This window comes from Ochotona princeps, chromosome 17 (assembly GCF_030435755.1).
Source record: "Ochotona princeps isolate mOchPri1 chromosome 17, mOchPri1.hap1, whole genome shotgun sequence".
NCBI classification, from domain to species: domain Eukaryota; kingdom Metazoa; phylum Chordata; class Mammalia; order Lagomorpha; family Ochotonidae; genus Ochotona; species Ochotona princeps.
The window spans coordinates 25,973,569-26,044,344 of NC_080848.1; the positions used below are offsets into that span (position 1 = coordinate 25,973,569).

The 70,776-nt window shown below is 47.8% G+C and overlaps 1 protein-coding gene across 6 annotated transcripts; it reads left to right on the plus strand.

Annotated features, from left to right (window-relative positions):
- Positions 1-26,357: 26,357 nt before the first annotated feature.
- AKAP1 (A-kinase anchoring protein 1) lies at positions 26,358-55,486 on the plus strand. 6 transcript variants are annotated; one of them, XM_058675779.1, is made up of 12 exons: positions 36,493-36,682; positions 40,693-40,800; positions 43,508-45,170; positions 46,761-46,894; positions 48,343-48,469; positions 48,834-48,961; positions 50,975-51,152; positions 52,541-52,691; positions 53,120-53,187; positions 54,562-54,635; positions 54,793-54,855; positions 55,309-55,486. In XM_058675779.1, exons 3-12 carry the CDS (start codon positions 43,532-43,534, stop codon positions 55,381-55,383), a joined length of 2,637 nt encoding a protein of 878 aa, XP_058531762.1. In that variant the 5' UTR covers positions 36,493-36,682; positions 40,693-40,800; positions 43,508-43,531; the 3' UTR covers positions 55,384-55,486. The 6 variants fall into 6 exon arrangements, with proteins under 6 accessions (XP_058531767.1, XP_058531764.1, XP_058531766.1 ...); XM_058675782.1 differs by having other exon boundaries at positions 36,601-36,617; XM_058675784.1 differs by lacking the exons at positions 36,493-36,682; positions 40,693-40,800 and adding an exon at positions 26,358-26,376.
- The last annotated feature ends 15,290 nt before the right edge of the window (positions 55,487-70,776 follow it).

The following is a 70,776-nucleotide window of genomic DNA, read 5'->3' on the forward strand; positions in this document are numbered from 1 at the left end:
GGGAGGCTGAGCTGAGGGGCAGCCATTACAGAAGCTGTCAGGTTAGGTGTGAATCGAGGGGTACCTGACCAGAGCGTGGGCTGTAATTGCCTGGTCAGGCACATCCCTCCTTCTGTGCCTAGACCACGAGGATGAGTGTCCAAGAAAAGCTGCCTCCTGTTTCTAGCAGGAGGGGTACAGCACAGGGCGCAAACACTGAGTGTTCAGAGCCAGACTCTGGGTTTCAAGTATGTGTGTGTCCAGCTCTGCCAGCTACTAGTGGTATGACCTTAGACATGCTCTTCAGATTTTCCTCAGCTGCAAAAGGAAGACAGTAGACGCAGGTGTTGTGGTGCAGGGGGTTAAGCCATCACTTGGGGCACCCACATCCCAAATCAGAATGTCAGGTTTGAGTTCCAGCAACACTGCTTCTGACCCATTCCTCCCCTTGCACCTGGGAAGACAGCAGACGACGACGGCCTGAGTACTTGGGCTCCATTCACGGGGAAACCAGTACTGCGTTACTAGCTCCTGGCTTCAGGAAGGAAGAATCCTGCAAAAGTTCATGATGGAATCCTGTTATTTTGACTTCATTTCCACAATTTTCCCTTATCTGGCAGTCCAGGTCTTCATAAATCTCACCCCCAGGAAGTCTTTTTTCTTTTTAATTGAGTTTATTTTCTTCTTTTATTGAGAAACAGAGAACAAGCTCGCCTCCACTGGCTCACTCCCCAAAACACATTCAGCTGGAATGAGCTGGCCAAAGGTGCAATCACAAACTTAGTCCAGGTCTCCAACATGAGTGGTAGAATCCAAGCACTTGTGCTCATACCTTTGCTGATCAGGGTCTGCACCAGCAGGAGGCTGGAATCGGGAGCTGGAGGTAGGCATCAAACCCAGGCGCTCTAACATGGGACATCCTGGCTGGCATCTTAACTATTAGCTCTGATACCTGCCCCACAAGTCTTTTCTAACCCCCAAACTGGACTACATATGACTAACTGCTCCCAGGATTGTGCTGGTCAGGCATATGGACAAGGATGGTGTTTGTCCTTGTCACTAGATACTTCTTGATAGCAGGCTAGTGGCTGGAGCATCACAAGGTGTGCCCTAGCACCTTCTACAGGGTAAGTTCTCAGCCAGTACTGCTGGGTGAATACATTACTGGTAGCAACCTAGCATGCATGACAATCTTCACAAGGACAACTTGGCCATGAGTTTGAAACCTTGAAGTGTACACCTCACAATTTTACCCGTAAGAGACAGTACAGCAGAGACAGTACAGCAAAGGTAGTCCATGGCTTTCTGGAATGCTGCCACCTTGCATGAGAATCTCTGCCAACCGTACCTACACAACCTGGAGCAAACTACTGACTTGTCTCTTTGTGCCTCAGTTTCTCCATCTGTAATATGGGGGTAATAATGGTGTCTAACCTCATAGGACCCCACCCCCACAAATGAGATAAGTTCATATTTGCAAGGTCCTTTGGAACAAGGCCCAGCACATAGTGACTGCTTACAAAATCAGTGAAAATTTACCATAAGAAGCCTGAATTCTGTTTTAGTTTTGGGCTGTCACACATTCTTTCTGGGAACATCAAGCAAGGCATTCATAATGCACTGGGAAAGGACAGGTGGAGGCTGATGCCCTTGGCTGTGCCCTGTGTGCCTTTTTTCCTTACCAATTTTAATCTGTATCCTTTTGATAAGAGAAAAATTCTAGGATGTTCTTAACTCAAATATACACTGGAGAATGGAAGGGAGCAGGAGGAGAGTTAGACAGCGAAGAATTTCATGATCAATCCAAGGAGAGACATTCCTGAATGTATATTGAAACCCTGCCTCAAAACCCAGATGACTAGGCCTGTGGGTGTTGTCCACTTATAATCCCAGCCTGTCCAGAAACACCAAGTGCTTCCTGTGGGTTGGCCAAATGGTAACCCGCCTTTCCTTACCTGGCCTCTTATCTCTAGTCCATGTAGGTTCAATGTAAACAACTCACAAATATCTGCAACAAAAACGTTAACTATACAGTCCATCAACTGTATTTCCAATTGCTCTCTGGGGCCCAGGTAGGATCTCCCTCCGTGAGTCCACTCTCCAGGAAGGAAAAAATCTGTTACCCATCTTGTGTTGGTGGGTCTTGGGTTAGAAGACCTTTGAGAATGAAGAAGGGAGAAACTAAGTAGAAAGTACAAGGAAAATGCAGAGAGGACAGCAATTCTGGGAAATGAACATGACAATTCAGCTGAACCACAATTGAGGAGTGCTAGAAGAAAGCAAGACCCTGTGAGAACGCAAGGAGATGCCAGAGAGAAGGCTTAATGTCCCAGCATGTTGCCTGGGAAGAGAACCTCATGTGAGGGAGGAGGCCCAGGGTCTTCTGGAGCCTGAGTACTGTTAGACTTGGTGGGAGGTATATGGATGTTCAACTTAGTATGTATTACTCTGTGACACATATGCCTTGTTTTTTTTTTTTTAAGATTTATTTATTGGGGGCCCAGTGGCGTGGCCTAGCAGCTAAAGTCCTCGCCTTGAATGCCCCGGGATCCCTTATGGGCGTCGGTTCTAATCCCGGCAGCTCCACTTCCCATCCAGCTCCCTGCTTGTGGCCTGGGAAAGCAGTCGAGGACGGCCCAATGCATTGGGACCCTGCACCCGTGTGGGAGACCTGGAAGAGATTCCAGGTTCCCGGCATCAGATCAGCGCGCACTGGCCCGTTGCGGTTCACTTAGGGAGTGGATCATCGGACGGAAGATCTTCCTCTCTGTCTCTCTTCCTCTCTGTATATCTGACTTTGTAATAAAAATAAATAAATCTTAAAAAAAAAAAGATTTATTTATTGGAAAGGCAGATTTACAGAGAGAAGGAGAGACAGAGAGAAAGATGTTTCGTCAGCTGGTTCACTCCCCAAATAGCCACAATGGCCGGAACTAAACCAATCCAAAGCCAGGAGCCAGGAGTTTCTACAGGGTCTCCCCTTTGGCTGTAGGGTCCCAAGGCTTTGGGTCATCTTCTGCTGCTTTCTCAGGCCACAAGCAGGAATCTGGATGAGAAGTGGAGCAGCTGGGACACAAAGTGGCAGCCATATGGGATACCAGTGCTTGTAAAGGGAAGGTTAGCCAATTAAGCAGTCGCACTGGGCCTAACACTTAGGTCTTATTTGTGCTTCTGTATCATGGACATATTTCACAATAAATAAAATGGCAATCAGAACAGTAGTGTCAAGTGGGAAGTTATTCTCCAGGTGCAGACACCTGTGATGGCAGCTAATTTTTTTTTAAATCAAAGACACAGGGTATATAAGGTCATTGTGCCTCTGTTGAATCCCCAACAGATTGATGAACAGCCTGGCCTACCCCAACGCCCTTCACTATGCTGCTAGATGAGATCACCTTATCATGTGATTCAACAGGTCTGAGCAGGAGCAGTTTTTTTCCACTCCTGAATGGGCTGCCAAGGAGTGAAACTTGATTCACATTGTAACAATAACCACTGAGAGCTCAGCTAAGAAAAGAGCAACCTTGTACACAAGTGCATGGGAAAGCTCACCCAGGGATCCCCTGGATCATTTCCACTTTGTGGATTCCCTCTCAGAACCTATCAGCAGGCAGGTGACCTAGAAGTCTGACACTGAAACAGTGAAGCCAGAAAGAGGAATGACTCAAAAGTCAGTCCATCACCCGGCCCAATGGTCTAGTGGCTAAAGTTCTCCCTTTGAATGCGCTGGGATCCCATATGGGCACCAGTTCTAATCCCAGCTGCCCTGCTTCCCATCCAGCTCCCTGCTTGTGGACTGGGAAAGCAGTCGAGGTCAGCCCAAAGCCTTGGGTTCCTGCACCCACATGGGAGACCTGGAGGAAGTTCTCTGGATCAGCGTAGCACCAGTCATTGCATCACTTGGGGAGTGAATCAATGGATGGGAGATCTTCCTCTCGGTCTCCCCTCCTCTCTGTATATCAGACTTTTCAATAAAAATAAATAAATCTTAGAAAACAAAAGTAAGTCCAGGGGTGGAGAAAGGGGGTACTGGGAGTCTCAACAATGTCCTTGTTCTTTGGGCATTTTCAGGTGTTCCTAGTCAGATTCACCATGCTCAAGACAGACCTTTGCTTCCTGAATTTCCAGCCCACCACTTGCCCTGGACCCTTGGTGTTGGGGGCACTGACAATGCCCTGCCCTAAGATGATGCCTGGACCCTACTGCCTCTTGGAGCCTTGGAAGTGTCCTATGATTGGCCCTTTACCACATGTCTTGGGTGTGTAAGCTGACTGGATAGGATTGACAGATAAGTCAGGGGCTTTGGGGGAGGGGCGGGGCTTCTGCATAATGGTTTTTAACGGAACGCGGCGGGGTAACGGTTTTAACGGATTTGACGGATTTGACGGAAGCTCTCAATAAAGCGCCTCGGACGATCTCCAGTGTCAGGGGGTGATTTCTTCCACGGGACCGGAGATACCAATACCTTGGCAAGAGGGGTTACCTGGGCAGGAGTTAGGGTCACAGGGAGCTGAGGGGTGTTTCAGGGCCTAGAACTTTTTTCAAAGGCAGATATACACATACACCATCTCCCATCCACTAGCTCACTTCTCCAGTGCCAGAAACAGCTGGGTTAGGGCCGGGAACTCCACAGCTCTCATATGTGTAGCAAGGATCTGCCTTTCCAATAAAAATAACTAAATCTAAAAAACAAAAAAAAAAGAGAGAAAGCTTTAAAAAAAGTAAAGACACAGCCTGGCCTGGGAAAGCAGTTGAGGACGGCCCAAAGCTTTGGGACCCTGCACCTGTGCGGGAGACCTGAAAGAGGCTCCTGGCTCCTGGCTTCAGATTAGCTTGGTTGTGGATGCTTGTGGAATGAATCAACAGATGGAAGATCTTCATTTCTGTCTTTCCCTCTTTCTGTATATCTGACTTTTCAATTATAAAAATAATAAAATAGTAAAGGACTTTAAAGACAAAAATACACAAACTACATACGTGCCCTCCAATCTGTTTGTCCTGACTTAGCCAGGCACCATTCCATTTCCATCCTGTGGCTGAAGCCCTGGTTTTCTGATCTGCAGAAAGGTGACCAGAAGTGGTTGTGCAGGGAAGCCCCCAGGAAATATTATGTTAGAGAGCACTTCACAGATGCAGCCGGCTTCATAAGCACTGCGCCTGTGGCTGGCAACTGCCCCTCTGGAGGCGGGAATACAATGCTGCCATGAACCTTCCTGACACAGGGTGGCGTTGACTTCACTGCTGGGAACTGCTGGGAACCAGTTCCCAAATATCTGCTGGGACAAATGAAATGTGAAAGTGAAAGGTTCTGCCTGCTCTGCTGGCTGGGAGTAAAGCACCTGGCACAGACAAGAGAGGTGCCCTAACTCCAGGCTGCTCCCGGGGGGCAGGTGCAATGGCTCAACTAGCTAATTCTCTGCCTATAAGCACCGGGATCCCATCTGGGCTCTGGTTCACGTCCCAGCTGTTCCACTCCCCATCCAGCTTCCTGCCTGTGGCCACGGCCCAAAGCCTTGGGACCCTGCACTTTTGTAGGAAACCCAGAAAAAGCTCCTAGCTTTGTATCAGCTCAGCTCCAGGTGTTGTGGACATCTGGGTAATGAACCAGTGGATGGAAGATCTTTCTGTCTCTCTGTAAATCTGCCTTGCCAATAAAAAATAAATAAATCTTTTTTTTTTTTTAAAGGGGACTCCCAAGCAGCTGTGGGCCTATAGCAGCTTCCAAGGGAAGATAGGGCAAGTTTGAAGGACCCAGACATCTCTGACATAGGCTTGTTTTTCTTTTTGGTTTCTTGGACTTACAGCATTGATTTTTTTTTTCTTAAATTAAAAATACTTAATTTGGGTCTGATGCGGTGGCCTAGTGGCTAAAGCAGTAGGTCTTGAACATGCTAGGATCCCATATGGGCACCAGTTCTAATCCTGGCAGCTCCACTTCCCATCCAGCTCCCTGCTTGTGGCCTGGGAAAGGAGTCAAGGATGACCCAAAGCCTTGGATTCCTCTACGTGGGAGACCTGGAGGAAGCTCCTGGCTCCTGGCTTTGGATTGGTGCAGCACTGGCCGTTGCAGTCATTTGGAGAGTGAATCATTGGATGGAAGATCCTCTTCTCTGTCTCTCCTCCTCTCTCTCTCCTCTGACTTTGCAATAAAAAATTAAATAAATCCTTCTAAAAAATAAATAAAAATACTTAATTGGCACAGCCAGTATTGTAGTATAATAGGTAAGCCTCTGCCTGCAGCACCAGCATCACACATGGGTGCAGGTTCTTGTTCTGGCAGCTCCACTTCCAATCCAGATCCTTGCTTATGGCCTGGGAGAGCAGTGATGGCTCAAGTCCTGAACCCACCTGGGAGGCCTAGAAAAAGCTCCTGGCCTCTGGCTTTAGACTGGCCCAGCTCAGGCTGTCGTAACCATCTGGGGAGTAAGCCAGCAAATGAATGATCTCTCTGTTTTTCCTCTCTGCAATTCTGTCTTTCAGAAAAAACAAAAAACAAACAACTTACAAAGAAAGAGGAGTTCATCATGTTTTGTGCAAGGTTTATTATATCGATTAAAAACATGAGCTTTGGGGCCAGCACAGTGGCTTAACAGCCTAATTTGCCTATAACACTGGCATTCCATAAGGCACCAGTTTACATCCTGGCTGCTCCACTTCCTATCTAGTTCCCTGATAATGTCGTGGGAAAGCAGTTGAGAATGGCCCAAAGCCTTGGGACTCCAACTATATGGGAGATCTGGAAAAAGCTTCAAGCTCCTAGCTTTGGATTAGCTCAGCTCTAGCCACTGTGGTCATTTTGGGAGTGAATCAGCAGATGGAAAATTTTTCAAAATTTTTCTTTCTCTTTATAAATCTGATTTGGAAATAAAATTAAATAACATTTATTAAAAACTGAGATTTGATAGCATTCAGGATTGTTTGCTACTTACAAACTCCCTGACACATTTTTAGCTACTCTCTCTGAAATTTAATTTCCTAAATGGAATTGGGGATAAAAATATTTTATGGAGTCCTAGAGATGATTAACATAAGTGCTTAGTGCACTACTTGGCACATAAAAGTAGCTACCCTGTATTGAGAAGTCATTTTCGACAACAATAAAGATGATATAGTATTTTGCATAGAAAGCCATTCATGACATCGTATGTTGAAAACGGCCACTGCCCGAGGTGCTCCATGATGCTCCTTGCACCTAAGCCAGTGGTTGAGCTGTCTGCCTGTCTGGGTGTGAGTTCCAGCGCCTCTGCTTCTCCAGCTACCCCGAGAGGCAGCAGGCAGTGACTCACACTCCTCAGTCCCTGCCACCCACATGCAAGGCGGAGCCGAGTTCTGATCCTGGGTTTTGGCTTTGCCCAGCCCTGGCTGTGGTGAGCATTTGGAGAGTGAACCAGTGGGTAGAAAATTTCTCATTCCCTCTATTTTTGAGAAAAATAAAAATTACAAATTTTTTTAGATCAAGAACATGTTTTCAAACATAAAGATCTTACTCAAAGATCTTAAACAAAGCTGATCTTGAAGATTGGTTGTAAAACTTTTCTATAGTAATAGCAAAATGTGTACTTTGAACTGAGGATATAAAACACAGAGAAGGGCCTGGCGTGATACCCTAGTGGTTAAATCCTTGCCTAGCATCCGGCCAGGATCCCATTTTGGTGCCAGTTTATGTCCCAACTGCTCCACTTCCCATCCAGCTCCCTGCTGGTGGACTGGAAAGGCAGTGGAGGACAGCCCAAAGCCTTGAGACCGTGCACCTACATAACAGACCCAGAAGAGGTTCCTGGCTCCTAGTGTTGGATCTGCTTGGCTTTGGCTGTTGCAGCCACTTGAGGAGTGAACTAGCTGAGAGAGATCTTTGTATATCTGTCTTTCCAATAAAAATACACTAAAAAAGAGAGACATTAGGTCTGTTTCTTTTTAAAGATTTATTTATTTTTATTGGAAAGGCAGATTTAGAGAGAGAAGGAGAAACAGAGAGGAAGAGCCTCCATCTGCTGGTTCACTTTCTAGTGGCCGCATCAGTTGGAACTTAGCGGATCCTAAACCAGGAGCCAGGAGCTTCTTCCGGGTCTCCCATATGGGTGCAGGGTCTCAAAGTTTGGACCATCCTCAACTGCTTTCCCAGGCCACAAGCAGGGAGCTGGATGGGAAGTGGAGCAGCTGGAACACAAACTGGCACCTATATGAGATCCTAGTGCTTGGAGGTGGATGATTAGCCAATTGAGTCATAACACTGGACCCAAAAGTTATTTCTAAGGCACAGAGTTGTGGCACAGGTTGAGCCTCCTCCTGTGAGGCTGGTATCCAATATGAGTGCTGGGTTGAGTCTAGGTTGCTCTACTCTTGATTGAACTTTCTGCTAGTGTACCTAAGAAGGCAGTGGAGGATAGACCAAGTGCTTGGGCCCCTGTCACTCACATGGGAGACCCATAGGGAGTTCAAGGATACTGACCTCAGCCTGGTCCACACTGCCACTGTGGCCATTTGGGGAGTAAACCAGCAGATGGACGATCTCTGTCTATGCCTCTCTCCTGTTGTCTGTAATTCAGCCTAATAATAATAAAAAAAAAACTTAGAAGTTATTTCTATAATTTCCTCTTCTATTTAGACTAATTTTGGTCTAAAATTAGATACTAAGTTTTCTGTGATGTTCATGCATGAAAAACTGTAATAATTTGAATTATATTTATGATTTTAGAATGATGTGATAGCCATTTTTTTTTTTCAGAATGACTATAAGCAGCGGAAAGCATGGCTTTCACCTATAATTGCAGCTTTCAATGCAATTTTCCTTATATACTAATGGACAAATCAGAGTGGCATTCGGCTTCCTGAGTTACCAGTTACGGGAAAGTTCTCCTTTGTTGGATTTTATCAATAATTGTGTCTTAATTTAGTGAAGAATATACAATTGTGGAGACTTTTTATTTCTTTTTTTTTTTTTTTTTTTTGGAAAGTCAGCTATACAGAGAGGAGAGACAGAGAGGAAGATCTTCCATCCACTGGTTCACTCCCTAAGTGGCCACAATGGCTGCAGCTGAGTAGATCTGAAGCCAGGATCTGGGAGCTTCTTCTGGGTCTCTCAGGCAGATGCAGGGTCCCAAGGATTTGGACCGTCCTTCATTGCTTTCCCAGACTACAAGTAGGGACCTGGATGGGAAACGGAATGCTGGGATTAGAACCAGTGCCATATGGGATCCCAGCATGTGCAAGGAGAGAACTTTAGCTGCTAGGCTACTGTGCCAGGCCCAAAATAAATCTTACAAAAAAAGGAAGAAATTTAAGTAGATGGCTCTTTCAGTTTTTTCTTATTTGAGCTTTACCTTTGTATTTTCTGTCTCTGTGATGATGCTGACCTATAATCATTTTTAAAATAGTGTAAATGCATCTTTAAACTTTTGGATATTTTAATCTTTTTTATGAAATTGATAATGCTAATATTTGATTGTTGTTCTAGTCGATATAGTTATCAGTTCATACCACATTTCATTAATGTATCAAAGACCGTACCGATACAAATTTAAGAGTAATAGGGCATATCTAATATTATAAGGTATTCCCCAGCTGTCTTTTGTAACTGTTGTAAATACAACACCCACGCAACACCACGGAATGATACCTTGGTCTTGCAGGATTCTATTGCACTCCTGCCATGAGAGGAAAGATATGATAAGCTAACTCATTTGTGCTTTTTGGTGAAGCCTCCTCTTTCTACTCTCTGAAGCAGTGTCTTGCTGTAGCCCAGCAGCAGTTCATCTGACACATCTTCATAGTCTCTGATGTACCCCCCTTTTGTTTCAAGGATACAGGGACAGAAATGTAGAGTCGTGACATCCTGGCATTTGAACAGTGTGAGTCATGAGGACAGATATTTAGTTTTGGACTCCATGATGCCAGCACATGAATAGCAAATCCCAGTCACAGACACCCTGACCTTGCTTAGCATATAAATCAGTGGTATTTGTTATATATGAGGTCCTCCAAAGCTCAGGGTCCCTGTTCGCCAGGCTTAAAGGCCATGGTCACTTTAGATGTTGCTTCAGAAACTAGCATAAGGTCTGTTTACTTTTAAAGATGTATTTATTTTTATTGGAAATGCACATTTACAGAGAGAAGACTTCCTCGGGTCTCCCATGTAGGTGCAGGGTCCCATGGCTCTGGGCTGTCCTCTACTGCTTTCTCAAGCCACAGGGAAGGAGCTGGATGAGAGGTGGGGCAGCTGGGACATGAACCAGCACCCATAGGGGACCCCGGTGCACGCAAAACGAGGACTTTAGCCACTAGGCTACCACGCTGGGCCTAGAAATAACACCTTTACTACTTCTGTTTCTCATCCTGCCAAACTCCTGGCCATGAGCTTTAATGTCATGATTTTTCTTTATATTGTACAGAACCACAAGTGTTTATCAAAAGGTGTCCTTACTGTGCTCTGCACAATGTACAAAGGCTACAAACTGGTCAGAGTATAACTAAGTAAATGAAAGTGTGAAAGCCTCACAAGTGGAAGCACATTTTATTCAGAGGAAACTATTCTAATTATGTGAGTTTTGCTTGTATGGCTATTTCTGATCAGACAATGTGTTTATCAGAGTATTTGTAAAGACAATGATGAGTGCCTATCTCAGTGAGCCACAACCTAGTGTACAGGAAACTGATAGACCCAAGAGTATACAGGTTTTGTTTGTTTTTGGTTCCACCAGGGACCCTTAATTGAAGTGGAGTCTCCAGCAGTAACCTTAGGAACCTTAAGAATGTGTGTGTGTGTGTGTGTGTGTGTGTGTGTGCATGACTTTTTTTTTATTGGAAAGTCAGATATACAGAGAGGAGAGACAAAGATCTTCTGTCCACTGATGCACATCCCCCCCAAAATAAAATATCATGTGACAAATTCAGGATTGAAAGTTTCTCTATACAAACAAGGACCAGAGCTGCACAGGAATAAAACATGTTTTTGTGTTTGTGCTTTTCCAATAAAATTAGTGAGCCTGGCATGATAGCCTAGTGGCTAAAGTCCTCACTTTGCATGCTCTGGGATATCATATGGTCACTGGTTCTAATCCTGCCAGCCCCGCTTCCCATCCAGTTCCCTGCTTGTGGCCTGAGAAAGCAGTTGAAGATGGCCCAAAGCTTGGGACCCTGCACCCAACTGGGGAGACCCAGAAGAAACTCCTGGCTTCGGATCTGCTCAGCTCCGGATGTTGCGGCCACTTGGGGAGTGAACCAGCAGACAGATCTTTCTCTCCATGCCTCCTTCTCTCTGTAAAATCTGACTTTCCAAAAGAAGAAAAATCCTTTTTTAAAAAAGATTTATTTATTTTTATTACAAAGTCACATATACAGAGAGGAAGATCTTCCGTTTGATGTTTCACTCCACAAGTGACCGCAACGGTTGGAGCTGAGCCAATCCAAATCCAGGAGCCAGGAACTTCTTCCAGGTCTCCCACGCGGGTGCAGGGTCCCAAGGCTTTAGACCTCCTCCACTGCTTTCGCAGGCCACAAGCAGGGAGCTGGAAGGAAAGTGGAATACCTGGGATACAAACCAGTGCCCCATAGGGGATCCTAGCACTTTTAAGGCAAGGACTTTAGCTGCTAGGCCACTGTGCCGGGCCCAGAAGAGTCTTCAAAATTATTTTATTTTATTTATTTGAAAGGCAGAGAGAAAGGAGACAGATTTTTCTTTGCTGGTTCACTTCCCAAATGACCCCCACAGTTGGGGCTGCGTCAGACAGAAGAAACCATGAATTATATCTGAGTTTCTCATGTGGGTGGCAGGGCCCAAGTACCAGGCCATCTTTCACTATTTTCTTAGGCGTTTTAGTGGGGAAATGGATCAGAAGTGGAGCAGCCAGGACTAGAACCAGCAGTTGGGTATGGGCTGCAGGAGTTCGTTTTACCTGCTGTGCTACTTTGCTTTGCCCTGGTATTTCATTCTATTTTACTTTCTCATATTCTGTGCTAATGTATCATGATAATAGCTAATTTTTTGATGGCTAGTATTTTAGCAAGTATTGATTTGCTCAAGAATTTAGTTAATCATCCTATTCCTATTAGACATTGAATGTGCTTAGATACTTCAGCTGCCCCAGAGCTCGATGGGTACAGATTTTGCTTTTCTTTTGGAGCCATTCCCTTGGGATAATTTTCTGAAAGTATAGTTATTAGGTCAAAGGAGATGAGCTTTTTTTTTTTTATGACTCTTGTTAATGATTACTAAACTGCTTCTCTTTGGGCTGAACAAATTCTCAAAACAATGCCCCAAGTCCATGGTATAACTGCCGAGCCTTGCGGCAGGGAAAGCAATGCTTTATGTCCATTGGGTTTCCTTAGTACAGAGAGAAGAAACTGACTCCAAATACACGCCTCAGATTACCTTACTTAAGAAGAAAGGCATGAAACCCAACCCCAGCAGTATTTATGGCACTGCTCAACCGTCTCACCTACCAGGGCCCAGCACTGTCTTTGCAGCGGCTGCCATTCTCAGAATAACCTGGGTAGTTAGCTCTTACAGCCCTTGTCTGACACACGAGAAAAGGAGTGGGAAGAGAAGCTGATCAACACGCATACAGTGAGTTAGTACTCAAATGTAGATTTGAAGCCTGGGTTTTGTCACTGACCTATCATACTGCATTGTACCTCACTGGTTCCTGAAGCAGTCTCAGACTCCCATCAGTTAAGGACTTTCACAGTCATACACGGTTGTAAAATGGAAAGTGGTATAACAGATGTGGTAAGGGAAAGGTATCCACAGCTGGGGCTACTTGCTCAACTCTGTAAGTCTGGGTCAGTCTTTCATTAGGGGGAAAAAAAGTAGCACAATTATGTCCCATGGGAAGAATTGTATGCCAGAAAACTACCACCATTTACCTCTACTCTACACCCCATTTAGTCAAATTAAGTTGGGCAACTTTTGGAGTACAACAAAAATCTTTTCTAGCTAAGGTTATGGCATGTTGCTTTTCTCATGGAGAACTGGAATCTACTGGCCCTTTCCTGAGTCTGGGTTAGCCTAGTGAGTTTAAAAAAAAAAATCACTTATTTATTTATTTGAAAGGCAGAATGGTACATATAGAGGGAGAGATGGACAGTGAGAAATTTTCATTCTCTAGTTCACTCCCAAAATGTCCCCAACAACTGAGCCAGATCAAAGTTTATTGCCCAGGATTTCACACAGAAGTATGGAGACTCAAGTATTTGGGCCATTATTTGCTGCCTTTCTAGGCAACTTAGCTGAGAGCTGGATCTGAAGCAGAATAGCTCAGACTTAAACCTAGGCATCTGTTACGAGATACTGGCCATGTAACAATGCCTGCCCGGGTGACTTGTTTTTGAGTAGTAAGATTATAGCATAAATTCTGGATCTAGGTAGTAAGAAGCCTGGCAGCATCCACCTCTGTCCTCTTGGAATCTTGAGCCACTATTAAAGAGGCTCAATACCACTTCTAGAGGTAAAAGCAAAACAATGCCCAGCTTCCCTGTTTTCTGACCACCACAGGCAATTGAGAAAATATACATGGAATACTGTATCTTGAATCCTGCCTCTGCAGTCCAGGCGGCAACACGCAGAACAGAAACAAATGTCCCTGATACGCCAAAATCAATTGATATTGTTTTAAAAGCCATTAAGCAATATCGCTTTCTTGGCCTTTTGCTAAGATCAAGTGTAAAAGCCATTCAGGATTGAGGTAGTTTATTATGCAACCAAGATAACTGAGGCAATCACGATTTAGTGGTGAGTGCCAAATGCAGAGAAAAAGTTCAGTCTTGTCTAGACCCCACCAAGCAGAATGAAACCCATTGCCTTTTACCATTCCAGACTGCCTAGGACTTCCCTGTCACAATGGGTCCCCATGCACACGGCCTTACCTTCTGTGCATGTCTGCTTTCCCTACAAGACTGGGTATAATTCACCTTGGCAACCACTGTACAAAGTCTGGCACAAAGTAGGTGTTTAATAATAGATACTTGTTGGATAAATTTTAACTTGCTCTTGATTGGCAAAAGCATTTGAAAGAGAGTAATAGCTCTTATTTACTCAGCATTGTCCAAAGTATTTTTTTTGTCCAAAGTATTTGACATGGATTATCTCATTTAATCTTCACAACAACCCCATGAGTAGATTTTATGATAATCTTCATGCTACCAACGAGGAAACTGAAAGGTTATATAATTTAGGATTATACTGCCATGGTCAGCAAGAGATTCAACCAGGAGCATTCTACTGACAAAAGTCCCACTTTATAATGAGGGGAAAAATGCATTTATAACACTGCAACCACACAAATGGGTACAGTGGTGAAGCCAGCATTTATCTTTGTACTCCTGTTTCTCTCAATCTTCACTTTTTAAATTTGCTTCAAATGCTATGCTGTCTTTAAAGAAAAAAATATCGGGCCCGGCGGCGTGGCCTAGCGGCTAAAGTCCTCACCTTCAACGCACCGGGATCCCATATGGGCACCGGTTCTAATCCCGGCAGCTCCACTTCCCATCCAGCTCCCTGCTTGTGGCCTGGGAAAGCAGTTGAGGACGGCCCAAAGCTTTGGGAACCTGCACCCGTGTGGGAGACCCGGAAGAGGTTCCTGGTTCCCGAATTCGGATCGGCGCGCACCGGCCCATTGCGGCTCACTTGGGGAGTGAATCATCGGACGGAAGATCTTCCTCTCTGTCTCTCCTCCTCCCTGTATATCTGACTTTGTAATAAAAATAAAATCTTTAAAAAAAAAAAAGAAAAGAAAAAAATATCACAGATTCAGTAGAAGTCCCTCTATTTTTTTTAAAGATTTATTTATTTTATTGGAAAGGCAGATGTACAGAGACGAGGAGAGACAGAGAGGAAGATCTTCTGTCCGATGATTCACTCCCCAAGCGACTGCAACGGCCGGAGCTGAGCCACTCTGAAGCCAGGAGCCAGGAGCTCTTCCGGGTCTCCCAAGCGGGTACACAGTCCCAAGGTTTTGAGCCGCCCTCGACTGCTTTCCTAGGCCACAAGCAGGGAGCTGGATGGGAAGTGGAGTTGCCGGGATTAGAACTGGCGCCCATATGGGATCCCAGCATGTTGAAGGAGGGGGCCTAACCATTTTGCTATCGCGCCGGGCCCAGAAGTTCCCTCTATAAGCTACCAAATGTTTGTGTGTGTGTATATGTGCATATATGTGTATGTATTTATAAATTTATCCTTATGTCACATATTTCTTCCTTGGTGTCCCAGAGGGATTCATTCTTGATGCCTGATAACAAAATTCTATGGCTGCCCAAGTCTTATATAAAATGGCTCAGTAGGAAAGGATGCTTGGCATAGTGGTTAAATGAGTACTTGGGAAGCTCTCAGTCCCTATCAGGGGGCCTAGGTTCCAGTCCTGGCTTAACTTCCTATTATGTGCACCCTGGGAGGCAGCAGTTGGTAAGTCACATACTTGCATCTCTACCAGCCATGTGGGAGATTCCGATTGAGTTCTGCGCTTCTGGCCTCAGTCTGGCCCAACCCTAGCTGTTGCAGGCATTTGAACAGTAAACCAATGGATGAAAGATACCTGTCTATATTGATCCATTTTTTTTTTTACCTCCGAATTAAAATGAAAATAAGTGTATTACTTAAATAAGAGACTAACAGAATTCCTTATGAAAGACTATACCACTGTAGTAAAATGGGGAAAATCTGTTGGGGGGACGGAGTTTGGCGGGGAATCCAGCCTATACGACACTGTACCACATAATTCAAAATTCAAAATAAAAATACAATAATAAATAAAATGAAAATAAAATTTTAAATGATGTAATATTGCACATAGTATTCTAATGTGGAAATAGGCCATAATGTAGTATTCACCTGTTGATGGATGCTAAGTTGTTTCCTCCCTCAAAATTTTATTTTTGCTATCACAAATGTTTCAATGCACATCTGTATATAAGTCCCCCTACCTAGGGAGATCTAGAACACATACATCCTTAACTCTACTAGATTTTATTAAAGTATACTTCAAAGTGGTTGGCTTAATTTATACTCCAGAACCACTTTCTCTCTCTTTTTTTTTTTATTCCATTTTGCACGTTCTGATGTCCACCCCCTTCTCCCCGTCTAAACTGTATCCCACTGTCCAGGATATCTCTGTGGCAGCAGGGACACCTGACACTGCCCGTCCTCACCAGCTCAGGAAGGAAATCTCAGTGTGGAACAGTGGCAGGGGTCAGGCTGTGTGGCTGGCCAGTGCTCTTCCAGGGGATGGAGGGCAGTCAACTGATTGAGTTCCACCAGTCAAGGTGTCCCACATGGCCATCAGTCCCCATCAGCTGCCCTGTCTCTATGAAAGCTACAGGATAAGGATGAATATGCAGATGAAAGAAATTTGTCATTTTTTTTCTTTTACCTGCATATGCTTCAGGCCCCAGAGGCACTTGCCTAACCATTATTCAACTAACTTGACAAAAGTTTCAGGGTTATCATCAAGCAATTTTGTAAGTTGTGCTAACAAGGTAAAATCTAAGGCTTTGGCAGAGCCATTGCTGCGCAGTACACTGTTGGTTGATTTCGTCATGGCAGACAGGAACTCGGATGGGACCTGCTCTCCACTGCAGGAACACAGAGGGTGATGAAGACTGCACCTCGCATGTGGGTGTCCAACCAGGGCAGTGGACACTGAAATCCAGACTGAGCTACTGCCTGGATTTGCTCATCATGGAGTTTATCACAGCACCGTGCTTGTCTGGGGTAAGGGACATTGGCTGCCTAGTTTGTATATTGCCACTGTAAGTCCTAAGTGAACTACACTAGTCTGTGGGAAACTGATATGCCAGATCAAACAGGAAATAGAGATTACTGAGAAACTTGACAGGAACAGGCAAGTAGCGTAGTAATAAATGTGATGCTTAGGACACCTGCAGCCCATACTGGAGTGCCTAGTTCAAGTCCTGGCTATTCTACATCTGATCCAACTTCCTGCGAAAGCAGAGCCTGGGAGGCAGCAGATGACAGCTCAAGCACCTGGTTCTCTGCCCCCTCAGCTGAGAGCCATGGTTTGAGTTCTTGGCTTCCAGATTTGGTCTGGCATTTGGGGAATGAACCAGCAAATGGAAGACATCTTTGCCTCTTTAGCTTCCTGCCTTTCAAATAATAGAAGGAGAAAAAGAGAAAGAAAGAAAAGCAGGAAGGAAAGGAAGCAATGAAAGAAATTTTACAATTTTTAGGGCCCAGCAGCATGGCCTAGTGGCTAAAAGTCCTCACTTGAACGCCCCTGGATCCCATATGGTCGCCGCTTCTAACCCCGCCAGCCCCCTGCTTCCCATCCAGCTCCCTGCTTGTGGCCTGGGAGGGCAGTCGAGAACCGACCAAAGCCTTGGGACCCTGCACCCACGTGTGGGAGACCTGAAGGAAATTCCTGGCTCCCGAGCTGCGCAGCACTGGTCATTGCGCTCACTTGGGGAGTGAATCATCGGACAGAAGATCTTCCTCTCTATCTCTCCTCCTCCCTGTATATCTGACTTTGCAATAAAAACAAAATAAATCTTTAAAAAAAAATTTTTACAATTTTTAGAAGGGTACAGTATTTTGCTGTACTTATTTCAGGAAACTGGTTTGTGTGTGCATGTATATGTGTATGTCAGGGACAATGGAAAATTTGGGTAACACAATGTCTGAACTCATATGTTGCCATATACTCTGTGCCATTACTCTGGAGGCAGGAGACTTTGTCCAATATTTTATCCCCAGGGATGAGACTTCTAGATCTTGTTCTTTCAGTCTATTTCAGCTACAATGGTTTACAGAACGGTATGTAAGTTAATACATAAACACAGAGGGAAAAAATCAAATAAACATGGCATATCAGATTATAAATCTCACTCAGACAGGGCTCGTAGCATTTCTAGACTTAACTGCCATTGGAAGAAGCTTAAGAGAGTGGAGGGGCTGTGGAAACTGGCTGGCCATACTGAGCTGGCCACCCACTCAAGAGTCGGAATTAAGATTCAAACATATAGGCTTCCACTGGCGCGAGCACCTGGCTTCTGCTGGCTCAGGTGTGCCCACTGGGGCATGGGGGGGTATGGGATTGCAGACGACCTAAGGCATGGCATCAATGGGGGCATGCAGGAATCTGCAGGCTTGCACCTAGGCAGGTATAACAAGCCTGGGGATTTCCACACATGCTTGATACCAGGTGGCAGGGGAGGGAAGAAGGGAAGAACCCTAGATCAGCATGCTGGTGTAGTGCGCTAGTGGACAGGCTTGTGAAACTACAAACGTGCTTGGATCTTGGGTGGGTGGAGGGATAGGGTCCCAGGGCAGCATTCATGCCAGGAGCTTGGGTCCCTGGTGGGTGGGGTAGAGCTCCAGGCCAGCATGCCACCCCACTGGAAGAGTGGGCTTGGGTGGACCAGGCTGGGCAATTCATGCACTCCCAGATGCAGGGACTGTGGATTGCTCAGGGAAGGGAGCATGCATATGTGTGGGAGGGAGGACTGCTGAGGGAATACTTTACAGGTGAGGAATGGCTTCTGGGGAACTTACACTGATAAAGCCATTGTACTTGCAGGTAAGCAAGAGAGCTGAGACCGAGCAGTTTGGAGGAGAGAAGCTGGAGGTACTTTAAGGGTCAGATCAATGAATCTGCCCACATGAGAGACCTGAGCTGGGTTTGTTAGCATTGACCACCGCCACAACCACCCACTGGCGTATACTAAAACTAGGGCTGGGGGCCTACCTGGCAGGGCTACATCACAGTACCCACCAGTAAGTGTCAGAACAGGGGACAGGTAATGTTTGCCTGGGCCATGACACTAATCAGCATGCAAGAGAACTAGGTCTGGAGGCAGATTATGTTGGGGATATGTAGGCTCACCCCTGTGGAACTGCAAGATCCACAGGTTTGCTCAAGAGCTGGGGGTAGTGATGGGTTGAGCTACGCATGACCATGGAACCCAAAACACTCATGGATACTGGAGTCGGGAATAGGCTGGCCTGGTTCAGGACGCAGCAGCTGTAGGCCCATCCAAGAATTGGGTATGGGGCAGGACGGGCTGCAACAGCCACCGGCTCACACAAGGTAAGGGCCTAGCATCTGCTGGCATACGTGAGATCTGGATCTGGGAGTGGGCCTGGTTGGGGAACATTGGGAACTCCCCTGGTGGGATGTAGCTCCTGCTGATGAGCATGAGATACAGGCTTGGGTGTTGGTCAGCAAGTGTGTGGGTTGGTTCTGGGACGGGGGACAGATTGGGCAGGGTCAGGCCAAACCTTAGCACACTGGCATGCACCAGAGCCAGGAAAGAGTGCAGGCCACCCTGGGCCAGCCTACTGGTTTGCATGAAAGCCAGGGATTGGGCAGACTAGGAGCAGGGCTATGCTGCAGCACCCACCAGCGAGGGTTGGGGCAGGGGTCAAACCAGGACAGGCCAGTAAGTATAGACTGGAATAGTGGGGTCAGTTGGGCTGAGCTAGGCTTCAGCACCCACTGGTGTGTACAAAAGCCAAATGGGATGTGGGACAGACTGAATCTGCAGTTCCCACTGGTGTGATTGAGGATCAAGTGTGTAGTGTGCAGGGTTGGGCTGGACTCCAGCGCCCAATGGTTTGTATAAGAGATGGGTCTGGTGATAGAACTGACGCAGCAATTGCAACCACCAGTTTGTATGTAGGCTGGAGAGGGTGACAGATTGAGCCGAACCTTGTACTGGGTAACACACACAGGAATCAATCTGGGGTTACCTCACATGAGGTTTCTTTGGGAACCTCCAACTGAACCACTGAACTCAGAACTCCAGCCATGGGAGAATCACATAATTTTTGATCTGGCCAAGGAGTGCATGTGCCAGAACTGGGCACATGGTGAAGACTGTGCAGTGGACAGCAGGTCTAGATGCCCATGGTGGATATGGCAGTCCACTGGGGTCTGCAGAGGGTATCTAGTACCATACCAGAGGATGGAGGGCAGAACAAATTGGACAACTCTCCCAGCCAGGCATTGACAGTATCTGGATGAATAGAGACTCTAAGGTGGGATATGTCAGCCAATAGACCTTAGAAGGATTTCCTCATTCTTGGAGCAATGAAATTAACAGTATTTCAGAACTATTGATGTCACTTGAACAGAACCCTAGAAGCATGTTATACACTGGGCACCCTGAGATGATATTGGGCGGCTGTTCCCCATCCCTGGGTGCTGATGCAGTTAGGATACTCCCTTTCCCCAGATACAGGAAGAAGAAAAAGAAAATTGGAAACAATGGTGTTGTCTACTTTCTCCTATTTTTTGACCTTTCTCACCCTAATCAGGGGTCGGTCCACATGAGCATGCATCCTTCTCAACTAAGTAAACATCATCAAAAATAACATAAAATAAAATAATAGAAAAAAGATTTAAACAGCTAAAAGGGTGGTGTTGTGGCAAGCAAATTAAGCCACTGCTTCGGATGCACATACATCTTGTAGGAATGCCTGATTCCAGCCCAGTTACTCTGCTTCCAATCCAGCTGCTAATGCACTTGGCAGGCAACAGACGATAGCCTAACTACTGGGGTCCCTACCACCCAGACAGGAGACCCTGCTGAAGTACCAGGTTCCTGGCTTCGACCTGGCCCAGCCCTGGCTGTTACAGCCACTTGGGAAATGAGTGAGCAGATGGATGATCTCTATTGCTCTGTCTCTCATCTCCTTTCTTTCTTTCTTTCTTTTTTTTTTTTTTAAGATTTATTCATTTTATTACAGCCAGATATACAGAGAGGAGGAGAGGCAGAGAGGAAGATCTTCCGTCCGATGATTCACTCCCCAAGTGAGCCGCAACGGGCCAGCGCGCCGATCCGAATTCGGGAACCTGGAACCTCTTCCGGGTCTCCCACACGGGTGCAGGGTCCCAAAGCTTTGGGCCGTCCTCAACTGCTTTCCCAGGCCACAAGCAGGGAGCTGGATGGGAAGTGGAGCTGCCGGGATTAGAACCGGCGCCCATATGGGATCCCGGGGCTTTCAAGGCGAGGACTTTAGCCACTAGGCCACGCCACCAGGCCCTCATCTCCTTTCAAATAAGTAAATGTACGTATATAAAAAATCCAAAGTATGTGATGGTGATGCTGCTAGGCCTGGGCAGTAGGTATTTCAAGGCTCTTTCAGCATGGCCACTTGAATGGGCTTCTACACTGTGGAACCATAGACTTTGGGTCCAGAGGAGAGACAGGAGATGATCCCTTTTATCATCTTCTGATTGACATCACATTTTCACTAAGCAACTGTTGCCCAAGGTCTGCAGGCACTGTGTTAGTTTCCTAGGGCTGCTATGACTAAGTTCTACAAGCTGGGTGGCTTAAAACACAAACTTCTTATTTCCATTCTGAAGAGAAGTCTAAAGTTACAGTGTTAACAGGACCATGTTCCCACTGAAACCCATAAAAAATCTTCTTGCCTCTTCCCAGCTATGGGTGTCGGCATGCAACCACTGGCATTCCATGACTACAGATGTATCAGTCCAACTCTCTCTGTGTCTCCCATCCTTCACATGATTTTCTTCCTTTTTAAAGATTTTATTTATTTGAAAAGAAGTTTAAAGAGAGCAAGCAAGACAGGCAGATAGACAGAGGGAGATGTTCCATTTGCTGGTTCACTTTCCAAATAGGTACCATGGTTAGGGCTGGTTTGTAGGAGTCTAGAACTCTCTGGATCTCCCACATGGCTGGTAGGGGTCCAAGTACCTAGGCTCTCCTTGGTTACTTTCCTAGGTGCATTAACAGGGAACTGGGTCAGGAGCAGAGCAACCAACACAGGTGGGATCTGGTGTCACAGGCAAAGACTTAACCCACTGGGCCACAAAGCCAGCTCCTTTACTTCAGCTGTTGCCACCATGCATCAGGGACACAGCTAGAAATACACAAGATGTGGCTGTCAAACTGGGAAGAGTGGAGAGGCTATTGCCAAGTTCTTCCACTCTCACGTTGCTTGTCATTCCTCTACTTTCTAATGCTTTTCTAGGGTTACCATGACCTTGTGGCCATTCCCTCAGCCATGGCTACCTGGTTGAGCTCTGTGACTACATATAATTAATCCTGTTTTCTCCACAATTCCCATTTGATTTGTATCTTGCACATGCCCACATACTGCAGTCAACTTATTCTTCTTTCCCTCATTGTTTTTCTTGGCAGGCCATGCCCACGTTCCTGTGCCATTGTGCATGACACACACACTGTTCCCCCAGCCCTTACTCTGGACCCATCCAGCTCATAACAATATTGTAAGACTCCTCTTTCTCCTCTCCTCCCTCCCTCTAATTTCCTTTTCTACCAATACTTCTGGTGTACCATTTTCAGCTTCTCCCCTTCCCAGCCTCCAGCACTACCAAGCATTATCTATTTCATATGCCACTTCTTCGAAAAAAACATTTATTTTTATTGGAGTTAGGTTTACAGAGAGGAGAGGCAAAGAATGGTTTTTAATATATATTTGTATTTCACACCATTCCTCAGAGCTCCATTTTAGGTAATATTTGCACTTGGATGTCACAAAAACAAGACAAATTCAATAGGTTGAAACGAAACTGCCCCACATTCCCCCTCTAGAAAAACTTCACCCCACTTGATGCAGGGACTCAAGCCAGAGTTCCCTTCTGCTTACCGCAACAGCATGAGTGACTTTCGTTGGTGTACTTCCAAAATATATCTCAAGTTCAGAGCAAGCTCTTCCTCCCCAGGGCCAAAGCCCCTTGCTCAGGCCAGCATCCTTTCTCATCAGCACCACTCCGAGCAGCCTCTGCCTTGGTCTCTTTGCTTCTATGCTGCTTTCCCAGTAATCCATTCTTCCCATAGCAGCTGCAGCTTGCTTGTAAAAACAGAAATTCTATGGTGTCATCGCTAGTTAATGCTTTTTAACCCTTTATATCCCACCCTTCTACAAACTGGACACCTAACAAAACTCAAACTGAGCAATGATTATTATGGCAAGTTTGAAATCCACGTTTTTAGAGTTCTATTTTTTTGAGAAAAGAGGTGAATGATTAGAGTGGTTGAAAATATTTTCAAATGCATTGTGAAGATGGCAAAAATGTACTGCAGAAGGCACTTATACTAATGCTCACTTAAAGGTCATATGCATATCTGATATATAAGAAATGCGTTACATATTCTCTAGAACTGGAATGTCTTATTTCGAAGAACGTACTGTAGTTCAAAATATCTATGTTGTTGGAATAAATAGGACCCTGGCCAATGGATCCTGATTTCATTGTTATGTGTAGTGTTCTGAACTGCTGTCTGACAAATCTGAATGTGTTGCTTCTTGCCAGTTGTTTGAGTTGTGACCAATGCTTGGGAATAAGGTGGTAGTTCTATCAATGCTTGAAGTGCCAGTCTGGAAGCCACATTCATCCTTTGTTTTTTCCAACAATCTATTCACCAGTTGGACTTATTAGTGTATCTTAGAAACATGAGATTCCAGGCCGGGCGCAATAGCATAATGGTTAGGGCCCTCACTTTGCACACGCCAGGGATCTCATATGAGCGCCGGTTCTAATCCCAGCAGCCCCACTTCCCATCCAACTCCCTACTTGTGGCCTGGGAAAGCAGTGGAGGATGGCCCAAAGCCTTGGGATCCTGCACCCGCGTGGTAGACCCAGAAGAGCTCCTGGATCCTGGCTTGAGATTGGCTCAGCTCCAGCTGTTGTGGCCACTTGGGGAGTGAACCATTGGACAGAAGATCTTCCTGTCTGTCTCTCCTCTTCTCTGTATATCTGCCTTTCCAATAAAAAATAAATAATAAAATAAAAAAAGAAACATTAGATTCCAAGCTATAGGGAACATAAGGGTAAACAGACTATATGAGTACCCTGTGAAAAAAATAATATTGAGGAAAAAAAAAGGAGGAGCAAGAAGAGGATTGTATGACTAGATTCAAAAGAAATAATAAAATTCTCATTGTAAAATGGTGATTAGTGTGCCATTGTCAGAATGAACTCTGACGTAGGGGAACAATGTTTCAAAGTTCAAGGATGGAAAAAAGAAGTAAGAGTAGAGCCACTGGGTCTCGGCCAAGCTCCTGAGCATACTTAACTATCTCAGTGATAAGGCAGATGGACATGAGTGACTGATCTCCAAATATCCTACTTTTATTAAAGGGCAAAACAGTATTGGCCTTTGTTTACTGAAATTATACATGTGTCCTAAATGCATGGGTTATTTATAAATTTGTGAACAAAGACAACAAAAGACCTCAAAAATTAGTGTTGGATTTCAAAAGAGGCATTTCCTTGTCATACCTAAAATGAGGCAATGAAAAGACAAAGAAGAAAGCATGATAACTCTTGGACAACTGCTGTCCAAGTGCGACAGTCCAGTTAAAAATGGTGACAGTAAGTCCAGATCTCCGGACACATTTTTGGGACATGACCATATGACCTTGGGTTCTTGGAAAGACCTTGGGTTCTCAGAAAGTCCAGAAACCAAGGGAGAAAGCATGAATATGCTTGGATTTATTGTTGTCCAAAATGACCAGATTTTACATGAGAAATTATAGTATTCTCAAATGTTAAGAACAATGTCTTAAACAAGCTACGTCACATAAAATCAACAATATATTGACAAACTTTGTCCAGCATTTGGCTTTTGAAAGTTACTTGTTTGTATGCTGTGTATATACCATATTTGCCCAATGTCCTATGTATAGAGCTACCTGTTAAAGAATCTATAGTAATAGTATAATAGTTAAAGTCCTTGCCTTGCATGCACTGGGATCCCATATGGTCGCCGCTTCTAACCCCGCCAGCCCCTGCTTCCCATTTAGCTCCCTGCTTGTGGCCTGGGAAAGCAGTCCAGGAAGGCCCAAAGCCTTGGGACCCTGCATCTGTGTAGGAGATGGGGAAGAAACTCCTGGCTCCTGGCTTTGGATCTGATCAGCTCTGGCCATTGTGGTCACTTAGGGAGTGAACCAGTGGATGGAAGATCCTCTCTGTCTCTCCTCCTCTCTGTATATCTGGCTTTTCAATAAAAAAATAAAATAAATCTTTTTTAAAAAGGAAATATTCAGAGAATTAAACACTTGTGACATGATAGATTAAACTAATTCATTCAGTAAACACATTTTACTGTGCATCCTTTTATATGCCAGTCCCTCAATATCCTTGCCCTCATAAAATAAATGAAGTATGGGATAATGATAAGGGCTATGAAGAGAAAGAAAGGGAAAGGGATGGAGTTTGTGTGTGCTTATAATTTGAAAATTAAGGGAAGGTTTCCCTGAGACAGAACGGGTAAGCTTTGAGACAAGGACTTGAAAACTGGAGGAAGTGAGTTCTGCAGAACACTTCAGCAAGTGCAAAGGCCCTGACGGTTAAAAATGACTGGCTTTGTGACTGAGAGACAATGAAATACAAGATTTGCTATGATTTACAAGGTCACCCAGGCTCCACGTGACTACATTATAAAAAAACCCCCAAAATGAAACAAAATCAAAGCACTACAGAAACAACTCCCCCTTCTGTGCCTCCAACCCGCTTTACCGGCAGTGCCCCACCTCGCTATAACCCACGCACAGCGACCTTCCGGTTCAGCAGCAGCTGTTTCTTGCAGTCGCCTGTGCGGTCGGTCGCCTAGGGTAAGAGGCTCAAGGGCAGCTCCAACTGCTCAGTGTTTAAATGCCCCGTGGGCCTTTCCTATCCCCAAGACTTCACACAATACCCCGGACCTTTCCAATTTCAACTTCCCGCTCGCTGTCTTTAACAGCGCCCAACACCCCAGGCAACTGGGATTGAGGCGTCTGAACCCCTAATTAACTTCCTTTGTCATTAAAATTCGCATTTGGTCACTACTGAGGAAAAGCTCCCCCAGGTAATGGTTAGCTCCCGGCTTTGTCTGGGTCGGGCCAAACGTTACTTCCCGTTCCTTTGTCTGCAAGCCTACAGGCCGGCGGGTCGGGCAGAACTCCACCCTACCCCTGATCTGAGGTGAATGCTTTTCCCAAGTTCCTGGTGGAAACCGTGACTCATGGCAGCTAGCTTGTGGCAGGAAACCTTCCCCAAATCCAAATCCATTTGGAGGAAGAGTATTCCACTTCGACATCACCACATTGCGAAATTCGGCCCGAAAGTTGCGTTCGAGCGGCACCCTTAAACAGTTACTATTGAGCAATTACGGATAGCTACCTAGTGGTGTACTGCCGGGGCCGGGAGACTCCGGCCCTTCCGCCTCTCCGGGCCCTCAGGCTGAGGACCAGCCCGCCACAGAGCGAGAGCGGGACGAACCACGCGGGCGACGCCGGCTCCGCGCGTGGGGAACCGTGTCGCCCCGCCCCGAGCCGGGAGTGCCGCTCCTCTCGCGAGAGCACCCAGCGAGAAGCTGCCGCGGGGCGTTCGCCGAGCCTCCAGACCGCGCCCGCTCTGGCGCAGCCGGGAGACGCGCCTAGAAGCCCGGGCGGGAGCGGCGGGCGGCGCGCACGCGCAGGTGAGCGAGCGTCCGGGCGCGAGGGCGAGGGGCGGGGCTTGCGGCGCGGTGCGGCGCGGGCACGTCGCTGCGCGTCCTCGGTATTTAATGTCTCTGGGTTCCACCAGCCTGGGCGAGCACGTGGGGGAGCGACCCCGAACGGATCGCTGAGGGGGTGGGGGGCGGGGTGCCGCAGGGCATCAGCGGTGCGAGGACTCTGCACCCCGACGGTGGCCGAGGGGCTGGTAAGTTAGGGCCGTGTGAGGCGGCTGGCTTACACGGGGTGCCCTGCTAGAGTGCTGAGGGGACGCCGTCGGGGTGATGAGGGGGAAGACTGGCGTCAGGTGCAGGATGCGTCGGGTGCTCCGGGAGTGCGGGTTCCGGACGCCGCCTGCCCGTTATCCAGCAGGCCCCTCTTCCAAGGCGCCGGGGTTGCCTGCCCGCGGGGCTCGGGCTGACAGATCGCTGGTGCAAGGTTCGGGGCTGCTCGGTTGGGTCCTGCGCGCATCTTCGTCCTCGCGGGCGGGGGTAGGGGGAGGCCAGGAGGCGACGGCGGAGGCGGCCCCTCTGCACCTTAACTTTCCCAGAGCGCGCACAGCCGCCTGTGAGGCAGAGCCGAGCGCGTCCCACCCAAGGTCGCCCAACCCCACACGCGTTTACTTTTCAAAGGTCGAGTGTACCCAGTCTAAGACGCGGGAGGCGGCGGCGGGGCGGGCCGTGGGCAGGGCCTCTGCCGGGCTGGAGGGTCCCCAGTCTCCGCGGGGACCCCCGTGGCCACCCTGAGGGACTGGGAGTGGAATGGTCACTTCTGGAGCCTTGCCCCGCTGGAGAGCCCCGCAACACGCTCCGAGTGGGCCCCCAGCAGGCCGAGCGGCGGTGGCGACGAACCGGGTCCTGAGGGCAGCGTGGAGGGCGAGTGTTGGCTCGGCTGACCCGCCGGAGGACGGCTGCGATCCGAGGGTTCGGTGTCCCTCTAGGGACTCGGCTGTTGGTGGTGCACCCCCTAGAGCCTGTCCCCGGTGCCGACCGACTTCTCGCCGGAGTCACCTGTCCCACCCCGCCTGCTCCCACTCTGCGCTAGTTCGGCCATCCGTGCCTACTTCGGACTGTGGACTTAAGATGTGCACGGGGAGACCGGCGCCGATTTTGGGGCGCGCTTTTCGGGTGTGGAACTGTTTTGTGCCGTTTGAATGGTTCTTCCAAAGGGGCCCAGGGTGGAGTGGTGGGCGGTGTAGGGGCGACCATGGGTCACAGATGGGCATTCCGGGAGCTTCCTCTCCCCGGGAGATGCCCAGGGCGGCGGGCTCCTTCCTGCCTCTTGGCCACCAGTTAACACAAACCCGGTGGACTTCGCTCCAGGTGCGCTTCGAGGCAGGGAGTATGCTAGGGCAATTAGTGAAGACAAACTGGCCGTCTTCGCCCTCCTGAAGTGCGGGCCGAGTGGCTTTTAAATTGGTCCTCCTGCAGTGACATCGCGTCCGCTGGACCTGATGGCACTCCTGGTATCTGCCAGTTGATTCGCTGCCTCGTCTCTTGCCACTCACACCTGGCACAGTTACCGGGCAAGGAAATCCCTTTGGAAAAAAAACAAAAAACTATTAATTCTGGCTATGAATAACCTTACATGAGTGTAACTGCTGAAACCTTCCCAAATTAGTGCTGTAAAAAAAAAAGGACACCTCAACTTTATTTAGAAGGCAAAGCTTGGTCTGAACACCCCCATCTGCTTTGTTTTTAAAGGTACAGCACACCTTGTGAAATGGAGGAGGCAGTGGCTTCATCTTATTTATCTGATTCCTGTGTTCCTAATGTTCACACGGGCCACCTGCTGACTATTTAAGAGTCTGAGACCTGGATGTAGTTATGCTTTGGGAGCTTTTTAACTAGAGTTGAACATTTCCTCTTTCACTTTCAACTAGCTCGGTGGGTTCTGGATGGTAATTCCTGGTATCTTGTAAGCAAATCCAGCAATAGGTTGGAGAAGGTCCCAGGTATCCTGTGTTTATGCAACTCACTAAAGCTTCAGCTCTTCACAGGATCTCTTGTCATGCGCCCTGTCAGGTGTTGGCAACTGATCCAATCCAGGGAGCCAGGCAGGTCTGATGAGTTTGTGACTAGGTGAAGTTCCTTGTAGGAATAGCTCTCCCATCTCTGGGGCTGTTTGGAGGCACTTGGCCGCTGCAGAGTGGAGGTGAGTGTCCTGCTCAGGTGATGGGTCTCCTAAGCAGCTCGCTTTACTACCTGTAGATCCTACCGAGGGTCTACACTCGGTCCCAGCCATCTGTATTTGTGTGGAAAGACTAGTTTTGGCCTTTCTAAGGTTCCCTTTCTGCTGGCTTGGCAGGTATTAAGCGTTGTTTGTTCCCTGCCAAAGATGTGCTGACCTGATTCCATCTCACTTGAATCTCTTCAGTGATTTGATTTGATTTGATTTTTTTTTAGGATTTATTTGTTTGAAAATAACAAAAAAAGGAAAAAAAATTATTTATTCGAAAGGCAAGGCAACATCACCCCACAACACAACACACGTAGGTTGATGTTGTAACCACTGGTTCACTCCCCAAACGGTCCCAACAGTGAAGACTGGGCTGGGCCAAAGGCAAGAGCCAGGAACTCCATTTGGATCCCCCACCTGGGTGGCAGGGACCCAAGTCCATCTTCCATTGCATTTCTGGGTGCTTCAGTAGGGAGCTGGAATGGAAGTGGAGCAGCAGGAACTCAAACAATGAGCATTGCAAATAGTGGCTTCATCTACACCACAAATTCTATTGCCCCACCCCACCTACCCCCTTAACCTTTCACCTAGGACCTAGGATGGAAGAAAAAGGGAGACAGATTGGTTTCCCAGCACTGTGACCGATTAGCCCCTGGCTCCAACCTGCAACAACTTGACCTGATGCTGAGCGGGTTTGAGGGCGGTTTCAGGGTTTCCTGTACCTGGAGTGCTAGCCTGTGTTTCTCCCAGTCCTGCTTCTTTCTAATCACCCCTCTGAGTCTAGAGTGATTGAGCTTCTCTGCTGATCTGATCATCTGTTGTGGGGAAGTCGACAGTATGAATTAATATCTTCAGCTTGTTTGAGCATTTTCCTCTGCTGTGGGGAGGTGGTGGGCCCTTTAGGCCTCTGGTCTCATTGAAATTGTTTCAGTAGCTTTGAGAGCTGCTAATCTTTACGAAGGGGTATATTTTAGGTCTAAATCTTGTTTCCTGGAGCAGATTCTATTTCTCCCATATTCATTCCTTGTGTAATAGCTCATACAGGTTTCATTTCCACAAACAGTTAACAAGTATCCATTGTGTGTAGCATCTCACTGAGTGAACAAGCTGGCCTGGGGTGGGGGGCTAATTTTGAACCTGAGCAATATGGAAACGTGTTAACCGAGCATATCTGGAGTAGAACCTTTCCTTTTTCGAGGAGTAGCCAGTGAAGGCTGAAGTTTAGGGCCTGCCCCTTTCACTGTTCACTGTGTGTGCTAGGGCAGACTATGTGCAAACACTGTGATAATCCTTTAATCTCTGAGTACAGTTCCGAGTGATGAGGGTCGTCATGGATTGTTTCAATGGTGATGATAACAGAAACAGCAGTTGAAAGGTAGAGAATCTAAAAAGTGTTGGTATACACTAGTTGCTCTGCGGGGGGTTTTGTAAGAAATACAAAATCCTCAGACTTTTTTCTTAATCTTTCTGCTGTCTTCTGAGCAGCTTGTTGTCATGGAGAGGATGTGTTTCCATTCAGCATTTTGAGGACTTAGTCTTTAGTGATGGGGTAACTTTTGGCATGTCCCTTGGCTTTCCTTTGCTCCTATCAAGTGGCGATGCACCATCTTCGTTCTGTCTGGATTGTTCCATCTGGACATTCCTGAGTCTTGATTTGATGGGTTGTAGCTGTCAGTAGTAAACATTCTGTTTCCCATCCTGCGGAGCTGGCTGACTGCTCATTTGGCTGTGTGTCACTAAGGCCCGTTTGCACTTGGGAACAAAGCAAGGCCTTCAGGTGAGGTCTGGAAGTAAAGGTATAGAGAGCTGAGGCTGGCAGGGTTTGCTTCACCACCCAGTTGAGTTGGCTGGATTTAGTGCAGCTCTTGGCTCCAGGTCAGCCCCTTAGCCTTCTGGGCTCTCAGTTGCCTTAACTGGTGGGATAGGGTTGCTGAACAATTAATATTCAGATTATTATCATTTGAGAGTTACTTAATTGAAAGTCAGTAGCAGAAGAGATAGATCATTTATTCACTGGTTTACTCCCTAAATGGGTGTAATAAGTGGGTCTGGGCCAAGCTGAAGCATGAATACTGTATTCTGGCATCTCACATGGGCCAGGTATTTGAGCCGTCTTCTGTTGCCTTCCCAAGTGCATTAGCAGGAAGCCAGGCTGAAAGTAGAGTAACTGGGACTTGAACTGGCACTCCCATTTGAGATAGCAGCATCACCCTGGGAACCCTAGTGTTAGACCAAGGTGCCCAGTGGTTGCTAGAGAGCTGCCTTTGGGCTGCCATTCTAGGCAGTGCAGATAAAAACATTTTTATTGTCAGAGTTCTGTTGAGTGGTAATGGTCTTCACTGTTCTTTGCCCTCCCGCTCCCACACACATATACACACAAAAATCTAATTGTATCAGCTTGTAAATCTCTAAAGGAGCACATGATTGGGCTTAGTCTTCCATAGTTTGTGGCCCAACAGCCTTGGTGACATATTTCTATAGCAGCTCCCTTCGTGGTATGTTAAAAGCTAGCTTTGTGCCCCTGGGAGAAGAACGATTACTTACGATGAAAGAAGAGTTCAGAGAGGGGCTTAGGTCAGGAACATGAAGTGGAAGGGCTGGGTTGACAAGCTCTTAGGAAGCCATTTGATTTGAGAGCCTTTTGTTATCTTAAAGGTTTTTGCTGCCTCTCTAGCATGTGGGTTCACTGTTCTTGGTCGCCAAATGTCACATGGTCACCAGATCCATTTGTTCCTTCCTCTATCTGATGGCTTTCTATTGGACTAAAACCCAAGTTTGTGTTTTTCATTCTTCTCCCTCCAGTTCATCTAAACGTTAGGGGAAGCACTGGACTTCTTTTAGCGTAGTTGTTAAGCTGTCTGCATCCCATATCAGAATATTGGCTTCCCCTGCTCCTGATTCCAGCGTCCTTTCCGTGCACACCCTGGGAGACTCCAGGTGATGGCTGAGGTCGTTGGGTTCCTGATACCCATGTGGGAAGCCTGTATTTTGGTCTCAGTTCCTGGCCTTGGTGCCGGGCATTAGGGTCCTGAATCAGTGGATCAGAGTGTGCTGTCCTTCCTCTCTTGCCTCTTAAATTCTGAAAATAAAGAAGTATTTTATTCACTTATTTTTATTATTTATTGGGGACATTCTGAGTTTTACAGAAGACATTGGGGGAAAGTGGGACCGCAGTGTAGATCTTTGATTATAGGTGTGGGTCTTTCCTGGGGGAGTGGGCCTTATTTCCAGACCATCCGCAAGTCCTAGCTGTGCTTGGTTTGAACTCACACAGACTGGCCTTTGGCATGCAGTGTATGATCTCTCGATCTCTGCCTTGTTGGAGCCACGTGCATTAAAATATGTCACAGACATTTAGCACTGGCTGGTGTTTTAGGAGGTTTTTCTGCCCCCAAACTATCTCATTTCACTCTCTCAGGCCTAGAAGATGAAGTGATTTGTGGATGAGGAAACAGAGACCCTGGGGTGGGTAGACAGATTGTGGGACACAGTGAGGTTGGCCTAGCCGTGGGCCTGGGTCCCTCTCACCACCAATACTTCCCTGCTTGCTCACAGATTCTTACTTCCCTGTTATCACTCCATGCTTATCCTCAACTAAGCTGTGTTTTTCAAGGATTGAGACCATTTATTCCACACACTGAACCTGTTAACTAGTTTGTCTTCATTGGAGCCCTGTAAGGGAGAGATTTTGTTCCGTTTTACAGGGAATTGGATGGAGTTCATGTACCTTTCCAGAGCCTGAGTCTGTCATTAGGTAGATGTACTTTCAAACTGCACAAATGATAGTGCACTGTGGAGAAAAAAACCTCGTAGACTAGGGGGCTGTGCCTTGGGGCCTGGGAAACTGGCCTAGAGAGTGAGCTGGTTGAAAAGACAACCTTGAAGTCACTCATTCCCCAGCTAATAATAACATGGCCTGTCAAGCCTCACAAGCAGGTCACGAGGCCAGCCCTGGCCCTCAGCAGGCTGTTACCCAAGACTAGCTCAGTCCCCACTAGAGGAGGCAACAAGATCTGTTCATGCACAGTCCCAGCGCCTTTTCCAACTTTAGCCTGGCTGTGCCTTTGTGAAAACGGTGCAGCAACAGATCTGAAGACCAAGTCAGTCTTCTGGTGTGACTCCTTCCTGTTCCTCTAGAGAGAGAACAGGAGTCAGTCTCACCTTGCTAGCTGCCTTGGAAGGAAACCAGTGCTTGGATGAGGTGTATGTTGTCTCTGCAGAAGGAGGTGCTGAGAATAACCTCCCTGCTTTGTCCATTGACTTTGATGCAGCCCAGAGGTCAAGCATGTGCTGCTGTTGTTATTTTTAGCAGATGGCATCCTTCAGGAGGGCCAAGTGCATGTGGCTGCCATGTATGGGGCAGGCACTGGTGTCGACCGGAGCTTCTGCTGCCTCATCAGGGGAAGGAGGAAGATAAAGTCACCCTGGAAATGGTCATGGCGTGTGGAAGGAGCAACAGAGACTGCCATTACTACTCAGTCTGTGGCAGGGGCTGACCCTGCCTCCAGAGCCAGGTGAGCTTGTGACAGGCAGCCCGGTGAGCTGGGAAACTAAGGACTGCTGTCCCTGGAAGTCAAATGAGAACCTTTTCTAGGCCCAGCGGCTGATTTCTTGGGAAAACCACTTACTCCAGTTTTCCTGTGAAGTTGCCCAACCTAAAGGCTGCCTGCTAAACAGACACCAGGAACTGAAGCTGTGGATTGACTGGCCAGTCTGATTACTGATGTCCTCTGACTGAAGCTGAAATACAAACATAAGAGGAGGCAAAACCACAGCTGCTTGTCAAAATTTTTGCTGGGAAGCCACTGAGGCTGAGGAGGGCTGAGAAAGGAATTTGACTAACAAGTTTGCCTGTTGACCACATGGTCCTTTCTCTTTCCCTTTCCCTTTCCCTTCCCTTCCCTTCCCTTCCCTTCCCTTCCCTTCCCTTCCCTTCCCTTTCCTTTCCCTTTCCTTTCCCTTTCCTTTCCCTTTCCTTTCCCTTTCCTTTCCCTTTCCTTTCCCTTTCCTTTCCCTTTCCTTTCCCTTTCCTTTCCCTTTCCCTTCCCTTCCCTTTCCTTCCCTTTCCCTTTCCTTTCCCTTTCCTTTCCCTTTCCTTTCCCTTTCCCTTCCCTTCCCTTCCCTTCCCTTTCCTTTCCTTTCCTTTCCTTTCCTTTCCTTTCCTTTCCTTTCCTTTCCTTTCCTTTCCTTTCCTTCCCTTTCCTTTTTCTTTCTTTCTCTTTCTCTTTCTCTCCTTTCTCTCTCTCTCTTTCTTTTTTATGGTCCTTCCTTCAATGTAACTTGGAGCTGCCAACTCCAGCCCATCTATCTGTTTCTGATTAAGAAAGCTTCAAGCCATATAAGGCCCTCTGTTGCCTATGGTTTATGTTGGCTGGAGAGCAAGGTTGTTTTTGCGAAGTCTGATTCAAAGAAGTGGCAAGTGTGTATGTCCCCGCCTCCTGGGCTGGACTGCCTTGCTGGAACAGATTCTTTGAGGACGAGGGGTAAGGATAGTTCAGCACTGGCCCTTTTGCTGATGTGTGGTGTGCTGCAGGACTGCCAGTATGAGTGTAAACAAGCCTGCAGAGTGTACCTGTCACACTCTGAGCCTCTTCTGGAATAGATTCTTCTGTTTGAAGCCAAAACCAAGCCCCTTAGTTCCTGGGGCAGTGGGCTGCCCTCTGGAGGAAGTCTGGTGAACTTAGTAGCCCCTGGGTTTTTGCAGTTTTGATCTACCTTTAGCTCTGCTTCTGCCTGGGATGCCAGGGTGCCATGTGTCGGGCCGCGTGCTCCTACCACATTTTGGCCTCCCCTGCTTGCTGTCTCTTGAGTCAGCCAAAGTCATTCCTGCCTTAGGACTTTGGCAAGTGTCCCCCTACACATACACACCTGGAACTTTCTCCTCCTTCCCCCCCAGATCTTGGTGCAGCTCCTCACTTCTTAGCTCTGTTGCCACCTCTTCTGATAACATTGTTTCACTATTCTATCTCAAGCTTCTTTCCCAAACACTGTACTCAGCCTTTGTCATCTAAATCACTGTGCACAGACAAGGCTGGTCTCAGCCTCAGCTACTGCCCAGGAGTGTGCTTAATTCACAGGCAGGTGACACTTGAAGACTTGCCTCCCAAAGAGTTGAAGTTGCAAATTGACTACATTAAGTTGCTGGATCTTCTTTGCAGTCTCATTATCTGCCATTTGATTTTCTGTCTTCCACAGTTGCTTCCAGAGGATCCTTTCCCTTGTGTTGCCCACGGAAATTAAGTGACCAGGTGGAGGGTTCTGCTACCTGATGTGGCTTGCTCTCTAAAGTGGGCAGACCATAACCTTGGTTTCTGAAGGATCTGTTAAAATATGTTATCTTTGGCAATTGCTATTACATCAGCATGATATTTGGGAGTATCTGATAGGAAGTTGACTTTTATCATTAAGGTAAAATCACAATCAGTTTGTAAACAGATGAGTTAATACTAATCCATACTTATTGTGATGGCTAGAAGAAACACAAAACAGTGTGAGTAGAGCATTCATTATATACAGCATTAACAACGCTGGGGGCTGTGCAAGTTAAGTCTCTGCCTGTGGTATCGGCATTCCTTATGGGCACTGGTTCAAGTCCCTGCAACTCCACTTTTGACCCAGCTTCCTGCTAATGGCCTGGAAGGCAATGGAGAAGAGCCTAAGTCCTTGGGCCCTTGTGCTCATGTGGGAGACCCAGAAAAAGCTCCGGACTCCTGGTTTCAGACAAGCCCAGCCCTAGCAGTTGTCATTTGGGGAGTGAACCAGAGAATAGAGGATCATTTTGTCTCTTTGACTCTCCTCTCTTTGTAACTCTACCTTTCAAGTTAAAAAAAAAAAAATCTTTGAAAAACAAGAATATACATTCTCCTAGTTAGTTCCCTTAGTTTCTTTTACTTACTTTTGTGTGTATCTCTTTCCAATTCCCTGATTCTTTCCAGATCCTCTGCCTTTGCTATGGACCTTGTGTCACTGGAGAGCTCCTCTCAGTTTGGCTTAACTACTGGCCTCTTAACAGTTCCCTGTTCCTTGTGGGAGGTATCCCTCTGCCTCGGCTCAGCTTCCTCTTCTGGGAATTCTCTCCACTTCTCTGGTGCTGTTTGCTGGATGCAAGGCCCTCTTCTTGGTTTTTGCTTCCCTGTACTGGGGCTCCCACCATCCCATGCTTTCTAAGATAAGAGGCTAGCAAGCAGCAGCTAGTGAAAGGCCGGGGAAACAATATCTAGTGCGTCTGTGTGCAGGGATCTTTGAAGGCATAGGTTGGGGGTGTGGCAAGGGCAGGTCAAGATTCCTCCACCAGGCCAGCAGAAGATCTGGCATTACTGTCTTGGAGGTTATTATCTGGATTTGGGTACCAGGTGTTGGTGAGAATGGATATTAAGTGGATGTCTTGGTACTGAATGGAGCAACCCTCACTGCCTTTCCTGATGCTAACGTTCAGGCTAATATCCTCTCATTTTGTATCACATGACATTAGAACATTCTAATCTGAGGATATTAACATGCTATTTCCTGTTTACATTAGCTGCCTCATGGATCAAAAGCTTGCAATGGATCAGTAGCAGAGATAGTGGAACATCCTCCCTGGAGAAGGGACTTGCAAGGTGAGGATTTGGCCACTAGGCCATTGTACCAGGCCCAGCTTCTGCTCCATTTACCTGCAGCTCCTAGTCCTATTTCTGGCTTTCTGTCTTGGCTAGAGTCTCACTGAGCAGGTCCTTTCTCCAGACACTCGGTTAAGCCCCTACCTGCCTTCTGTGAAGTGTGCTAGGGAGGTGTCTAAGACTTTTTTGACAGCTGTTCCTCCTGAAAGCTACCCACTGTAGCTCACCTGCTGCTGAGTGAGGCCCTCACAATGGAGGGTGTGGGTGAGGTCTTGGGCAGGATCTCATAGTCCCACTGTGAGCTAACGTGGAATCTTCAGGATGCCCTCTTGAGTCACCGCTCGCTCAGACCCCCAAGGATGAAGGTAACACCAGGGTTGTGCTGAGGACAACATATCTGAGGCATGGCTCCAGCACTCTGATTCCTTGCCCCAGCCATGCAGCTGAGGGTGAGTGGCCCAAGCTTACCATCGCCCTCCACCCTCAGTGGCCAGTCTGAGTACTGCCCGGCAAGGTGAGTGTTGATCATGGCAGCATTTATACTGCTGAGGTCTTCCAGGCAGACTCCCTAGAAATGCCCTGTACTGTCCAATAGGGAGCTACCAGCTGTGGGTGGTGGTTTAGATTTAGATTAGTAATAAGTGAAATTAGAAGTTGAGGTCCTCCTTCACACTTGTCACATTTTGCTACTCAGTGACCCACCCCATGTGACTAAGTGCTGCCAGTATTAGATGGCAGTCACCTCTTGGGGATCCCTAGACCTTTGCCTCTGATGATGTGCTCTGCTTTGGCCATGTCACAATGATTCCTATTGGCTTGACAGCAAAGGTCAAGCTCCTTTTGTCCGGGTACTTATTGGCTCACCAGTTTGACTCTACCCCATCTTTTCTTCCCCACCAGCATTAGATCCTTAATCTGTGTCATTTCCCTCCCCATCCATTGCACCCTACAAAAACTCTGGCCCTCTTGGAGGGAGTCTGTCTAGTCTCTACCTACTGTCTGCTTGTGGGCAGAAGTGGGTGTGGATGAATGGTGAACTTCCTACACATATTGGAATGGATAAGCACTGAGGAGGAATATGCAGATGAACCAGATACAAAACAAAAGCACTCTTGGTGTTTAACAAAAAACTGGGTGTGTGTTCTGCTGCCAAACTCTCATGGACGGGTCACCTTGGCCTGGACTGCAACCTGCTGTCCTCTCTGCAGTGGCTTTCAGTTCCGAGTCCCCACTCGAAGAGATTTTCTGCAAGTGGAAGAGTCCATTGGCAAGAATTTGCTGTGTGGAGCACTGGGGAGCTAGTATCTTGGGGGCAGGTTTCTTCCTATTAGTGCAGAGAATATCTTCGACAGTGGGACACTGGCGTGATGGCATAAAGGTTAACATTCCAATTTTGAGGGTGTGTAAACATCTATCAGAACACATTGTGAAAGTGTCTGCATTGTCCAGACCCAAGTCCAAAGTGGACATTTTGGACTTCTTGATTCAAAGCTGTTTGTTGTTGTTGTTGTTGTTGTTTTTGTTTTGTTATCACATGCAGCTTTTTCCCCTAGTCACTATTGCCAAACAGGCCTAGTCAACACTGTGACATTCCCAGAGAAGTTTTCTTATAGACTGAAATCACAGCTCCACCAGCTGTGTTGAGATGGGACTGTTGCTTCTTCAAGGACTGTGAGAGAGGCTGCAGGCACATTTCCAAAAGAAGAAAGGCTTGTTTTTGGAACTTGGAGTGAACATTGAAGGCAGAGGCCTTGTGGCTGGAGCACGTGCCTGCCTTCAGCACTGTGTGACCATTTGGCAGCATGCCAGCGTGCATTTATTCCTGGGCAAATGGACCTGCTAAAAATAAGCAGGTGGCAGTTTCATTCCAACAGAATCAAAATAAGCGTCCTCACGAGCCCAGCAGGGCGAAGTGCCCGCAACATCCCTCTGGGGGCGCTTTTCCTTCCCTGCAGGCAGACCCACCTCAAGTGTCCTGGCCCCTGGGCAGGAGATCCATCTGTGGGAAGAGGCAGCCTCATTATCTTTGGAGTGTGAAGGCCTTTGGACTTACAAGGCTGAATGCCTCTTAAATCTCAGAGGGTCGAGATTAAGGGTTAAGACCAAGTCTGTTTTCAGGGACGCAAGGAAGGTAGCAGTCTCAGACTATGTAAGTCAGGAAATATGGTGTTTTACCAGTTTTCAGGATGTCTGCCCAAGATCAAGTGGGCTCAGGGGTGTGAAAGTAAGGGTTTTTTTTCCCCTTTTAAAAATTTATTTATTTGAAAAGCAGAGAGAATGAATGATTGAGATAATTAGCATCTTCTCCATTTGCTAGTTCTCTGTAAATGCCTGCAATAGTCAGGAGCCAGGAACTCAATCCAGCTTTTTCCAAAGGCCTGCCCTCTAAGTTGTTTTCTTGACTGCTGGGAAGTAGGGGCTGGTGGAGGGCAGGCCATCAGCCACTCACCTGAGGAGCTCAGTGGACACAGTTGGTGAGATTCAATGTGGCTCAGTAAGTTGCAGCTGAGGCCTGAGGTGGTTCAACTGCTGGTCCTGGGAACTTGTGTCTCTTGGTGGAGGGAATGGCTCGTGTCTCCAACCACAATCCCCTGGCAGCAGGGAAAATATAACCTGATTTTCCTCTCAAGTCTGGGGATCTCATGCTGGGGTTCTACATGGTGGTGGAGACCTCTGGTAGGCAGTTGCTGTTCTAGAAGTAGCTGTGGAGAGAAAGACTTTGTCCTCAGCACCCACAGCCAGGCAGTGGTGACACCTGGTTCCCCAGTGGCAGGTCTCCAGCTGTAGTCCAGAGTGAGTGGTGGGGTTTGGGCAGTGGGCATAGCCAGCTTTTGGGGTGTAGGGATGCTGGATGGGACATTCAGGATTCCATGGATGTGGGATATTCAGTCCTTTCTAGGCAGCCTTCATGACACTACCACAGGGGGGCTGGCTCAAAAGTGTTGCAGACACTGCTTCCTGGGCAGTGATTCTCTGCTACGGAGCTCCAGCTGACTGTAGGGGCTAGAGATTTTGGTGCTGGGGCTTAGAGCCTCAGTGTCCAGGGACCAAGTAGAAGTGGGAGGCATGGCTGGCTAAGTACAGTGACGTCCGTACCAGTGAGCTACTAGGCAGGAAGCAGGAATGTGGCTGGCTACCTTCTTGGTGAGCCAGGACTGTCACAGCCCCTGGAGTGGGGAGTACCATGACCTGGTGAGCCAAAGGCTGGGTTGGTGTGGAACTTGCCTGAGTGTGAGTGTCAGTGTGGGTTCCTTCCTGTGTGAGCATAGCCAGCTTTTGGCGTGTTGGGGTGTTTAGGAGAGGTGGGACTCCTGGGGACAACGTTTAGTCCCAGAAGGGCAGCACTTCTCCTAGCTGTTAGAGGTCATGAGTAGCAACTGCTCCCTTAGACACACCAACGTGAGTCTATGGCCTAGGTGCAAAATGGGAGACTGCCTGCTGTAGGGTGGTGGAAAGGATTCTTCTTTTCCTCTATCCCAGCCCATTTCACCTTTCTTCTGTGATGAGAGAGTTGCTAGAATACAGTGGTTATCACAATTATAATTCCTGTTGCAAAGGGATTGCCTGGGTAACCTAGACATACTGACCAGGTAAGACCTGCGTGCAGACTCTAGCTGCACCTCCTGTTAGCACGGGCTCTGCTAGTCATGGACAGCCATCCTTCTTTCTCTTTCCAAATGATTGTCATTTTTTTTAATATGATGTGAACATGAAGCCAGTACAGAACAAATCTCCTGAAACTTGCAAATTTTTTTTTAAGATTTATTTGGAAGAAGTAATGTCACAGAAAGGAAAAAGACAAAGATCTTCAGCCCACAGGTTCATTCCAGATGGCAACAGTAACTGGGGCTGGTTCAGTCTGAAGGCGGGAGCCAGGAGCTCTGTCCAGGTTTCCCACCTGGGTGGCTGTAACCAACTACCCAGACTATCTTTTGCTGTTTTTCCAGGCACATTAGTAGGGAGCTGGATCAGCAGCTGAGATTTGAATTGGTGCTCTGATAAGGGATGGCAGCCTCACGAGAAGTGGTTTTAACCACTGCATCACAACACTGACCCCGTGCACTTTGCTTTTCTCTGTGTGTGTGTTTGGTACAGAACAGTAGATTCTCAAAACTCAATCCATATTAGAATCATTTGGGTTTAGAAACTCTGGTATTGGGCCCGGCATGGTAGCCTAGTGGCTGAAATCCTCACCTTGCATGCACCAGGATCCCATATGGGCACTGGTTTGTATCCCAGCTGCTCCACTTACCTTCCAGCTTTTTCGTGCTTGTGGCCTGGGAAAGCAGTAGAGGATGTCCCCAAAGCTTTGAGATCTTGTACTCACATGGGAGACCTGGAAGAAGCTCCTGGCTCCTGGCTTTGGATTGGCTCAGTTCCGGCTGTTGCAGCCAAAACCAGAGGAAGGAAGATCTTTCTCTCTTGTAAATCTGACTTTCCAATAAAAACACATAGATTAAAAAAATGTGGGGTGGCAGGGAGAGAAACAAACAATCCGTGGTACCTGTGCTTTTGCTCTCCTAGATCCTCATTCGATTCGTCTGGATTCCCTCTTGGTCTTGGAAGCTTCCCATTTGATGATATGAAGCCAAGTTAGAGAAATTGCGACTCCCTAAATACATGATTGTTTTGGTAAGAAATGCCTAAGAACCTGCTAAAAACCTTTAGCACTGTTAGGTGAGTGCAGTTGGTTTGCAGGATACAAGGCCTGTGTGCTGAAGTCTCCCCTCCAACAACTGGTTGGCTTGGTTGTGCCTTTCCCAGTTTTTCCCATGGGGTTATAATTTCCAGTGTCCTAATGCTTCTTGCCTGACAGAAGAGATGAACTTCTTTTTTTTTTGTTTTTAAGATTTATTCATTTTATTACAGCCAGATATACACAGAGGAGGAGAGACAGAGAGGAAGATCTTCCGTCCGATGATTCACTCACTCCCCAAGTGAGCCGCAACGGGCCGGTGCGTGTCGATCCGATGCCGGGAACCAGGAACCTCTTCCAGGTCTCCCAGGCCACAAGCAGGGAGCTGGATGGGAAGTGGAGCTGCCGGGATTAGAACTGGTGCCCATATGGGATCCCAGGGCTTTCAAGGCGAGGACTTTAGCCGCTAGGCCACGCCGCCGGGCCCAAACTTCTTTCTTTAGTGTTAAGTGCACAGATTCATGGGTCAGTGACTTTCCTGAAAGGTCCATCTTGGTTCTGCTTCATATGATAACTTAGTGGTTGTTCTTCTGGAGACCTCAGTCTGTGCTGAGGTATGTGGTCTTTTAAGATTCTAGATGTGGCTCTAGCAATGCATTTGGTATTTTTGTAGCATTTTGTTAGCTTCATACTGATGAAATTTTCTGTTTTTCTCCCTATTGTGAACTGTGTTCACTGGCTCTGTATTTAAGGGGATGTACAATAGAAGCGTAGTGGAGCCTGATATGTTCAGGTCTGGAGACAGTGCAGGATGTCTCTATGCATCCAGACCAAAGATGGACTGCCAGTGAAACAGCTGAAAATATCCTGAGGGTAGGATGCTGGACTCTCCGACATTGTCCATGCCTACAATGTCAGGAAACACTTCAGTAACAGTATGGTGAACTTATGACTGTCCGTGAAGGACCACCCATTGTAATACTAGAGGGGGAATCAGTGGCGAGGGGAGGGGGAAGAGGGAACTTGGAGAGAACAGGAAATCCCAGAGCCTATGGAATTGAGTCATAAACCAATAATGAAGAATAATTTTTTAAAAAAGATTCTAGGTGTGGGATTTCTGGGTCATAGGGTATGATCAGAAGGTTTTAAAAACCATTACTGAAGCTCTGAAAGGAAGTAGTATCTTTTTCTTGACCCATATAATGCTTCTTCCCCCACAGTTCTACCTAATTGTGAGTTCCAGAGTTAATGTGAGCTAGAATTTGAACTCCTATGCCTTGACTGCACAACCTTGAGTTATCCTAACTTCTGTGATAGAAATATATTCTGAACTAGCTGGATACAAAGGCAAAGCAACTAATAAGACTGGGTGTTTGGATCAGAATGTAATCACTTTCTCTCCTGAGGGGTTGCTGCTAAGTTAACTCTGGCCACTGCTTACCTCTGCCCTGTACTTTTCAAGTTCAGTGCCTTGTTTTCACATATTAGCAAGAAGGCTTGCTTTTGAGGATGGATGAACCTTCTAGAACGGCCCTCCTCACCTATCACTGTGGGGCAGAATACCTCTGGCACTGCTTCACAGACTGATATGCCTGTAAGTGTCTTGTTAAAATGCAGATCTGATCCTGTTTGCCGTGTCAAGTCTGGCAGGTTCCTGGTGAGTGGCTAGCGCTGTGCTAAAGTAGTGATTCCCAGTCTCTGGATGACAGAATCCTGTAGGGAACTGGTGAAAGAACTGATGTCCTGGTTTTCCTGGAGAATGTTACTCAAACTACTAAAAGCTGTTGGAGCATTTGCAGTTGTTACCCCTGCAACAAAATCCAAACCCAAATAAAATGTGATTCACCATATCAGAAGATGTTTGGTTTTGGGAAGACGCAATTTTTGCAGGTAGTTCTAAAATTTGCTGACCTGGGAGGTACTGGATCTGAATAAACTATCTTATGCCTCTAATGAGAGCTTACTCTGCAGAGCACTTAATGTACATTTCTCAGCTAATCCTTGTGGCAGCCAGTTGTGTCCTTGTGACCTCATCTTACATGTGAAGAAAATTGAGTTTCCCATCACTTTTACCCGTCTACTACCTTTCCAGGCCCTTACCACTTATCCTTGCTTGGTCTCTATGTTCCCTTACTCAGTATACTGTGAGGGGTCACCTTCTGGAAATGAGTGTCTGCTTTGCATGTGTGTACTGGTTCTGGTGTGTCTATAGGATAGAGCCCACACTATACTGGAGCCCTGGGGCACCCTCATCAACCCCGCTAAATGGTGTGAGTCCTGAGTGGTGTAGCTCCCTCTGTCTGGCTTCGGGCCTCATGTTGCTATACTTTTCATTGTGGTATTTTTTTTTTTTTCATTGACTTGTGCTTTTTGTGGAGACCTGTTCTGATAATTTAGAGAACTAAGCCACCCTAAACCTAACCAGAGTTTTTGGAGAGACATAGAGAACATTTGGCATTGTGAAGTGATGAAGGGAGGGGTCTGGATTCAAGAAGAGAATGCTCCGTTTGTTTCACAGGAGAGTGTGCGAATGAGAGACTAGATTGGGGAAGCATCTCCTCGTGGGTGCAAGAGCACATCTCGCTGCTCTGGGCCAGGCGTGGGTGGAGCAGATAGCCGCATCTCACCTGTGCACACAGTCGTCCGTGTCCTCTGACTTGGTTCCTGTAACATCCCTCTTCCTCTCTCCCCTCCTCTTCCCAGGTTTAATTATTTCCAGCCTCAAGGATGGCAATCCAGTTGCGCTCACTCTTCCCATTGGCGTTGCCCGGGATGCTGGCACTCCTCGGCTGGTGGTGGTTTTTTTCTCGCAAAAAAGAGCAAGTCAGCAGCCATGATAGGCAGGCAGAGACCAGTGCTGTGGAACTGAGGGCTGACCCTGCAATCCAGGACCCCCTCCCCATGGGAGAGGCCTGTGGCAGAATGTCCACACCCCTCAGTGTCACCCTGCCAGCAGAGAAGGAATCAAGGAAACCTGCTGTGGAACCCCCAGCCTTGCCTCGGATGCACCCAACCAGGCATCGATCAGAGTCCTCGGGCAGCCTTCTAAATGCCACAGATGCCAGATCTCCGCCAGGAACATGCAGAGATGACAGTGCAAAGGTAGAATTTACCCTAATCAGTGATGAGGCCAAATTGATTCCTCCAGCGTGTCCCCTTCCATCCACAAAGGATGTGCAGTTCCTGCACGAAGCAGCTGAGGTGTGTAAGCAAGAGTCCGTGACTAGCAGGGTACCCAGGAGGAGCTGGCCTGACCAGTCTGTGCCCTCCGCAGAGAAGCACAGCCCTGAGGAGAAGGCAAAAGAAATGGGTGGGACTGAAGGAACTGGCGATGCAGTGTTGGGAGAAAATGTGCTGGAAGAAGGTCTTTTGCCCCAGGAGCAGAGATCAGAGTTAGAGAGCTGCAAGGCCCCTAGCCTGGCCTCCTTGGGAGGAGATGGGGAGAAGGGACAGAGCAGCCCACCCCAGGTGGCTGTGTCCGTGCCCGTGCAGAAGGAAGAGTGCACAGTGGGGAAGTTGTTAAGTAGCTTTGTGGAGTCTGCTCCCATTGAGTTGGCAAAAGATGATGAGTTGCCAGCAACCCAGGTCAGAGGTGGCCAAGTCCAGGACAAAGAACTCATAGGAGAACTGAGCAAGGAAGGGGCCTTGGATACAAATGAGAAGATTGAGCAGGCTGCCTTCCAGATAATCTCCCAAGTGATTTTGGAAGCAACCGAAGAGGTGCTGGCCACCACAGTGGGCAAGATTGCAGGTCGTATTTATCAAGCCTCAGCCACTCAGCTCCCAGGGCAAAAGGAGGAGGATTGTGCTCCCATCAGCCAGAGAACTGTTCTAGGGCAAGAGGCTGCGGAGCCTACTCTGGCCACAGCCAAGGCAGCTGTTGAGCCATTGGATACAGCCTTCCCCTTGCCGGGCCTGCCAGTGGAAGACCAGTCATCCCCAAAGACCTACGTGAGCAGCCTGAGCAGCCCTCTGTCCAGCCCCATCAAGGATGGCAAGCCAAAGATCTCTGCCCACCACATTTCTCTGACGCCCTGCCCAGTACCAGCTGCCTCATTGGGAGAGGCGCAGGATGATTCCTGCGACTCTGTGGAAGATACCACATGTGACACCTGCACGTCAGACGATGGCCAGGGCTGTTCTATGGCTTCGATGACTTCCTTGGGGCAGTGCTCAGATTCTGTCAGCACCTCGGGGCTCGGCGACTCTTGCACAGAGACCACCTCCACCCCCAGGGACAAATCCATCACCCCACCGTTGCCAGAAAATACTGTGCCCTTCAGCAATGGGGTGCTGAAGGGGGAGTTGTCAGACTTGGGGGCTGAGGATGGATGGACCATGGATGCAGAAGCAGATCATTCGGGAGGTAGGAGGGTCTTGGGTGCTCACTTAGAGGATCGGGGGTCTCCCTTTGTTTGTTAGGGAACGGCTGCTGGTCCACCTCTCTCTTCTGCCACTTCTGCATAAGGTAAGGGCCCTCTTCTACCCTGAATCCCAGCCAACCTGCAGAGTTGGGCATGGCAGAGCATTGGCGGGTAACTAAGTGTAGCTTAGCTACCCTGTCACCACCACAGTCATGAGAACTGTCATCTAGTAGCCCACCAGTGATCCTCCCCAGCCCTTAGCCCATCAGAAGGAACCAGTTCAAAGTTGGATTTACTGATTTACCTTATCATGCCCCTTCTCATGTATGCACTGATCTCTGTTGAAGAGGCCTGCCCGGGGCCGTTCCTGTGCATGCCAAGGATAGGTGTGTGCTTTGAATGCAGCCTGCTGAGGTCTTGGGGGTTCAGAGTCTCTTCTAGGCACCTGCAGGGAGGCGGGGCATGGCTAGGCCTATCCTGTTGGACAGAGGCTGGAGCTGGAAAGGAGCCCAGGTCCCACCAGACTGCTCTACATCTGGTAGGCCTGCGGGGTCACTGCTTATCCAGGGGTGGCTTGCTTTCCCTGTGTGTTCTGTCCTAAACTCCCAATATTGAGAAATCACTGTGAGGCTGACTCTTCCTTAGCTGAGAACAGCTAAGTCTCTTTACACTTTGGTTGCCTGCTTCTAGGCTCAGTACACATGGATTATTTGGCAAGGGATTAGGCCTAGAGTTTGGGGAAACCATGTGGAAAAGAACCTAATTAGCAGACTCTTGGGAGCAATTTATTTCTAGTGATTGAGCCATCCATATTTAAGTAAGAGCTATTTCTCCTTAGCAGTCTCTGGACCTCTCTGTTGCTGCTATCATCTCTTGGACAAAGCTCTTGAGTAAGAGGAAACAACTGTCTGGTTGGTGCCAGAGCCCTCTTTCACACTGTCCTGTTGGGAATGAACCTTAGCATGATCTTTTGACCAGAGAATATGGGAGCCCCAAACAGCATTCAGATACACAAGTCCTGCTTAAGCCAAGGGCAAGGAAACCCCTTCTACTTTGTTCACATCTGGCTGGCAATTGAGCACAGCCCTGGGAAAGGATGAGCATGAGGCCCCAAAGCCACTGAGGACTGTTTCACTGTGCTGGCTGAAGGCCTGTGCTTAGGAACCCTGGAGTCTTGGGCACAAGCAAGCCTGGGTTTGAGGGTCTGGGCCAGTTGAAAGGATATTAAGAAAGGGCTGATTCAGGGGACAGTGCCAGCCCATAACTATTCCCTCTTTGCCCTGTGAACTCCCTCTTCATGGGCCTGGAGGCCGCTTCTCCCCAGTTCACCACTTGTGTCTGCTCTAGCAGCTGTGGCAGGGTGCGGCTGCCAACTGAGCAAGTGGGACTGTGACAGGCTAAAATTAGGTGTCTGGACACCCCCAGTCTTCCTTTCATTAGAATAATCCTGAGCCTTCTAGACTGAGTTGAGAGACACCTGCCAAGTTTTGTGGGGTGGGGGCTCTGGGCCTGGGAGTTTGGGGGGTGCTGAGGTACTGGCTGCTCTGAGCTGGGCTGTGTGCGTGCGTGCGTGTGCTGCTTCCTTCTCACAGGTTCCGACGGGAACAGCATGGATTCAGCTGATAGCTGCTGCAGCCTGCAGAAGACTAATGGTTCCCACAATATCCAGGCAGGCTCCAGCCCTAACAAAGTCGACCTCATCATCTGGGAGATTGAGGTGCCAAAGGTAAGGGCATGGCACCCCTGCAGGTTGAGTCTGGTAGATTCAGTCCCTGGCTCAGGGCTGCCGAACTTAAGGGGAGGTGCCTGGGAGGGCCTATCAACCAGCAGGAAGTCTCCAAGAGACCCAGAGATGGAGGGAAAGGGAACACTGCACTTTGCCCAGGGCCAGGGAGTAGGCTACCAGAGCCCCTTATTATTGTACCACCTGAGACTTGGAGCCTGCTAACCCTGCGAGTGCTGGGGCTAGGGTGTGTTTGGAAATGCTAGCACAAATCCAGGCTGAGGATGTGGGGACCCTCCTCTCTGCTGTGCTCCTGCCAGTGTCTCTGGTGGAAAATGTTTTGTAATTCAGCAAAGCATAAATCCATATTTTAGAGGAGGTGAACGGTATAGAAATGTATGAAGAAATAAGAGCTAGCTCTAATCCACCTCTGAGAGTGAGTGTGACTTCTATTTCCTTCTTGTCTTGCACCCTGTGGTTTTTAAGTAAAAATTGAGGTTATGTTGCTTTAATTAATGCTTTTAAATAGTGAACAATTTAAATTTTCCATTTATTCTTTGAAAATGTAATTTTAACTGCATTTATTTGTTGTGTGAATGCCAGTTTGCTTCACCAGTCCCCACAATTCCAGAAGTCTTCCAGAATTCTTGCTGTCCTAATGATACAACTTGTTAACCGGGCCTGGATGTTTATCTCTGGGGCCCAGGAGTAATCTGTAGCCTGCATTCTCCCAGGGCACTTGGCTCCTGGGTCAGGACAGCTGTTTGGACCCTGGGCTGCCAGCTCCCTTGGTGGTTTCCTTCCCTGCTGACACTGTTAGCAATCCTTCCTTCCTCTCTCCCAGTGCTTACCAAGGGCACAGGGAGACTTCTGAGTGAGGAGGGTGCAGTGTCACTGAGGTGGGCTCGTGGAGGTTGTTTCGGAACTTGTCTTACATCATGGCTAAGTTTGGCTGCTGCTGGCTAAGTTTGCCTTGCTCTGTGGCTCGCTGGGCACTGCGTGCCTCAGTCTGTAAAGACTGCAGCCTGGTGTTCTTGGGCAGCAGGAATCCAGGAGTTCTTGGACCTTCCTCTTCAGATTGAGCCTCTGTATGTTTGAGCTTGACTAGGCTTAGAGGAGGAGTAGGAGGAAACACACTAAGCTTCTATGATGGTAAAACTTCTCAGTATGAATTTTAGAGCAGATAGTACCTTGCAGCTTTTCAGATCTGAGCCATGTTTTCAGAGGTGAATTTGGAGTTGTCCTGTTGTGCTTATCAGCTCTGTGGCCTTGGGTAGGTTCTTCAGCTTCTCTGGCCTTGTTTCCTCATCTGTGAAGTGTTTATAAAACTGTTTCTAGAGGCTGACATGGACACAGTTGTTTGAGCTTGACCTCCTGTAAAGGGAAAGTAGGTCTCTAGGAGTATAGGGGATTGGTTCCCAATAACCCTTTCATCTCTCTTTTTTTGGAAGCACTTAGTTGGTCGACTAATTGGCAAGCAGGGGCGGTATGTGAGTTTCCTGAAGCAAACATCTGGTGCCAAGATCTACATCTCAACCCTGCCTTACACACAGAACATCCAGATCTGCCACATAGAAGGTCAGTGGCAACTGCTACCGTGAAACATTCAAGTCTCAGCCATTCTCCTTTTGGAATCCAAGTCTTGGAATAATCATCCCAGGTGGAAGGGGCCCTGATGTCCCCTCAACCCCTTACCCACAGTTCAGGGTTTTTTTCTCCACCTGTCAGCCTCCAATTGATCAAACTACAAAGGTGTATCATTTGAGAAGTGAATGAATTTGTGTATTTTTCTTCCTAAAGTGAAGTTTAGCATTTAGCACCTTAAAGATGCCTTGGAATTTGTAGTCCTACAGAGCACAGTAGTGGGTATGTATGTCTTTGTGCTGTTATTTTCCTCTTACCTCAGTGGTTGTGTGTTTTCCCCATCCCAACCCACGTCTAGGCTCTCAGCATCATGTTGACAAAGCATTGAACTTGATTGGGAAGAAGTTCAAGGAACTGAACCTCACCAATATCTACGCTCCCCCACTGCCTTCCCTGGCACTACCTTCTCTACCGATGACGTCCTGGGTGAGCATCTCCTGGGTGGGCAGAGCTTTTCCTGCCCTTTTTCCCTACAAAAACCCCAAAGCAGGAACTCCCTGAATCTGAGCCCAAAAGGCCCAGAGTACAAGGATGGCCTGTGCTTCAGCTGTGTTCTCTGGAGGTGAGGGTAGAGGAGTCTAGTGCTAGCAGGAAACCAGAGGCTCTTCTAGGAAGATGACTCTGCCTTGCCTCTGACACCTGGACACCTTGTGAGTTGTGTAGGCATTAGCCTAGAGAGGAGAGTGATTTAGCCAGAAGGAACCTTCAAACATTTGTGGAAATTGCTTTTTATGAAGGAGCTGAGTAAAGATTTCAGACTTTTTTGCATTAAAAAAAAATCACTTTGTGTTTTTTCAAGCACCTCTTGAAGTACCTTTTTACAGAGATCTCCCATCAGGCCCAGAAACTGGGTGGCTCTTTGAGAGCCAGGCAGGAGCAGAGGTCTACATGTAGAGTCCCCTTCCTGCTGTTATTGTAGGATGTTTCAGGCCTGTCACTCACAGCCCGTGACCCTGGTCCGGCCCCTCTCACTGAGAGTAAGAGTACAGAGTTCTGTGGACTAATGACTATTTCCTGTACTTCTCCAAGATGGGTTAATCCTGCTGGGTTTGATATAGGTTGGGAGACCGTTCAGTTCTGTCTTCCCCCAGGAAGACCATTCTACTGTGAGGAAGGGATGGGGACCTCCTCTCCTTTCCTAGGAGTATTTGGGAATTGAGTCCTGCTCTGTGTTTTACTCCAGGTTCACTATTGTTTCCAGAAGGCCTGGCCCAAACCCTGGTTAAGTAATGGAGGGATTTGTTTCCTTCCCTTCCTGCCTGGTCTAGGGAGGTGCTCCCAGAGCCTTGAACGAGGGAGAATGGAGCGTGGAGGCCAAGACTGCTTTTCTTGCAGACACCTGGCTGGGAGGTGGAGTAGATGCCCTGTTGCCCCAGCACCCCTGCATGTTGTTGGTAGCTTGCCTTGGGGAAAGCTGGTGTTGAAGAATAAGACTTTTAGAAACCAAGATGGAGTTCCTCCGGGCCTTTAATGTAGGGTGTGGCTGCTAGGCAAACCTACTACCCCAAAGTGACAACTTGAGTGATGTCTGGAATGTAGGGAAGAAGAGGTGCTGGGAAGCTGTAGAAAGAAGAGCAAATAGGACACAGACTCCATTACGAACTTGACAATGGGACAGACTCAATAGGAAAGCAGAGTAGATGCTGCTGTCTGATCCTGACCTCCCAGTGTCAGCTGGTGATTCAGAGTAACTGGCTGATGGGCCCGAGGGCTGCTGCCTCTTCTCCCCAGGCACCGGTTTCTCAGCATCTGCTTCATTCTGTGTTTGCCCTTCCTGAATCTTGGAGACTCATCCAGGACTTGGGAGAGGGGAAAACCTCTGGAGAAGTACTCCGCCGAGGCCGTTATGAGACATATCACCGCACTGGGCTTCTGGGTGTTCAGAGGCAATGCATGCTGCCCTGGAGTGACACTCCCCCTATTGGCCACTGCGGAGACAGGAGAGGGGATCTCATGGCTAACTAGCTTGACCAGCTGCCATCTGGGCATCATGTTGTTTTGGGTTGTTTCATGTATTTCTTTTAAGATTCTATTTATTTTTATTAAAAAGTCAGAAATACAGAGAAGAGAAGAGAGATGGGAAGATCTGTCCGATGGTTCACTCCCCAAGCAGCCACAACAGCTGGAGCTGAACCAATCCGAAGCCAGGAGCTCAGAGTCTCTTCCGGGTCCCCCATGTGGGTGCAGGGTCCCAAGGCTTTGGGCTATCCTCAGCTGCTTTCCTAGGCCACAAGCAGGGAGCTGGATGGAAAGTGGGGCCACTGGAGAACCAGTGCTGATATGGGATCCTGGCACGTTCAAGGCGAGGACTTTAGCCACTACGCTATCTCACCAGACCCGAAGTTGCTCCATATTTTTAAAGTGCCAGTTCAGGGACTTGTGCAAGGTTTTTGTTACTTGAAGGTTGTCACGTTTCCTGCTGTTCTTCCCCCTCTACAGCTCATGCTGCCTGATGGCATCACTGTGGAAGTCATCGTGGTCAACCAGGTCAATGCTGGGCACCTGTTTGTGCAGCAGCACACACACCCTACTTTCCACGCACTGCGCAGCCTGGACCAGCAGATGTACCTCTGCTACTCTCAGCCAGGGATCCCTACCTTGCCTACCCCAGTGGAAAGTAAGTATTGTCCTGGGGCTAGTGGGAGAATCCCAGGCTCTGACTAGGTTGGCGGGAGGGGAGGGGATCCTGAGGACTGCAAATCTTGTCCTTGTTCCTGGTGAGGAGGAAGCTGGTTGGAGACCCTTCATGGGCAGAGCATCCCTGAGTTCCTGCCATTGTCAGGGAGTTTAGTTTCTTGTATTAGAGTGCTAGTTTCCAGCAGGCCAAGCTGCTGTCGCCATTGACTATGGAGCAATGGAAGGGAAGTGAAGCTTTGACACATGAATTCAAAGCTCAGTCCTCCCATTTATAATGGTAAATGGAGCAGTAACTGTTTTTTCTAGGAATTAAGGTTGGCTGTTCTATCGGTTACCCAAAAAGCACTTGATAAAAACACTGATTCCTTTGAAAGATCCTCATCCCAACAAACCTGTGTGGTGGCTTAGATCGTGTCCAGTTACCATAGATGTGACAACTGAGCCTCTGAAATGCAGTGACTTGCACAGGGGACACCTTAGCAGGAACTGGAATCCAAGCCTAATCTGACTCTGGAGCCTGTCCCTTGTTACTGTCACCTTTGTTGTCCTATCTGTGGGGTTTTAACATCTCCATTCCCAACTCTACAACCCCCCATTAAGGTTCCTGTCCTGGATTTCCTGATGAATTTCAAGACATTAGGAAACCATAGCGTTTTGTGTAGTTTTTCCCCAAAATTGAGGATTTAGTTTTCATCAGAATCCTTAAAGCTGCTTCAACCCAACAATAAAACCTAAACCTGAGTCTGGAAGACATTTGTACTGGGGCTCTCTTGAAGGGGTAGGACCCAGGACAGCATGTCCCATGTCTCAGATCCTCATCCCAGATGGCTTAGGGCAGTTTCCAGGGCTATCCTGGGGACCCTTACCACATGGTTTGCCCCACGGCGGGGGTTAGTGTCTCTTTAGCCCACAGCCCTGTGCCCTGAGTACCTTCTTGAGATAAAGACTGGAAGACATGGCTGTCATTGGCCTGAGAGTCAGTTACCAGGGGCAGACTGAGTACCCAGCTACTGAGATCTATACTCAGGAATATAAACTAGAGTCTGGTCCCTGGGGTTTTACTTGGTTTGTTCTGGTTAGTCTGTGTCATCTCTGGCTTTAGTACATTTCAGAGCTATGGGTCTGCAATGAATGTTTTTATCTGGCTAGTTTTGGGGGTGACACACATGCTTGGCTGAGTTCCATGTCCAGCCCTTCCCTTGATTCCTCTTGGCTCCAAGGAAATTTCGGAGGTACATTGCTATTCCTGTCGCTTCCCATGCAGTACTGGCCTCCAAGCCAGGACTCAGGGAGGAGGTGGGCAGCAGTGGTCAGGGCAGTCCCAGCCCTAAGTCATTTGAGTCCACACGTTATTCTTCCACCCTGCAGTAACGGTCATTTGTGCGGCTCCTGGCCTGGATGGGGCCTGGTGGCGAGCCCAGGTGGTTGCCTCCTACGAGGAGACCAATGAAGTTGAGATTCGCTATGTGGACTACGGTGGCTATAAGAGAGTGAAAGTAGACGAGCTCCGACAAATCAGGTGAGTACTAACTCCCCAGATGGGCACATGCCCTTCTTGTTGGGGGAATGGGTAGCTTGTTTTACATCCTTCCTGTTGCTCTTCTACTTTAGCAGAATCCCATGTGAACTAACTCCATCATTTGCCTTAGCCAAACTGAGCTAGAAAGGAAGGTTGTCCTGTGGCAGAATTCCGCCCAAGTATGCCTTAGAAGTGAAGTGGGCTTCAGTTTGGAAATTTGATGCAGAAAGTCCTGGGAGGCCAGGGTTGCTTGGGGCTGACTCCTGTACTCGGGTGTGCAGTGTACTGTGGCAGGCCTTATTATATAGATCTTCCACTGGATGACATTATAGATGTTGCCATACTAAGCAAAAGGCAATTAATCAGTGTCTTGGAGTGGAGTTAGCCTTCAGGTCCGTGTTAATCCAGTTCTTTTCTTGCCTGTCCAGGTCTGACTTTGTGACCCTGCCATTCCAGGGAGCAGAGGTTCTTCTGGACAGTGTGATGCCCCTGTCAGGTAAGAGATGGGGCCCCTACCATTGGTGTGGGCCATGAAAATAGGACTTTTTAGGATCCCTCCACTTCTGGAGGGCTCATGCAAGTGGATTGCTGTTCTTGGCAGAGTTTCTGATGAAATAAGGCTTGAAGGAGGCCAGTGCTGCTGATCTAACCTCTGAAAAAGACTTCCCAGGACACAGTCCAGGCACAGATTGCCATGGAGGGCAGGCACTGAGGCCAACAGCACTGTCAAGCCAGGACACAGCTCCTTGATGCTTGTGGGGAGTGTGCCATCTGTCAGAGCGATCTTGGGCAAGCAACTTGGGCTCAGTTTTCTCCTCCAGAAAGTGGGGATGACTCCCATTTTTTCAGGGTGGCATTGAGAATTACATAAGACTAAGAACAGGTGAGTGATATTCACCAAACTATTTGTTGCTGAGGATTTTGTATCTTAGATAATCGTCTGTTGTGTTCAGGCCATTGCCCCCTCCCCAGCTCTGTGATGTATCTTGTTCATACTTCACTAAGTATATATTAAAAAAAAAAGTGTATAAAAACTGGTGGCGCCATCAGTTAATTTAGGTGAACTATACAAGTAATTAATACTCATTCATCAGTTCATGTCTTGCTCCCTGAACAAAGATTGGGGAGTAGAAGAAATCTTACCAAGCAAACCAGTACAAACGTAAATGTGTTAGACAGGCCACAGCCCACGTGGAGTGGCCGCAGGAAGAACATTGGGCAGGGGTTTCCTTTCGTTTCTTGTTGTGCCCACTTGCATTCTCTTTCTGTCCCCTTGAGCAGTCTGCCTAATCCAGCTAAAATGTTCCCTCCCTCAGAAGACTTTCACAGATCTTCATAAACACTTGCCTCCCGTGCTTACTGCCGTTTGCCATGGGATGTTTTCATCCACAGCCTTTATAATCCAGCCAGCCAGAGTGCTCCCTCAGTGCTGGCCTGCTGCAGGGTGCTGCCCTTCCAAATCGGGCTGTCTAGCCACCTGCTAGAGTTGAATTTTGTCTGTATCACCCAGAGTTGGTTGACCTTTGGCAGTCACCCTTTGCCTCAGTGCTCTCCCCGACTTCCTTAGGTGTCCTTAATCTGGAGGAAGGAAATGTGTAGGATACCCAGCAAAGTTGGCACCTAGATGGGTGCTGTTGGTGGTTTCTGGCCCTTTGTCCTCTGTCTTGGAGCAGGGACCCCGTGTTTTTCCACGTGAAGTCATGTGGAGGTGTAGGACTCTGTACCTGGTGTGATGGCTCTTGCAAATGCAGTTCTTGATTCTCATGCCACTTCTAGAACATTGTACTTGGGACACATTTGCAACTGTGTGAGTGACAAGTGCTTTTCCTTGGTGGAAGTCTAAGTGCTGCTTTTGCTTTTCTTTCCAAAGATGATGACCATTTTTCACCTGAAGCAGATGCAGCCATGAGTGAGATGACAGGAAATACAGCACTGTTGGCTCAGGTGTGTGGTGGTAGTTGGGTGGGACATGAGCAGAGGCTGTTGGAGGAGTCTGTCCCTTCACTTAACCATGTCTGGGCTTCTTGGGAGCTGACCTTTAAGTTCTTTTCTTTCAATGCCTTTGGCCTGGGTTGACAGATATGTGTTTCTCTCTTTGTAGGTCACAAGTTACAGTCCAACCGGCCTTCCGCTGATCCAGCTCTGGAGTGTGTCTGGAGATGAGGTGAGTGCTGCCCTTGGTTTGTATCAATCACCAGCCAGCAGCGGTGGACTGATTTGGAGCTGGTCCTGGTGGTTCTGTGTCTAGAACTCATCAGAGGATATAACTGTAGACCAGCGCATGCCTCCCCACCCCACAAGGGATACTTTGGGTGCCATGATGGGAAATATTAGTGTGAAGTGGACAGAGGCCAGGGTAGCCCACTGCCCAGGTCATTCCCCGTCTGTGTTGCTGAGGTGGAAAACCCGTTCCAGACCTTTAAGGACCTTTTGTCCATTCAATTTCCTTCTCCATCTAGTTTGTTAAAGCTTAGATTTCTTCAGCACATTAAAATAGGATGTCCTTGTCAAAGTAGCCCTGTTGGCTAGAAAATGAGTTCTGTTCTTCCTCCTCCCACACCCCATGGTCCCAGGGTGCCTAAATGGGCAAAGCTCTCAAGGGAACTTTCTTTTCTAGGTGGTGTTGATAAACCGGTCGCTGGTGGAGCGAGGCCTGGCTCAGTGGGTGGACAGCTACTACGCAAACCTTTGACCCTGGGCTCCACAGCCCTCTCTGGAGTCTTTTTTGCACTGTAAAATTGGGCTTGGCCCTCAAGGCAAAAGTTTAACATCAGAATAATAATCCTTGTCCTCCAGTAAGTCCTTTTCTTCCCCTGCCCCTCCTGTAGTCCTGTTGAGAAGATGCTTAGTCTCTGAGAAGAAAGGGTGGAAGTGTGGGTGCTGTGCAAAGCCATGGAATGCCATGGAACAAGCCGGCTGGCTTCGCCTGGCTCTAAGCTGTTTATAAAAACAAAACAAAACAAAAAAAAGGGAGAAAAATTGTGCTCTTAGGTTGTCCCCCTACTCCACACCCTGCGCCTGTTCCCTACCCTCTTCCTCCTTCTGCGCTTCTTCCCTACCACAAATCAGACAAGCTACAACAAACAGGCCAAGGCTTGGACGTAGTTTGCTTGATAAGATTTCTTCTACTCCCCAATCTTTGTTCAGGGAGCAAGACATGAACTGATGAATGGGTATTAATTACTTGTATAGTTCACCTAAATTAATTGATGGCGTCACCAGTTTTTATACACTTTTTCTAGGGCACTAGATACCCAGACTTTTTAAAATGCAGACATCAGTATGAAGCAGTGATCATAGCTCCAGCCTTGGTCACTGTGAGGATGGGAAGCCAATATCTTGCCAAGCCTGGTTATCATTTGTAACCATTTTCTATTTGTGCAAACTTTGTAAATAATGTTTTAAAAAGTGTAATATTTTGTACAAGATACACTGGAGAACAAAGGGAATGCAAGACTTTCCCACCTGGCGTCATCTGAAAGTATGAGTCAATGCTGTGGGGTGCAGCTGCCCATCCTGGCTCTTCTGGCCAGGGCTGCCCTGGCTTCCTGCACACTGGGGGACTGGAGGGGACAGATGGTCCTCTGGGGATTTTTGCTGTATAAACTTGTTAAAAAAAAAAAAATTGTCGATGACCTTGCAGTGTGGTGTGTTTGATTCTTTAGATTGGCTTCAGCGTTGTGCAATTTAAAAATAAGTGACTTCAGTAATTTAAACTTACATAAATCTTGAATTGTATGACCTATAGCTTGAGTTTTTTATTATTGTGGTTTCTTTTTTTGTTCTGTTTTGTTTTGGTAGTGACAAGGTTGAGGACTGGGGAGTGAAGAAGCCGGTTATTAGTACAGATGGTTGAGGTCCAACCGTGGTCCTCCTTCAAGACCTGAATTCTTTGGGGACAGCTTGGCCAGAAGTTTCCACTAGGGCTTTCCCCCTCTGCTTGCCTTGCCAGTGGGAGCCCAGCCCCTCTGGCTTTTCCAAATGAATGTCTAAATAGGGGAACTTAAGTTTAAAACTCTAGTTTCAGAGTGGGTCCTGTGTTGTAGTGACCTTGGGATCTTGTCATAAGAGTGCCTGGTTTGAGTCCCAGTTTTCTACACTTTGATTCAGCTTCCTGCTAATGTGGTGGAAGGCATAAGACAGTACACGTGTACTTGGGTTTCTGTTACGCATGAGAGAGACTCATAAATATAAATATATATAAAAACATTTTTAAAAAGTCTTTTCCATCTGTAAGATGAGATAATAGCACCAATCTCATGACCCTTATATTATGAAAATGTCCCGTGCTTATCCAGAGCTTGGCCCAAAACAGCCTGTTGCCACCTTAACTGGGGTTCCAACACTGTGAAGTTCTGAGTTCTAATGGTAATTGAGTGACTGGCTGAGTCACTTAGGCCTAAGCCTTCCCTGTTCTCAGCATTGCTGGGGCGTGGCAGCGTCTGGGAGCCTTCCAGCTGTCTTGGGACAGGAACTCACAGTCTGGCAAGTGGCTTTGGCTTGTGTTTCTTGGGAGTCATCATGGGGTTTTAGCAGCAAGTGTCAGGGTTCAGGTATAGGGAGGTGGAGGATGGAGACTGAAGCCAGAGCAGACCTAATGAGACGAAGGGCTTTCTCTGGGAAGGCTGCATACATGGTGGCGGGAACCTGCTGACACCCATGAAGACTGAGAGAAGATGAAGGCACAAGGGCTACTGTTGGTCTCAGGTCATAGTCTTGTCCTTCGAGGATGTTCCCTTGAGTGGACATAGCTTGAATATACGGCAACAGTAAATTGAAGGCCTTCACCTTTTCCAGTAATTGCTTCTAAGATTGTTGTGGGCCTTTAATTTCTGAAGCTCTGGATAAGTTGGTTTTGGCTGTTTCGGTCAGGAAGTTGTATTGCTTATACAAGGAGATGATTTATAAAGGGGATGATTTATTTATTGGCATCCTCACTCAAGGTCTGGAAGTCCATCCTGCAGGCAAATTGGCAATATCTCGTTTGAATAATCTGTAAGCCATCTGGGGGATTGAATGTGTGCTGAACCGGAGAGAGAATTGTATATCTGCCCTAGGGGAGGGAGGGAAGGCTGAAGCATCTTACCTATCTCTGCTGCTTTTGTCAGCAGGAGCCCTTTGGTCCCTAAGTTCTAAGCCAATTTTGGCCTGGGTTCTAAACAGTTACCACTGCCCAGTTAGGTGTCGTGGTTTTTTTTTTTTTTTTTTTGTGGTGGGGGGTACAGGGTTTGGAAGGGATTTTTAAAACTTTTATTTGAAAGACACACAGAGAGGGAAAGATCTTCCATTTGCTAGTTCACTCTCTAGATGTCCACAACAATCAGGATTGAGCTGGGCAACTGCCAGGAGCTTCATTCAGGTCTCTCCAATTTGGAGACATTTGGGTCTCATGTGAGTTTTGGGGGTCTCTAGTGTGTGGGCTGTCCTTCCGCTGCTTTTTCCAGACCATTAGTAAGAAACTGAATTGGAACTGGAACAGCTGGAACTCGAACCAGCACCCACAGAGGATGCTGGCTTTGCAGGCACTGGTTTTACCCAATACAGGCCCCGGGAGTCAGCTCTAACCACCACCAGCTGAAGGAGCTCCCACAAGGAGCACTAGATTTAGGGGTGCTTACTCCATGACAGATCTCAGGAGACCAAGGCTTAGAGAACCAGTCTGTAAACAGAGCAGAGCCTGGGACGCCAAGCCCCTGCCCCCAGTCTAGTTTTCTTAACCAGTGTTGCTCTAAAAAACAACAGGGGTTCATCTTGCCTTACTTAGTCTACATCCCCAAAATGCCACAGTGAAATGATTGGTCCATGGGAGAGTTTTGGAACTCTGCATGGCAGGAGAGAGCTATGATTTAGCAAAGAGCTGTGATTTTGTGTGTGTGTGTATTTTTTTTTTTTAAGATTTATTTATTTTTATTGGAAAGGCAGATATACAGAGAGGAGGAGAGACAGAAAGGAAGATCCGTCCAACGGTTCACTCCCCAAGTGACTGCAACGGCTGGAGCTGAGCCAATCCAAAGCCAGGAGCCAGGAACTCTTCTGGGTCACCCATGTGGGTGCAGGGTCCCAAGGCTTTGGGCTGTCCTGGACTGCTTTCCCAGGCCACAAGCAGGGAGCTGGATGGGAAGTGGGGCCGCCAGGATTAGAACCAGTGCCCATATGGGATCCTGGTGTGTGCAAAGCGAGGACTTTACCACTACACTATCGTGCTGGGCCCAAAGAGCTACGATTTTGAAAGTTCATGGAAAATGGAATTAAGAGTTAATGTTGGTGCAAAAAGAAAAAAAAAGTTGCAATACATGCATAGAAGGAATCTTTAAAAAGCTCATGGTATTAGGAAAAGCCATCAGGAATTTCAACATGTGACAACCTGTGCATCTTTAATTCCATTTTTTAATAACTTTTTGGAGCACTCTTGGATAATAGATTAAAATGGAACTAACGTAGTAAAAGCCAGGAGAAACCTGTAACACCTTTGCCACAGGATGACTGCAATCTGTGATTATCTCAGGAAAACAGAGTCTGCACTTGGGAAACTTCGCAAAGATGGTTTGTGTTTGGTGCAGCTGTTCACATGCAGGTTCGGGTGCCTGCTTCCCATATGCGAATGTCTGAGTTTGATAGAATTCCCTAGAACACTGTACAGAATAATTTATAATCTTTATTAAAAATATTCTCACGAAAGCACCCCTGTATCAAGTTTTTAATTCAGAGTGCTTCTCTGTCAGATCACTCCTCGTAACACTAGGTCTGTGCCAGGCCAAACAGGCCAGGAATTGGGAACACACATGGAGGTGGCGGGGACTTGAGTACTTGGGCTGCCATCCACTGCTTCCTAGGATGCATTTTAAGCAGGAAATAGGAGTGAAAAAGTCAGTGCTGGCATTGTACCTAGGCACACAGATGTGGGATGTGGGTATCCTATCCAGTGGCACTTTGGAAAGCAAGATTGTCAGAACAGTCTCGACAGGAAGCTCTGTATGCAAATACAGCACTTCAAGAAGGCCTGCCTTCTCCCAAGGGTAATCCTCCGTGTGCCCCAGCTGCGTTTCCTCTCTGGGGTCACTACTGTTGACCCTTCCTCACTCAACAGTGAGAGCAGAGCATGGGCCGAGGGTCACAGACAAGTTTTACTGGGGCTGGCATTGTGGGGTTGTGTATTAAGCCACTGTATGTGCAGCCACATCCCGTACGGGCATTAATTTATGTCCTGGCTGCTCCACTTTTGATCCAGCTCCCTGAGGTGGGCAGCTCTCTACCTTGTAGCTCTCCCTCCTGATAGAGTGACGACACAGAACTACTCACTCCCAGAGGGCAGCACATGACCCAGGTCAGGCCAGAAAGACGTTTTTTGGGTAGCAAAGTGTAATATTCACAAGCCTGCAGTGATGAAGGCAGTTGGGAGCAGAAGCTCGGGCCATTCCCGTTAAACTCTTTCTCTGTCTCGTGACTCACAGGTGGATCTCTGTGCAATTCAAAGTCTGAGCACTGATGCAGGACAGGGCTGTCCAACTCTGGCTTGAAGTTTATTATGGTTTGAATGGGGTTTGGCTTATGAATTCATGTGGGATTGTAAACCCCCAAAGGAATCAGGTGATGGTACTCCGAAGAGAGGCAGGGACGGACTGCTCATGAGGAGCTTGGTCCAGCATCTGCTCTACTTTCTGGCTCTGCACGGGTTCCTCCCCCTGCACAAGTCCTGCCTCTGCCATCTGTCCTCATGAGGTGCTTCACCAATGAGGCCACTCGATCCTGAACTTGAACCTGCAGAGACATGAAAAAAATAAGCCTTATGTATTTATTGAGTTGGTTGCCTTTGGTGTTTCATTGTGATAAAAGGTGATGGGTACAATGATAGACTTGCTTTGAAAACCACTAACATGACCTGTCCTCAGCCATGTAGATTTTACAGGTTTGGATTCGAGTCTCAATATTGAAACATTTTTAAAAATTACTGCCTTTGAGGAATGCCAGACTAGTAAGTTCCTAAGATCCCAGGTTCTCTGCCCCTGTACACTCACTGTCCTCTTTAGAGGACTGTGTTGTGGCTGTGAGATTCGTTTTGCCTGGTGAAACTTTTCCTTTTTTAAGATCTATTTATTTTTATTGAAAAGTCAGATATACAGAGAGGAGGAGGAGAGACAGAGAGGAAGATCTTCTATCCCATGATTCACTCCCCAAGTGACTGTAAAGGCCGGAGTTGAGCCGATCCAAAGCTAGGAGCCAGGAGCTTCTTCTGGGTCTCCCACGTGAGTGCAGGGTCCCAAGGCTTTGGGCTATCCTGGACTGCTTTCCCAGGCCACAAGCAGGGAGCTGGATAGGAAGTGGGGCTGGCAGGATTAGAACCAGCGCCCATAGGGGATCCTGGCACATTCAAGGCAAGGACTTTAGCTGCTAGGCCACTGCGCCAGGTCTTTTGTGGAACTTCTTACTAACGGACTCGCTGGTCCTTCCTCGTGGACCTTGCTGCTCCCACTCACGCCTCTGGCTGAACTCCAGAGGTTCTGCATTGTTCGAGGTCCTCTGGGATAGATACTGTGCACGTGTCCATGTGGTTGGTGTTCTTGGCTTCCGCTGTCAGCCTGCAGCACACCGAGCTGCTGGACTCGTGCCTGCATATCCGTTTCCCTCAGGCACACATTTGTGTGAGGAAGGCTGGGTCCTGGGGTAAGCTCCTGTTCACCATCAAGAATGTTTCTGTTCTGGGAATTGTAAGCGCTCCCCAGATAAGGCTGAGAACCCTGCTGACAGTGGCCCTTGAGACTGCTCCCAGGACTACCTTGGACTCTTGCTGGTCTCTGAGCTTCCTCGGGAGCCTTCTGGCAAATCCCTCCTGTGTTTATGGTGCTTGCTGCCATGAGCCCCAGCTCCCACCACAGCTCACCAGACCTGCTCCCCATCTCCTCCCTGTAATCCTTACTCAGGTTGCCAGAGGCTTGCTTTCTTGCCGCAGCCTCACTCAGGCTCTTGACCCAGCTCTTCCGTCTTTGCCCTCTGGGTTGTGCTGAGCAGTCTGACTACAGCAGGTTTGAGGACGACTCATAGCCGCCTCTTCGAGATTACTAACAGGGCTGGAAGCAGGCTGGAATGACACAGAGATGTAAGATCCTTGGCACAGGCCCTAGTGCTTAGAAAACAGTGATGCCTACATTGTCACACCCAGCGCTGTGCTGTGTCTGGGGCTGTGCCATGCAGTGTGGTAGCTGTTGGCCATATCTCAGCAATGAGCACTTGAAATGTTATTTGTCCAAGCTGAAATGTATTTATAAATAATTATAAAATACGCACTTATAAGGAAAGCATGATTATCTGCCAAAATATTTTGGGCATAATGGATTAAGTATTACTGCTTATACCTTTCTCTTTTTTATTTCAAGTTTTAATTTTATTGGACAGACTGAGACAGACAGAGAACTCTTCATCCACTTGTTCACTCCCCAGATGCCTACAACAGTCAGGGCTGGGCCAGGCCAAAGGCAGGAGCCTGGGTTTCTGAGTCACAGGTGGGTGGCAGTGGTCCGTGCACATGGCCTTCATCTGTTACTTCCCGGGGTGTACAGTGGCAGTTAGCTGGATCAGAAACAGAGCAGGCAAGACTGAGCCAGAGGTGAGGGCATCCCAAGGAGTGCCTACCCCTCCTTTTACAGGGTAGGTAGTGGACATGCTATGATCACACATGTGGCTGCTCATTTCTGTTAGGTAGAAGAACAGCATTATAGGAGATTATATGCTCTGTTAGTGCTTTGCAATTAGGCACCTCAAGCCATTTGCTTTAGCTCTTAGCAGGCATGTTTGCTAAAAATGCAAATTGTTGGGCTTGGTGTGTTGGCTCAACTGGCTAATCCTCCACCTCCAAGCACTGGCATCCCATATGGGTGTCAGTTTGTGTCCTACATGCTCCACTGCTCATCCAGCTCCCTGCTTGTGGCCTGAGAAAGCAGTAAAGGATGACCTAAAGCCTTGGGACTCTACACCCGTGTAGGAGACCCAGAAGAAACTCCTGGCTCCTGGCTCTTTTAGGTTGGCTCAGCTCCAGCTGTTGTGGCTACTTGGGAAGTGAACCAGTGGCTGGAAGATCTTTCTCTGTGTCTCTCTGCCTCTCTGTAAATCTGCATTTATAATAAAAATAAATCTTTGTTAATACAGATGTAGGGGGTACACGTTTGACTTAGCAGTAGTGATGCTCATCACCCATACTGGACAGCCTTGCTTTGAAGCCCGGCTTCCTGTTTCCAGCTTTGTGCTAATGCAGGCCCTAGGAGACAGCAGGTTAGGGCTGAGCCTTGCGGGACTGAACACTGTATTCCCAGCCCTGACTGCAGCCGAACCTCACTGCAGCTGGTGTGGGCTTCTGGGAAGCAAACCAGTGAAAGCGAGCTGTATGTTTGTCTCTCTAATGGTAAGAAAATACAATAAGATAAAAATGCCAATTTCCGAAACTCCTAAGAGCAGGCCTGGGAATCTGCATTGTCAATGACTCTTTTACACCTGCTGAGCCAAGCGGAAGTCCTCATCAGTTTGGGAACCACTCATTTTTTTTTCTATGCAGATGTACTCCCTTGATTTAGGTTGTGGAAAAATCAGCACCTCTTCCCAGCGTTGACTGGGATACTAAAGTGCTCAGAACCAAGGTTTGGAGTAAATGAAGGCTGAATTATTGTGTAATTTTGGGTGAGTTTTTGCTGTCAGCTAATGCCTTAGAGTTGTCATGCCACCATTTAGAAGCACCTAGGGTACAAACACCAAAGTGTTTGTGCAGTTCAGTCTCTGGCCCCCTAAATTCATGTCGTGCATTTTTATATCTGCTACTGCCGGACTCTGGGAAGGACAGATACAATGATCCCTATTCTCCTGGGACTGTTCAGAGGGTGGCTGAAGATCCTTTAGCTTCAGTAAGAACTTCCCTTGATGAGGGAAGTATCTGGGGTGGGTCCTACTGTGTATACTGCATAGGTGGCCGCCACTGTCACGATGGACCACTAGATGGCGCCACAGCACTAGCTACTGGAAATATTCCTGCTCCCTCCTCCACCTCCCAGTGTCGGAAAACAGTGGTTCTCCAAACCTGTTAGAACTTCTTAGAAATGAATGCGAATTCTCAAACCCTATCCAAGAGCTACTGAATCAAACGTTTTTAATTTGCTTTGAAAGTGGTTCTGATGCACACTCAAATGTTTAAGAATCTCTAGGAACAGAAGGCTTGCTGGAGGGGGGCAAGGCTTGGAGAGCTTGGGGGTGGGGTGGGGTGAAGGTCACAGGTGGCAAGAATCATGAAACGGGGCTCCTCTACATCAGGAGCAGTTAAGGCAGCATGACTAGGTGGAGCTCTGTGTCGAGATGGATGGATGCAGAGGGGCCACTAGGGGCCCCCCTCTTCAGCTGAAAGGTTTTGGCTAGCAGCAGGGTTGTAGAGGCTGGCGGAGTTCCCCAGGGGTTGTGGCTGTTTATCCCTGCCTGTGCTGAAATTTCACCCACCCACCACTGTGCTAATGGACTGAAATCTTGCAATCTCCCAAGACATCCAGGAAAATGGATGTTCAGAAATCAAAAAGCTTGAGAGTGGGTGGAAAAATCACTAGTGAATTAAAACCTCATTTCTATCTTTCTAGCCCCATCTGTATCCTGAGGGGAGGCCACTGCCTGAATGAATTCATCTCTCTCTGTCCTCTTTTTTTGACACTGACAATTTCCTTTTGCAGGTGGCTCCTGAGGCTTCCAAGGGGCAATGTATCATGCAAATACTTTTTTTTCAGTTGTGACGTGTACAGTTTAGTTTGATTTATTTGTGATGTCAGAAACAAAATGGAAAGTTAGTGCTTTAAAAATGAGCGTGGCTGGCTGAATAAATAAATAATCCACTCTTGGCCAGAGCCTGCCAGTGCCTCCCTAATTGCCCATTGATTCTTTAATTCTCTGCACTTTAACATCGGAGGAAATTAAGAGGCCACAGAGCGTGGAGATGTCTTCTGTTAAACAGATTCAGGAAAGGGGGTTTGTAAGGTGGACTCCTTCCTGGGGTATTGACCTACAGTTTAAAGAGGTTTAAAAGACTGGAGGCCCAGTTGCCCGAGACCCCAAGCCCTGGGTGCTCTCTGCTGGCACCAGGTACCATCACATTGCCAGGAGCATGTAGGTGCCCAGGGGTCTGAGAACAAAGAATGGCAGCGTGACTGAGATTCAGAGATGACACTCTCCTTGGATGGGTTGAACACATCAACAGCTGGGCATGTTTGCACCCTGGCAGATGCTACAGTTAGTTAAGCAGGACAGAACACCCCAGATGTCTTTGGTGTTTCAGCGTCTCATACCCCCTTGGCCCGCAAGACCTCCTGTAACCTCCCCCTCCCCCACACGCTTCCCTTGTGTTTGCCACACAGGGTCTGGTGAGGTTAAAGGAAGTACGTGCAGTACACGTGGTAGGTGGCTCCTGCTGTCAGGGACACCCTCCTTCCTACTCAGTGACTGGTAGGAGGTATTGCGCAGGTGGGTCAAGGTCTGTGCAGTGGCACAGGTGGGAAGTGGTGTAGAGAAAAGGCTGGCTCCTGCTGGCACCTGACTTTTGAATGCAGCAACTTTGGCCCAGCATTTGTGTTGCTAAGGATGACGGCTCCCGACCTGCGCGGCTGGTGACTCTGGGTTGGCCGTGCCAGTTAGGAGCTTTGTCAGCACAGGAACATTGCTCACCTTCGTGGGCCTTGCTTTGCTCATCTGTAAGCTAGGATCAATAAAAGTGACACCCAGAAGGGGACTGGGAGAATGAAACGAGAAGCCCCTGTCATCCTGGAGGCATTTGATAGATTTATTAGTTGTGTTTCTTAGCTTCATGGGATAGGCATGTGGACAACATCTATTAAATGCTTCTATGTATAAGTAGCTATGGTGTGTGGGGTTAAGCTGCCATCTGCAGTACCAGCATCCCATATAGGCACAGATTCAAGTCCCAGCTGCACTACTTCCAATCCAGCTCCCTGCTAATGTGCCTGAGAAAGCAGCAGAGATGGCCCAAGTGCTTGAGCTTCCGCAGCCGTGTGGGAGACCTGGAGGAAGCTCCTGGGTTTGGTCTGGTGCAGCCCAGTTATGGTAGCCATTTGGGAAGAAAACCAACATATGAAAGATCTCTTCCTCTCTCTTTCTTTCTCTCTCTCCTAATTTATGGCTTTCAAATGAATAAATAAATCGTTTAAGAAGTCTTTTAAATTGTCTTTTGTTTGCGTCTGTGAATGGCTCTGTGATTTCCTCTGCCCTGGAGGCTGCCTGGAGACTGCCAGTCCCGCTCCGCTCTGTATACCTGGATCCCCGGTGGATGTGTCTGGCTGTGATTCTGGCTGCAGGACAAAGCTGCCATCAGGACACCTGCTGCTGCAAAGCCTGCTCCCGGCAGCTGTCCCTTTGTCCTGGGGACAAGTCTGGGACTCGCCCCTCTTCCCCTAATGCCTCATCCACACAGCGACCTCTGCTGTATGCCTCACCTGCCTCTCCACTCCGACCCCATTCCCCTTCCCACCAGCATCTTCATCACATTAGAATTTTTGCCCTTTTTGTCAAATCAGCCTTGCACCTGCCTGTCAACATCCCCACTTCTGTGTCTCTTGCAGTCGAGTGTTGGGGCCGCCCCTCTCTCTGGCAATTATGATTCCTTCCCTAGCTTACGTCCAATGTCTTTGTTCTCCCTGAACGTTCAAGTTAATTTCTACTGACTGTTTATTCAGCCTTTGTACTGGCTGGCTTGGTACTTAGGAAATGCAGCCCTTAGAGGCAGGGTAGGGACAGCACAATAACAGCTGAGGAGAGAGGCGAAAGATGCCATACAGAGGCCTAAATCCTGAGGGCCTGGGCAGGTGGGCCAGGGGAGGGGAGAGAGGTAGCCGCTCGAAGGCTCTCACTTCTTGGTCTGGCCCCTTCCATGGCCAGCATGCGCACAGGTGCACATTAGCATATGTGCAGGTGCTAACCTGTGCATGGATGGCGGAGACAAGAAGAAAAAGAAGAAAAAAAATATCTGATTAGCAGCCATAGCTCTCCCCGTTGGCCTTTTGTTCTGCCAAGCTCTGGTGAGTTTGGGAGGAGCTTCAGGGCAGGTGGAATTGCCCAGCTCTGAGAAGCAGAGGGGGCAGGAGGAAGTCTGGTGTGATAGGCTCACCTCTATCTAGCCTGCCTTCAGGGAGCATTTGTTTCTTGGGGATTAGCCTTGGGTTGTCTCCTTTGTGAATTAACTTCCACGGTAGCAATACAGCTACTGGCAGGAGCCACAGGGCTGAGAGGAGACCTGGGAAGAACTGGAAACCTAGAACTTTAGTCCCCTGGACATTGGGAGAGCTCTTGGAGAGAGCTTCAGTTGCTGGAATCAGGAGGCTGAATCGGTGTTACCTTCCCCAGAGGGCCACAGCTGACCTTGGGCCTCTCTATAAGCACATGCTGTGCACACACAGACACGTGTACATATGGCCATATATTCGTAATTTTAGGGTGTTTAAGAACAGGGGCAGGCATTTGGCTTGGCAGTTAAGAAGCTAGCCGGGATGTCCAGATCCCGTATCAGAGTGCCTGGATTTGATTCTAGCTTCCTGCTAATGCGAACGTAGCAGGTGATAGCTCAGGTGATTGTGTTCATATTACCCATATAAGAGATCTGGATTGAGTTCCTGGATAAGTATAAAGAAATTATACCATATGGGCCTGGTGCGATAGCATAATGGTTAAAGTCCTCGCCTTGCATGCCCGGGAGCCCGTATGGGTGCAGGTTCTAATCTCGGCAGCCCTGCTTCCCATCCAGCTCCCTGCTTGTGGCCTGGGAAAGCAGTCAAGGATGGCCCAAAGCCTTGGGATCCTGCACCCACATGGGAGACCTGGAAGGAGTTCCTGGCTCCTGGCTTTGGATTGGCACAGCATCGGCCGTTGTGGTCACTTGGGGAGTGAATCAGTGGACAGAAGATCTTTCCTCTCTGTCTCTCCTCCTCTCTGTATATCTGCCTTTCCAATAAAAAAAAAGAAATTATACCATATGAGAAATGTGCTAATATATGAGCATATAGAAGTAAAAAATCTGGGGCTGGACTACAACCTACCTCACTGGCATTCCATCTAGGTGCCTGTTGGAGTCCCAGCTGCTCCACTTCCAATCCTGCTCCCGGTAATGTCTTGGGAAAGCAGCGAAGCATATTCCAAGCCCTTGGGCCCCTGTTCCCACACAGAAGACCCAGAAGAAACTTCTGGCTTTGGTCTGTCCTCAGTCTTTGCAGCCATTTGGGGAATGAACCAGTGGATGAAGGTTTCTTTCTGTCTCTTTCTATTACTCTGCCATTCAAATAAATAATCTTTAAAACTTTTTTTTCTATTCATTTAAAAGAGGGAGAGAGAAATAGAGGGAGAGGGGGAGGGCAGAGGAGGAAGAGATCTTCCATCTGCTAGTTCACTCCCCAAATGGCTGTAACGGTCAGTTGGCTTGAGCTGAAGCCAGGAGGAGCCAGGCACTCTGTCTGGCTCCCCTCCATGGGTGGCAGGGACCCCAGTACTTGAGGCAACACCTGTTTCCTCCCAGGTGCACTAATAGGGAATTAGACTGGAAGCAGAGCAGCCAGGACTTGAACCTGCTGTCTGCTTTGGGATGATGTGAGCCAGCACTCCTCCTGTGCCTGCTGTCCTTTGGAGCTGGGACAGGGAGCCATGGGAGCCTCTTGAGCCCAGCACCCAAGGCCAGCCCTGGTCTGCCAGTCTGCCTCCCTCAGGGCACACCCGGCCATGCCCACATGGAGGCTCCTGCTGTGCCCACTCAGTTTCTACTGCTGATGCAAAGCCTTGGGGCTGCCCCATGAGACCGCCAGGTGCCTCCAGAAAGCTCTGCTCGCTGCTGTCTCGTGGTTCCGTCCCAGCCTCCAGCTGGCCTCTCCCCCTCTCTCCGTGTCCTCACTGGTCCTCAGCACAGAGGTGTGTGCCCGCCCTGGGACCCTTAGCCCCATTTGCCCTCTGTCTAGAAATGTTCTCCCCAGGCAGCTTCTCCTTCATGTCCTGTGGGCTTTTACTCAGAAGCCATCTTCTCAGGCCGTTGTTGGGCACAACCGATGACATGTCATTTGGGGTGCCTGCATCCTGTATCCGAATGCCTGGGTTACAGTCCCAGCTCTGTTTCATTCCAGCTTCGTGCTAACGTGCAGCCCGGGAGGCAGCAGGTGATGGTGACTTTGTAGATTCCTGTCAGTGACCTGAGAAATGCAGGTGGAATTCCAAGCTTCTGGCTTTGGCCTGACTCAGCCTGGGATGTTGCCAGTATTCCAGTGGATGGAAGATTTCTCAGTGCCTGGTTCTCTGCCTTCCAAGTGAAAATAAATACATTTAAAACATGTAAAAGTCGCTTTCTCAGTTAAGCCTGTTCTGGACACCTGTTCCCACATTCTTTGTGTTGTTTAGTCCTGGGCATGCACTACTATCTCACACCCCAATTATTTACCTCTCTTCTGCTTAGTGTCTTCCCCACTGGACTAGAAGCTCTGGGAAGGTAGCAGTTTGCCTGCTTTATCCTCATCCGTAGGTTTTTGAAAGGACAAATGAATCAATGAACTCCTGGTTCGAGTTCATTCAATTGGAGAAGAGCTTCCAGGCTCTGGAGTATGAATGGCCAAAGGCAACTTGAACCTGAAGGACCTGAGTTTTCAGACGGAGCTGAGCATGCTTAGCTGCTTGGGGAACTTGATGGGCTTAACACCTGTACAGGTGCAGCGAGTCCTGGGGCTGTCAAAGGTCTTGGGAAATAGTTTTTCCAGTGTGTTGTAAACAGTTTTTAAAGAAACGGTAGAACCCTCTTTTTTACCCCCAAAGAATTCCTGCTGGAATTGAAACAGATAACGTTAATAATTTATTTTTATTAATATAGACAACATTAATATTAATGTTTTATTAATATTTTATTTGAGTATAAAACTACTTGCTTACACTGATAGAATTTACTTATTAAATGAAGATGTTAAGATTGATGAAAATGCAAATTTGACTAAATGCGATGTGGTGTCTTGGATTGAACTCTGAATCGGATGAAGTGCGTTCATGGGAAAACTGGCGTAATCTGAACCGAAATGTGGTGCTTCTTCAACAGTCATGAACCCGTTTGGCTTTTTTAGTTTTGACACGTGACAAAGAAAGCTTTTTTTCATGCTATCTGCACTAATTTTTTAAGTCACCTCATATTATCACAAGAAAATAAAACTAGGGTAAGGATATTCAGAAATGGATAGTATTGTCTCTCTGGATTCGCAAAGAGAAAGTTTACATTGCACTGGTAAATAAAGTATAAAAGAAATACTGATTTCAAAAGATGATGATAGTGACATAACCAAAGATCATCTCTACAACGCACAAATGATTGTTCTGTTGCTTTGGCCACACAACACGGAGAAAAGCTTGGCTCTCTCCGAGGAGCGACTGAAAATGGCAGCTGTCTCAGAGCAATCAGCAATTACTCCAAGAAGGCAAGAAGCGGCTCATTTTAGGTGTCTCAGGACATGGTAAGTGGTCACCTGAAAATTAGTGCAAGCTAATTTTCAATGGGTTAACATGTCACTCAGAACCTGTGAGAGAGAGAGAGGTTTTTTGCAGTTTCAAAAAACAATGTTTTTGCAAGATAACATTTGAATCACATGTTGAGTAGAACTGGTAAAGGATCTGAGGTTGGTAAACACAGCGGGAAATCCACAGGTCTAACACAAGTGCCCCTTACAGTGAGGAAGCGGGGCTGGGGAAGGGCAGGCACCAGCGTCCTGTGGCGAGGCCAGGGGGAACCCAGGTCGTGGGCTTTCTGCACGCGAGTGTTGTGCATCCCTGTTGGATGTCTCCCTGTCTTCTGGGTGGGAGCTCAGGGAAGTCCTCCTCCTGACTGACCTGCAGCTAGTTCCATTTTTTCTGAGCTCCACAGAAGCATCCTGAGCACGCCTCCTGATTTACAGTTCCAGCCAGAACCCTAGGCCTGCAGCTGATGGGCGGGCAGGTGTGCATGGACCCTTGGCAGGTGTGCATGGACCCTCGGCTTCCAAGGGATCGGTGGAGTTAGCTCGTCTTTGTGAACGTGGCTTCCCTGGGGATCCTTATCCTCACCAGGACTGGG

Excerpts from the sequence above, each read along its gene's own strand:
- AKAP1 (XM_058675784.1), top strand. The coding sequence starts at position 43,532 with ATGGCAATCCAGTTGCGCTCACTCTTCCCATTGGCGTTGCCCGGGATG. Across the intron at positions 45,171-46,760 it reads AGAAGCAGATCATTCGGGAG|GTTCCGACGGGAACAGCATG; the intron begins GTAGGAGGGTCT and ends TCCTTCTCACAG. Across the intron at positions 48,962-50,974 it reads CTCTACCGATGACGTCCTGG|CTCATGCTGCCTGATGGCAT; the intron begins GTGAGCATCTCC and ends CCCCCTCTACAG.